Genomic DNA, 61,603 nt, shown 5'->3' on the forward strand with positions numbered 1-61,603 from the left:
GGTCTCCTGTGGGTTGGGCAGCAGCAGTTTCTAAGCTTGCAATAGTTGCATGCACTCTAGAGATAGCATTAGGGCATCAGTCCCACATCCCACGCTAGGACTATATTGAAGAGAGTGGGCTTCATCCAGTGAGACAGCTCAGTACCTGTTTTATATCTCTTCAACTCATTCTACCTGAGGTATAATAGAAACAGCGATGGAAAAGAACAGGGATGGGAGACCATAGCAACCAGGTGGGTGTTGTTACAGTAATTGACTGTGCAGGATTTCCCATACCATCCTCTTCCTGAAAGTGGGAATGTGTTGCTGAGAAAAGGTCACAGGCTGGTCCCTAGCAATGTAATCTGCATATTTACAGGTAAACATTCCACAGTCACTCCCATTCAGTTGCAGAGGAATCTCCTCTAATGTCATACTGTACGGCTTCCACTCCAAAGGGTACAACAGTTCAATGTTCCTGCGTGTCTTGCTTTCCTTTTGTAAATATTGGAAGATGGTCTCACAGATAGACTTCCCTATCTGTCCCATAGAATCGAGGTATACAATACTTCGTTTTCTTAAATCGATTACCACCAAGCTCCAATGTACCTTCTGGTGAATAGGCACCAAGATGAGTTCTTTTTCAAAGAGATTGATGCCTCGAGTCCATCTTTTCAAGGAACTGTAACCACTATGTTTTAGCTTGGGGTAAAAGAAAGTGCTACCGGGGTAGCTAGAACGCAGGGTCGGCTGATACCCGCCAGCTACCCACGACACACGCCACAGGATTTTGAGACTTCTGGTGAGTGGAACACAGCTTCTGCTCCAGTCCAATCACGCGGGACCTGAGACTGCTTTGGTTGGGGAGGCAGAAATCCGGCCTGAGTAGGGCCACAAGCCTCTTCCGGCCTGACCAGCACCGGGGTAGCTAGAGCTCTGGGTTGGCTGACACCCGCCAGCTACCCACGACACCCGCCACAGGATCTTGAGACTTCTGGTGAGTGGAACACAGAGTCTGCTCCAATCTTTAAACAGTGACAACGATAACAACTAACCGCAGAGATTACCAGATGGAGAAAGGTAAATGTAATAATCTTACTAACAGAAACCAAGACCACTCACCATCATCAGAACCCAGAACTCCCACTTCACCCAGTCCAGGGTACCCCAACACACCGGAAAAGCTAGACCCGGATCTAAAAGCATATCTCATGATGGTGGTAGAGGACATCAAGAAGGACTTTAATAACTCACTTAAAGAATTACAGGAGAACATGGCTAAAGAGTTACAAGTTCTTAAAGAAAAACAGAATAACACAATCAAACAGGTAGAAATCCTTAAAGAAAAACAGGAAAACACATCCAAACAGATGATGGAAATGAACAAAACCATACTAGACCTAAAAAGGGAAGTAGACACAATAAAGAAAACCCAAAATGAGGCAACACTGGAGATAGAAACCCTAGGAAAGAAATCTGGAACCATAGATACGAGCATCAGCAACAGAAAACAAGAGATGGAAGAGAGAATCTCAGGTGCAGAAGATTCCATAGAGAACATCGGCACAACAATCAAGGAAAATGTAAAACGCAAAAAGATCCTAACTCAAAACATCCAAGAAATACAGGACACAATGAGAAGACCAAACCTAAGGATAATAGGAGTGGATGAGAATGAAGATTTTCAACTCAAAGGACCAGCAAACATCTTCAACAAAATTATAGAAGAAAACTTCCCAAATCTAAAGAAAGAGATGCCCATGAACATACAAGAAGCCTACAGAACTCCAAATAGACTGGACCAGAAAAGAAATACCTCCCGACACATAATAAATAGAACAACAAATGCTCTAAATAAAGACAGAATACTAAAAGCAGTAAGAGAAAAAGGCCAAGTAACATATAAAGGCAAGCCTATGAGAATTACACCAGATTTTTCACCAGAGACTATGAAAGCCAGAAGATCCTGGACAGATGTTATACAGACACTAAAAGAACACAAATTCCAGCCCAGGCTACTATACCCAGCCAAACTCTCAATTAACATAGATGGAGAAACCAAAGTATTCCACTACAAAACCAAATTCACATATTATCTCTCCACCAATCGAGCCCTTCAAAAGAAAATAACAGAAAAAAAACAATACAAGGACAGGAACCACGCCCTAGAAAAAACAAGAAGGTAATCCCTCAACAAACCTAAAAGAAGACAGCCACAAGAACAGAATGCCAACTTTAACAACAAAAATAACAGGAAACAACAATTACTTTTCCTTAATATCTCTTAATATCAATGGACTCAACTCCCCGATAAAAAGACATAGACTAACAAACTGGCTACACAAACAAGACCCAACATTTTGCTGCTTACAGGAAACTCATCTCAGAGAAAAAGATAGACACTACCTCAGAATGAAAGGCTGGAAAACAACTTTCCAAGCAAACGGTATGAAGAAACAAGCTGGAGTAGCCATTCTAATATCTGATAAGATTGACTTCCAACCCAAAGTCATCAAAAAAGACAGGGAGGGGCACTTCATACTCATCAAAGGTAAAATCCTCCAAGAGGAATTATCAATCCTGAATATCTATGCTCCAAATACAAAGGCAGCCACATTCATTAAAGAAACTTTAGTAAATCTCAAAGCACACATTGCACCTCATACATTAATAGTGGGAGACTTCAACACACCACTTTCACCAATGGACAGATCATGGAAACAGAAACTAAACAGGGACACAGTGAAACTAACAGAAGTTATGAATCAAATGGATCTGGCAGATATCTACAGAACATTCTATCCTAGAACAAAAGGATATACCTTCTTCTCAGCACCTCATGGTACCTTCTCCAAAATTGACCACATAATTGGTCACAAAACAGGCCTCAACAGATACAAAAATATTGAAATTGTCCCATGCATCCTATAAGATCACCATGGACTAAGGCTGATTTTCAATAACAAAATAAATAATAGAAAGCAAACATTCACATAGAAACTGAACAACACTCTTTTCAATGATACCTTGGTCAAGGAAGGAATAAAGAAAGAAATTAAGGACTTTTTAGAGTTCAATGAAAATGAAGCCAAAACATACCCAAACATATGGGACGCAATGAAAGCATTTCTAAGAGGAAAACTCATAGCTCTGAGTGCCTCCAAAAAGAAACTAGAGAGAGCACACATTAGCAGCTTGACAACACACCTAAAAGCACTAGAACAAAAGAAAGCAAATTCACGCAAGAGGAGTAGACGGCAGGAAATAATCAAACTCAGGGGCAAAATCAACCAAGTGGAAACAAGAAGAACTATTCAAAGAATCAACCAATCAAGGAGCTGGTTCTTTCAGAAAATCAAAAAGATAGATAAACCCTTAGCCAGACTCACTAGAGGGCAAAGGGAAAGCATTCTAATTAACAAAATCAGAAATGAAAAAGGAGACATAACAACAGATCCTGAAGACATCCAAAACACCATCAGATCCTTCTACCAAAGGCTATACTCAACAAAACTGGAGAACCTGGATGAAATGGAGAAGTTCCTAGACAGATACCAGGTACCAAAGTTGAATCAAGATCAGGTTAATGATCTAAACAGCCCTCTATCCCCCAAAGAAATAGAAGCAGTCATTAATAGTTTCCCAACCAAAAAAAGCCCAGGACCAGATGGGTTTAGTGCAGAGTTCTATCAGACCTTCAAAGAAGATCTAATCCCAGTTCTTCACAAACTATTCCACAAAATAGAAACAGAAGGTACTCTACACAACTCATTCTATGAAGCCACAATTACTCTGATACCTAAACCACAAAAAGACCCAACAAAGATAGAAAACTTCAGACCAATATCCCTTATGAATATTGATGCAAAAATCCTCAATAAAGTTCTTGCTAACCGAATCCAAGAACACATCAAAACAATCATCCATCCTGACTAAGTAGGTTTCATCCCAGGGATGCAGGGATGGTTCAATATACGGAAATCCATCAACATAATCCAGTATATAAACAAACTCAAAGACAAAAACCACATGGTCATCTCCTTAGATGCGGAAAAAGCATTTGACAAGATCCAACACCCATTCATGATAAAAGTCTTGGAAAGATCAGGAATTTAAGGCCCATACCTAAACATGATAAAAAGCAATCTACAGCAAACCAGTAGCCAACATCAAAGTAAATGGTGAGAAGCTTGAAGCAATCCCTCTAAAATCAGGGACTAGATAATGCTGTCCACTTTCTCCATACCTATTCAACATTGTACTTGAAGTCCTAGCCAGAGCAATTCGACAACAAAAGGAGATCAAAGGGATACAAATTGGAAAAGATGAAGTCAAAATATCACTTTTTGCAGATGATATGATAGTATATATAAGTGACCCTAAAAATTCTACCAGAGAACTCCTAAACCTGATAAAGAGCTTCGGTGAAGTAGCTGGATATAAAATTAACTCAAACAAATCAATGGCCTTTCTCTACACAAAGAATAAACAGGCTGAGAAAGAAATTAGGGAAACAACACCCTTCTCAATAGTCACAAATAATATAAAATATCTTGGCATGACTCTAACTAAGGAAGTGAAAGATCTGTATAATAAAAACTTCAAGTCTCTGAAGAAAGAAATTATAGAAGATCTCAGAAGATGGAAAGATCTCCCATGCTCATGGATTGGCAGGATCAACATTGTAAAAATGGCTATCTTGCCAAAAGCAATCTACAGATTCAATGCAATCCCCATCAAAATTCCAACTCAATTCTTCAACGAATTAGAAAGTGCAATCTGCAAATTCATCTGGAATAACAAAAAACCTAGGATAGCAAAAACTCTTCTCAAGGATAAAAGAACCTCTGGTGGAATCACCAAGCCGGACCTAAAGCTTTACTACAGAGCAATTGTGATAAAAACTGCGTGGTACTGGTATAGTGACAGACAAATAGACCAATGGAATAGAATTGAAGACCCAGAAATGAACCCACACACCTACAGTCACTTGATCTTTGACAAGGGAGCTAAAAACATCCAGTGGAAAAAAGACAGCATTTTCAAGAAATGGTGCTGGCACAACTGGTTGTTAACATGTAGAAGAATGCGAATCGATCCATTCCTATCTCCTTGTACTAACGTCAAGTCTAAGTGGATCAAGGAACTTCACATAAAACCAGAGACACTGAAACTTATAGAGGAGAAAGTGGGGAAAAGCCTTTAAGATATGGGCACAGGGGAAAAATTCTTGAATAGAACAGCAATGGCTTGTGCTGTAAGATCGAGAATTGACAAGTGGGACCTCATGAAACTGCAAAGCTTCTGCAAGGCAAAAGACACCATCAATAAGACAAAAAAAACCACCAACAGATTGGGAAAGGATCTTTACCTATCCTAAATCAGATAAGGGACTAATATCCAATATATATAAAGAACTCAAGAAGGTGGACTCCAGAAAGTCAAATAACCCCATTAAAAAATGGGGCTCAGAACTGAACAAAGAATTCTCACCTGAGGAATACCGAATGGCAGAGAAGCACCTGAAAAAATGTTCAACATCCTTAATCATCAGGGAAATGCAAATCAAAACAACCCTGAGATTCCACCTCACACCAGTCAGAATGGCTAAGATCAAAAATTCAGGTGACAGCAGATGCTGGCGAGGATGTGGAGAAAGAGGAACACTCCTCCATTGTTGGTGGGTTTGCAAGCTTGTACAACCACTCTGGAAATCAGTCTGGCGGTTCCTCAGATAATTGGACATAGTACTACCGGAGGATCCAGTAATACCTCTCCTGGGCATATATCCAGAAGATGTCCCAACCGGTAAGAAGGACACATGTTCCACTATGTTCATAGCAGCCCTATTTATAATAGCCAGAAGCTGGAAAGAACCCAGATGTCCCTCAACAGAGCAATAGATACAGAAATTATGGTACATTTACACAATGGAGTACTACTCAGCTATTAAAAAGAATGAATTTATGAAATTCCTAGCCAAATGGATGGACCTGGAGGGCATCATCTTGAGTGAGGTAACACAATCACAAAGGAACTCACACAATATGTATTCACTGATAAGTGGATATTAGCCCAAAACTTAGGATACCCAAGATATAAGATACAATTTGCTAAACGCATGAAACTCAAGAAGAATGAAGACCAAAATGTGGACAATATGCCCCTTCTTAGAATTGGGAACAAAACACCCATGGAAGGAGTTACAGAGACAAAGTTTGGAGCTGTGATGAAAGGATGGACCATCTAGAGACTGCCATATCCAGGGATCCATCCCATAAGCAGCTTCTAAACGCTGACACCATTGCATACACTAGCAAGATTTTGCTGAAAGGACCCAAATATAGCTGTCTCTTGTGAGACTATGCCGGGGCCTAGCAAACACAGGAGTGGATGTTCACAGTCAGCTATTGGATGTATCACAGGGCTCCTAATGGAGAAGCTAGAGAAAGTACCCAAGGAGCTAAAGGGATCTGCAACCCTATTGTTGGAACAACATGATGTACTAACCAGAACCCCGGAGCTCTTGTCTCTAGCTGCATATGTATCGAAAGATGGCCTAGTTGGCCATCACTGGAAAGAGAGGCCCATTGGACTTGCAAACTTTATATGCCCCAATATAGGGGAATGCCAGGGCCAAAAGAATGGGAATGGGTGGGTAGGGAAGTGTGGGGAGGTATGGGGGACTTTTGGGATAGCATTGGAAATGTAATTGAGGAAAATATGTAATAAAAAATATTAAAAATTAAAAAAAAGAAAGTGCTAAAGACATGAAGAGCAGGGAGCCTTGGTTTTCATTTCTCTCAACCAGAAGGTTCATGTAGAAATTGATGACCTCATCATTGAGCCACTGACCATTCTTCAGGGTCTGGATATCTCCTCTGGTGATTTGCTACTTGAATCTGGAACTTAGGATTTCCTCTTGGGGTCCTGGACCCAGTGCATTCTCAATTTCTTTCTCTATTTCCTCTGTAATATCAAGGATTTATTCCATTTCTCTGCACTTTTCTTGTTCTGTGAGAGGCTTTTTCTCTGCTGCAAGTACTGCCATCTTGTTGGGGAGTGTACTGGCTATTTTTGTGTCAACTTGACACATCTGGAGTTATCACAGAGAAAGGAGCTTCAGTTGAGGAAATGCCTCCATGAGATCTAACTGTAAGGCATTTTCTCAATTAGTGATCAAGGGGGAAAGGCCCTTGTGGGTGAGACCATCTCTGGGCTGGTAGTCTTGGTTCTCATAAGAGAGCAGGCTGAGCAAGCCAGGGGAGGCAAGCAAGTAAAGAACATCCCTCCATGGCCTCTGTATCAGCTCCTGCTCCCTGACCTGTCTGAGTTCCAGTCCTGACTTCCTTTGGTGAGGAACAGCAGCATGGAAGTGTAAGCCGAATAAACCCTTTCCTCCCCAACTTGCTTCTTGGTCATGATGTTTGTGCAAGAATAGAAACCCTGACTAAGACAGGGAGTAAGCTATTGCCTCTGCCACTATCCAGGATGATCTGAGCCCATGTTCCCAGCTCCAAGCTATTCCCCCTTTTTCCTTCACCCTTTACACAAGCTTTCTTCTCTGTAACAGATTTCTCCTCAGAACACCACTTCTCTCTCTCCTCTGGTGAAAGACATTCTTTTAGAGCAACAACAGTAGATGGTTCTCGATCTCTCTTTGAGTTGTTTATGATCCATGATTGTCTCCTGACTTGCCCCCTTTGATCTTCCAGGTGTTTGTAAGGATTGGGTGAGGCCTGTGTAGGTCCTACCTCACATCTTGGTCTCACTGAAGGTGTTGAAGCAAACTTCTGTATTTTTCCTTTGGGGGGCTTTGTTCGTTTTCCTCCCTTGCCACCATCAGCAGGCTTCTTCCCAGTTACAGCCTGCTCTGGAGGACCTTCAGTCAACTCTAGGGGTTTTAGTTGTTTGGAGACTCTCGCTGGGGTTTCTATACCTGACCCAGCTAGGCTGTTCTCTTGGAAGCTCTAGGTCCTGAGGCTCCTGAGGGGACTTCTTCTGAGCCTTTCCAGGCTCTTTAAATACCATCCCTCTCCCATCCTGGCATTCCCTTTTTGGACCTTGTCCCAAAGTTTCAGACTCTATCTCTGTCCCACTTTCATCCTGGTATTTCCTTTTTCGCCCATTTCCTGAAGCTTCGGGCTTCATCTCCAACCCATGCTGTTTAGGTTGCCACGTGGACAACTGCTTGGACTGCTTTTTCGAGGGCCGGTATAGTACTGCTTTTTTAATTTCCAAGGGAAAGCAACCTTATGCCAGGTGGGTACTCTTGGGTCATTCACTCTGATGTCCGAAGAATCACTTCTTTCAGTAGATGGTTGGTCCAAGGTTGCAAACCTTTTGAGGCTCCTTTATAAACAGTTGACTATACAGGTCAGGGTCAGTCAAAGAATGAAGATAATTAAGCTGTCAATATCAGAGACCGATTGGTGAATAGTCAGAGGTTGGCAGTTCACCAGGGGTCCACTCTGAAAAAGTTGGAGGATTTCTAAAATACTTTCTCAGAAGTATCCTTCTTGGGTGCTGTAACCAGCTAAATAGCCAAAACGTCGAAATCTGACTAATCGTCCTAGTTAATCACTAGTAAGACACCAGGCCTAAAACTAGCAGCTACCACATCAGAGGCAACCTCACAAATGATGTTTAACACAGACGGTTGCCCCTAGATACAGCCTTCAAGGTTCCATTGCTGGGTGTGTTGTCACCTGAAAGAACACTAAGCAAAGTTTTTGGAGGGTGGAAGCCCTCCCCAACCCCAACTTGGTCCAGGGTTTCAAAGCACTCCCTTCCCCAGTGGGCAGTTTGAATGTATTGATACATATCTCAGTTCTTCGGCAGAGCACAGGGTTATCTAATTCCTCTCAGCATAGTTCAGCTGGTCCTGACTAGTACGTTTGTCTTTTAGGAAACTGTCTCATCATGGTCAATTTTAGAAATTTAAATGCCCTTCTAAATATCTTCTCACACACAATATGCTTGCTAATTACAAAGAATAAATAGAATTTTACAGTCATAAAACCTAGTAGGTAGTGTTGTGTGACAAAACTAGTTTCTCCTCTGCATAAGGAACCCAGGACAGACCAAAGTGCCCATACAACCAAAGTCCTACTTGGTGAACTGATACGTTTTATTGGGGTTACATATAGGAATATGGGTGAAGGGTTACTTACAGGAGCAGAAATGGCTAAAAAACAGCTGCATCATCAAAGCCTACCCAGCATGGGTGACAGCTCACAAAACCTGGGAACTTGGAGAAACTGCACAGCTGTGGATGGCTCAAAGGGCTGGAGAATGTCTTTTCCAGGTACCTCAGTTGGTCTAAACTTCTGCCAGACAGCTGGTATGAGGGTGGCTCTTTTGAGAGTCTTCTTTGAAGCTCAGCTTCCTTTCATATGAGAGGGACTCTCAGCCTTTATTGCTCTCTGGTAGCGAAAGAACCTACTGAATTTGATCAGTTTCAGGGACCATTTTGAGGTCTTTTGAGTTGCTGTCCTGCCTCATGAACTTCTTTTCATAGCGAATGGAGTGTGGAATGGTTCAGTGTTTCAATATTGGAGGAAACTTGTGAAACTGGAACCATGTCACAAAGGATCAATCCCAAAGAGAATAAATAAAATATCACCATTGTCAATAGGATCCATTGAGAAAGATACACCACTGCTTTGGTTACAATCCTAGCAGTAACACAAACCCTGAACTCCTCCTTAGAAAACAGTAGGCAGAATTCAATTGTAGCTGTAGTTACAGAGGTGGGTATTTTCTGTGGGTCCTGGAATCTGAACTCCAGCCACCATGATTAAACAGCAAGCACTCGACCCTCTGGTCCATTTCACACACACACACACACACACACACACACACACCACCACCACCACCACCACCACACACAATGAGCATCTCTTTGATCTACTCTCAAAGTTATGGAGATATTTTTATAAAAATGTGAAAAAAGAGTTGAGACACAAATCCTTTCCTTTTTTGCACTGAAAATATTAACAAAATGTGCACATTTATCTATACCAATGTTTTACTGAAAGGAAAAAAAATGTACTTTTTTTCTGTAAAAGGTTTGAATTTCTTGTGATTGCTATTTTCCCAGATATCATTTTCTTTGTACCAGGCCTCTTTCTCTTCTTTCTAATTACACCATGGAGGGGTTTGTTCCTATACCAAGAAAAAAAACCTTGAAACTACCACATTAGTCTTACACCTCTGACTAAGCTAGCAGGGCTGCCTTTGTGATGGTGAACATTGTGTTTAGAGGATACATTTATTGTGCTAGGCTTGTAAAAACAAAATTGTTTTTAGGTTGCATAAGCCCTCAAGTAATTACTCTATCTTGAATGTACCCTATCAGGTAGCCTGAGATAGACCACCTCCTGGTACCAGTTGAGCTACTCTTAAATAATTGCTGAAAGTAGCAAAATATTTCAGTGCCTCAGCTATTCCTATTAAGTGATGATGGGTCACAAGATGATACAGGCTAATGGTTAAGTTCTGCTTTCTACAAACTGCCTGCTTGCTTGCATGACTGAGGCATCTGCTGGACATGTCACTAAATCAAGCCTTGTCTTCTCTGGGAGAAGTTATGAGTTGCTTTGGCTGCCCAAAATTGTTACTTTTTAGGTTTTGCCATATAATCCTTTAGCTTGAAAGGGTTGGGTCCTTATCTATAGAATTCTCTCTTTGCTGGTTCTGGTCAGTCTTCTTTTAATAAAAATGCCTCTTATTAACTGAAAAGAAAAGAAGAGAGAAGGAAAGAAAAGAAAAGAAAAGAAAAGAAGAGAAGAGAAGAGAAGAGAAGAGAAGAGAAGAGAAGAGAAAAGAAAAGAAAAGAAAAGAAAAGAAAAGAAAAGAAAAGAAAAGAAAAGAAAAGAAAAGAAAAGAAAAGAAAAGAAAAGAAAAATCAATGGCACACGTCTTTAGTCCCAACTGAGGAGGCAGGGGTAGGCAGATTTCTAAATTTTAGGAAAGCCTAGTCTATACAGTGAGATCCAGGACAGCCAGGACTACAAATTAAAGAAATGGGGTAAAATCAAAGTACAAATAAATAAAAAATACTAAAATTTGGTTAATACCACTTATGGTAGTACAGGACTCATTGTAGATAACTTGAAATCTGATTGTAACTTTGATCTTGTTTGAAAATAAAAGATTTGATTTCAATATGAAGGAATTTAAACAAAATTATATATATATATGTGTGTGTATACATATATATATATATGTATACACACATATATATATACATACTCAAGGTGAAGTCGGTACCACTGACAATGTAGCACTGTCTCAAAAAGAAAAAGAGGGGGGAAATTAAGTTACTAAATGCTATTTTATATTAAAAGAAAAATAAAATACACCTTCTTCAGCTGTCCATTTCTAAACATCTTCTTTTTTTAATTTTTGAAAAATGACCTCATTACAGAAACCAGGCTGAGCCTCACTCACAGCTCCTGCGGCCTGAGCCAGCCAGATGCTAGGATTCTATGTCCTTGGGGAACTGTGGCTTTTCTTTCTTTCTCTTTTTTAAAAGATTTGTTTATTTAATGTATATATGGGTACACTGTCATTGTCATTAGACACACCAGAAGAGGGCATTAGATCCTTTTACAGATGGTTGTGAGCCACCATGTGGTTGCTGGGAATTGAGCTCATAACCTGTGGAAGAACAGCCAGTGCTATTAAACTGTGAGCCATCTCTCCAGCCTCTGTTTAGCTTTTCTTATTCCATATTTGTAAGATAAAATGTTGAGGACAGACCTTTCTGAATGAAGAGAAGGCATTTGCTTTTACTTTAGTAAGCATAATGACTGCTTTTACAGAGTGAGCTCTACACAAAAGCACCCTGAGTGTTCCTACAATTTCTGATAAAGAATAAAATAGGTTAACTGATCACTCTGAAAATTTAATTATTTCATGTCGGGGAAAATCTCACCCACAGGGCAGACACCTGTCCCTGAGTGAATCTCCTGAAATAGTATACCAAAGGCCAAATATGAGCCATCCACAATCCAAGTCTACACTTAGAAAATGAGACCAATGCTACACTAACGTTTACAATCAAGTCATTGATCCAACCACACAGTTGTTTATAACTGCTGGTACTCATAAAGAACAAAGTCATAAGGGTCAGTGTTCAAATTCTACATGGTGCTCAACAAATGTTGGTTGAAACAATGAAAACTAACTGATCAATGAATTCATGTTCTTCATCACCCTCCTTGCCCCAGGTGAGAAGTGAGAAGTGCCAGAGGAAGAATCCACCCATTTTCCAGGACATTCCTGACTTCCTCTCAGCCACTAGAACATTTGACCAGAAGGAATAGGGGAAAGGAAGAAGGACTCTTGGAGAGTAGAAGGAGAAGACAAATACCTCACATGTTTTGACAAGTATGCAGAGTGTGCTTTTACAAAACAAATTAAAATAATACATTGTCTGACAGTCTCATCCTGCCAACTAGACACGGAGATCATGGTCAACCAGAGCTCCCCTGTGGTCTTCTTCCTGCTGGGCTTCTCTGAACACCCACAACTGGAAAAGGTTCTCTTCTTCGTTGTCTTGTGCTCCTACCTCCTCACTCTCCTAGGAAACACACTCATCCTCCTGCTGTCCACCCTGGATCCCAGGCTCCACTCTCCAATGTACTTCCTCTCTAACCGCTCCTTCTTGGACCTTTGCTTCACCACAACCTGTGTTCCCCAGATGCTGTTCAACCTCTGGGGCCCTGAAAAGGCCATCAGCTTCCTGGGATGCTTTGTCCAGCTCTTCATCTTCATGTCCCTGGGTACAACAGAGTGCATCCTCCTGACTGTAATGGCCTTTGACCGCTATGTGGCTGTGTGCCAGCCCCTGCACTATGCCACAGTCATCAACCCCTGCCTATGTCAGCAGTTGGCAGGTATAGCTTGGGCTATAGGTTTGGTCCAATCCATAGTTCAGACACCTCCCACCCTCAAACTGCCCTTTTGTTCCCACAGGCAGGTAGACAACTTTGTGTGTGAAGTCCCATCTCTAATTCAACTCTCTTGTGGAGACATCACATATAATGAGATCCAGATGGCTGTTGCTAGTATCTTCATTGTAGTTGTGCCTCTGAGCCTCATCCTTGTCTCTTATGGTGCCATTGCCAGGGCAGTGCTGAAGATAAGCTCTGCAAAGGGGCGCAGGAAAGCTTTTGGGACCTGCTCATCCCACCTCATTGTGGTCACTCTCTTCTACAGCTCAGTCATTGCTGTTTATCTGCAGCCCAAAAATCCTTATGCCCGAGAGAGGTGCAAATACAGAAGTGGATGCTCACAACCATCCATTGGACGGATCACAAGGTCCCCATGAAGGAGCTAGAGAAAGTACTCATGGAGCTGAAGAGGTCTGAAGCCCCATAGGAGAAACAACAATATGAACTAACCAGTACCCCCAGAGCTCCTTGGAACTTTACCACCAATCAAAGAAAACACATGGTGGAACTTGTAGCTCTAGCTATATATGTAGCAGAGGATGGCCTAGTCTGTCTTCAATGGGAGGAGAGGCCTTGGTCCTGTGAAGGCTCTATGCCCCAGTATAGTGGAATGCCAGGACCAGGAATGGGAGTGGGTGGGTTGGGGAGTAGGGGGAGGGGGAAGGGGGTAGGGGATTTTTGTAGGGGAAATTAGGAAAGGGGATAACATTTGAGAGGAGAGGGAGAGGAGAGGGGGAGGAGAGGGAGAGGAGAGGGGGAGGAGAAGAGGAGAAGAAGAGAAGAGAAGAGGAGAGGAGAGGAGAGGAGAGGAGAGGAGAGGAGAGGAGAGGAGAGGAGAGGAGAGGAGAGGAGAGGAGAGGAGAGGAGAGGAGAGGAGAGGAGAGGAGAGGAGAGGAGAGGAGAGGAGAGGAGAGGAGAGGAGAGGAGAGGAGAGGAGAGGAGAGGAGAGGAGAGGAGAGGAGAGGAGAGGAGAGGAGAGGAGAGGAGAAGAGAAGAAAGAGGAGCTTGTTCGCCAAGTTGATGCTGTGTGTTCTGGCAAGGTCCCAAGTCCTGAGAAAATTAAATTCGTCTACCTGAAAGCCAGGATAGCATACCTTCCCAGCCTGCTCTTCGGTCCCCTGCAGGGACCCGAAGAACCGGTCAGAGCGCCTGAGTCCTGGTATGAAAACCCTGCGTGCACTGTGGCTGCTGCTGCTGAGTCCTATGGTGGGGGGGGGGGGGGAGGGGAACCCGGGCAGAGGAATTCTAGACCTGACCTCATCTTGGGGTTGAACCCGGAAGACTACCGGGGACCTATGGCTGGAGGGCGGCCACCACCCTCACTGAGCTCAGAGACCGTACACCTGCAATACCTGTCCTGCATGGTGGTCTGGAACCGCAGTCCGCGCTTGGTGCAGCCCCTGTGGCTCGATTTTCAAGGTGAACCACAGCCCTTCCAGATGCTGCTGCCGGGCACCAGCCTCCACATCAACAGCTACCAAGGTCATCCGTGGCTCTTCATGGATGCAAGGACGAACAACAGACTCCTGGTTAACCGAACTGAGTTATTTGTGCCATCTCTTAACGTTGATGAGCAGCCTGCTCTGGCCAACATCATGCTGCCAGTATATATGCTGAAAGAGCAGTGCCTTCAGGTTGTGAGAATCCTGGTCAGCCCCGAGAACTACAGGAGACTGGATACTGTCTGGTCACTCTATGAAGATTTGGAAGACTATCCCAACGTGAAGACCTGTAATCTAGTAATCAGTGATTACTAGAAAAGGCGTTCAAAGAAAATCATTGAAGAACTTGTGATGGTATTGATGAGTCTTGATCTAGATATGGAACTGGTCACTTATCCTTTAAAAATACTATTTCATCCTTGTAATTAAAAGGAAAGCTAACTGGAGACTGGAGGGTAGCTCAGTGGTAGAGCATTTGCTAGCCAATGCAAAGCCTTGTGCTCAATAATTTTAAAAATAATGGTATCACAAAATGCCACTTAATATATGTACTTTCTAGAAGCACCAGGAGAAATGTTGTGTTTTTTCCTCCTAGTAACTCAGAAAAATTTGAGTGTAGGATATTTGTATAGATGAATATGAAATTTAGTGTATTCAGTAGAAAGTAGTCACATCTCAATACATGCATTGTGGTAGCAACCTACCCTTCTCCCCTTCTTTGGAAAGACCGACACCCTGGATGTAGAAATGAGAATTTATATCTGAGACCCAAGCCCCTATTATGTCAAAAATCTTCAGTTAGTGGTTTTAGTGAACAAGCAGTGAATGCTTTAATAGACAGACTCAGGACGGTGAGCATCTTTGGTTGGGAAGGGAAAGCTAATGTAAAATGCACTAAGCAAACATCATAAATGAAGCTCTTTTTATGGAAAATGTTTTTGTTCATTGTTCAAGGCTTGATTTTCTTAGTCCATTCAGTTTGCAATAGTTTTTTAGTTTTTGTTTGTAAACCAAGTTTGCCTTTCCACAGTTACTGAGGTAACAGTAACTTATCTACACAGAGAGCAGCTATGCTCCTGTATAATTGTAGTCTCATGGACTATAAATAAATTGTTGCCAAGTCTGAGTCTCCTTTTCCTTTCTCTCTTTCTTCCTTTCTTCCTTCCTTTCTTTCTTTCTTTCTTTCTTTCTTTCTTTCTTTCTTTCTTTCTTTCTTTCTTTCTTTCTATGAATCCATGGAATTCCACATGGTTCAGTACTTTTATCAGCAGGATTTGTGTATACTTTTCTTCTAGCTAGAAAGAGATCAAAGCTAGAAAGGGCATCTTCAGCGCAGTTGCCCTTAATGGTGGGTTTGTAGGGTATTCTGGAATGTTTTACAGTTAAATAAATATTCATTCCTGCTACATCCACTCCAGTAGTGACAAGCATGACAGGCCCTGAAAACCTGAGCGCTGTCCCGAGGCGAACAGTTCATGGAAACTTAGTCTCCTGGAACGGTGGCATCCTGTATAAAGAATGCTCCAATGTCCTTGCTTTAGTTGGTAAACGGATCTGTGTGCTTTCCCTTAATATTGCTTTATTACAAGTGCTCCTATGGATTGATATTTTGACATATAGCTAATTTAGATTCTAGGCAGTCTTTGATCCAATCTTGGGCATGGATAGCTAAGTCACTGCCCTACACAGAAATTTATCATTATCTAGGAAGAAGGAAGTTTGTGACATAAAAAGGAACCAGAGTAGATACATAGAACTATAGATAGTTGAGTTATACCCATACACAAGTATTTAAAATGGCCTAGGGGGAAGGTGGTCTACACAATAGACTAGAGTAGGAACTATGGCAAGGGCAGGAAGCCCTTGCCCCTGGCTTCTAGGATTAAGTGGACCTTAGGTGGAGCTGTTTTTTTTTTTTTATCCCAGTTGTTAACGTTGAGTTTTACCCCAGTTGGTTCCTGCCAGTCCTTCCCTGTTTGCATTCCTCTGTTTTGTGTAAGTATCCAGTAACCTCTTTGTACCTTGCCGGTGTGTCACCCAACTTCCCTATTTTCTTCTGTATAAAAAATTTGATGCTCGATTTGACAAATTACATTCAGATCCACACTCTCTTGTGTCGAGTCTGTCTGTCAATTCCCACTGACTCCTTGTCCACCTGCAACCAGAGACCAGTTCCATGCAGACTAGGACCAAAGAGGGTCTGCAGCACATTCCCAGGCTGGTGAGATGGCTCAGTGGTTAAGAGCACCGACTGCTCTTTCAAAGGTCCTGAGTTCAAATCCCAGCAGCAACATGGTGGCTCACAACCATCCATAACAAAAATCTGATGCCCTCTTCTGGAGTGTCTGAAGACAGCTACAGTGTACACACATTAAATAAATAAATAAATAAATAAATAAATAAATCTTTTAAAAAATGTTCATAACCTTCCTTATAGTCTGGACTTCATATGTTTATTCATTAACTTCATATTTTTATTAAATTTGCATTTTATTTGTGTGACCCTTTCTACTTTCTAGCATTATAACAATCTTTTTCACATTGTCCTTAGCTTTTCATAAACATCGGTGTTATAGTCCCACTTGAAATTAATGGGATTTCACCACATTTCCTGGCAGCTGCTACAACTGTTCCTTAAGACACCAAAGAAACAGTGAAGAGATTCTACAATTTAAGAAAATATGAACATCCAGTTATACACTCATACTATTAAAGTAGGACTATTAAAATGATTTTATAGTTAAAAATAGTTAAAATGACTATCCAGTATGACTGTGGATCATACCTGAAACATCCACTATGATCTGGACCTCATATCCTAAAACTGATGGCTGACAGGCAGAATAAGTGCCTGTATCAAATGAGGGTTAGACAGATGTCTACATATACACAAGTGTATACACACACACACACACACACACACACACGAGCAATGTGGACATTTGTAGAAATCAGAGAACTGTAACAATGCCTAGATGCTGGGTAGAGGGAAACAATGTGACTCTGGTTATCCCTGGTAACAAAAGGTGTGGGTGACTTTCTGACTTTTTCTAGTAATTCTATTGCTGGCACACTTTCTCCAGAGAGTCTCCTGCCCCTTCTATCATAATTACTAGCTAATTATCTGTGGGCTGTGGAATCCCTGAGTCTCAGCTGAATTAATGAGATGTTTCTCTCCATAGGATAGGAGTCCTGGGATCTGGGATCCCTCTCTCTACCACATACCTAATGTCAGGCTTTCCATCAGCAGGACCACTGAAGCAGACTGCCAAAACCTTGCTAATTAAGAGATGCCTCTTCCCCACTTGGCCTCATTTTACTTCTTAGAAAAGGCAGCAGACTGTGGTTGGTGAAGTGGTCAGTTCATCTGTGTTTACACATGAACTCTGGCACTTACCACTATATTGCAGAAACCTAGCAGATTAAACTTCCTTTGTTAACTTGTCATATCAAAAGGAAGATACTCATATGATGTAGGGTTGTAAGGGACAATGCTAACAGCTTGGCTGGAGGGATTTAGAGTCCTCATTTAGTTTTTGCTCTGTTTATTAGTACAAATACTCCTGGCAAGGAAGATTCTAGGTAATCATGATTGAAAAGCTCATAAAAACCTGATAATTTAAGAATCAAGTAAGGTACCTCTAACAAAAACACAGGGTGTGTTCTTTAAAAAGAGTCTGGCTGCAAAGCTGAATGATCCTTTTTTCAATCAGAGATCTAGCTGTCCCTTCAGAGACCATCCTTCTTTCTTAGTTTGAGTTTTCTTCTTGATGTCCGTGCAGAAAGGAGGCACCCATTAAAAATTTTATCATGGATAATTGCTGGCAACCAAAATCCTCCTCCAGTTGAAGGTAAGTAGAGTGTTAGCCTTTCTCTCACATTATATCAGTTTTCATGTGTCCTAAACAATAGACCCACAGATAGGGAATTAAAGGGGGTAAGGGATTTTTATCTGCTTGCTTTGGGGGTTGTTTTTGATTGGTTTTGCTTTTGAAGAAAATGTACGCCAGGCTGGTCCCAAACACAAATACCACATGCTGCTGCCTCTTGAGCACCAAGATTCCAGGTACTAGGCACTAATACAAAACAGAGTAACTTGCCAGTTGCTGATCTGATGGCCTCACTCGCTTGTATTTTGGACAGGAAAATGCCACAGTCTGTCATAGCTCCTTCTGTACTCCCCCATGTGTGGAGAATTTTTTCTACCACTAACTTGGTTCCCAACATTTGTCCTGTGGGCAACCTTAGAAACTTTACTTGCCCTGAGACTGTTCACTGTAAAGATTCACGGTAAAATTGATAAGATCTTTGCAGGGCTGATATGGAAACTAGGTGTTCGGGGAGCTGTTTGCCGTACAAGGCACATGTGAAGCACTCCATAATTGGAAAGTGCTAAAAGCAAAAGCAAGGAATGATTACCAGACCTTCAGCAAGCACTTCAGGTGACCAGTCCCATCTTGTAGTACCGGAAGCAGAAAATTTCACAGACAAATAAATGCATGATTTAGAATGATGCAAAGTAGGAAAAACAATGGTAAGCATAATTCATCAAAAGACAGAAAAAGGTGACCCCACTGAAGAAGATAAACTCTAAAGAGATCCAGAAATAAGATAGAAAAAAGAAGAGCCATGGGAAGAGCCAAGTTAGAGACAGGGTCAGTAAGGTCAATAATCAAATGGAGATGGGTGTCACTAAGGACACATACTAAAATTTGTATATAAGGAAAGCAAATGAGGATTAGCTGCTGTCACAGGATTTATTTGGGATAATGAGGTAGTTGGTTCTGGTCTGGTCATTTGACTAGTAAGGGCACTTTTAAAACAATGAATTCATATGAGAGACAGCTCAGTTGGTAATGTGCTGTGTGGGCTGCATGCTCATGAAAACCAGACCTGAGAGCCCAACACGCATTTAAAGAGCCAAGAGCAATGTTCATATGTATTAAGCCAGCATGAGAAGGCAGAAACAGAAGGAACCTTTGTGCTTAATGGCAAGCAAGTCTAGCCAAATTACTGAGCTCACAAAAACACAAGATAGAAAAACACTGAACATCAACCTCTGGCCTCCCACAGGGTTACACATACATGTGTGCATGAGAACACACACAGAGAGAGACACACACACAAATTACATACTTCCAAAGAATAACTTTTACATTCTATGAAAAAGAAAACAGTTGGGTGTGCTGTAATTCCCACATTTCTACAGTAGAGACTGGAGAGCCAGGAGATTAAAGCCACTCTTTTCTACATAGTGGGTTTGAGAACAATTTGGGCTACATGAAACCCTGACCTCAAAGGGAAAGAAAATGAGGCCAGCCAGATGAAGCAGTTAAAAGTGTGTCTATCAATCCCGATGACATGCATTCAATTCCTTGGACCATCTTGATAGATTTAAAGCAATTCCCATAGTTGTCCTCTGACCTCAACACATATACTGTCACATACACACACAAACACACACACACACACACAAATAAATGCAGTGTATATTAATGAGGTTTATTTATTTTATATCATGTATATTAGTATTTTATCTGCATGTGTGTATGTAACTACATGGCTTGGTATAAGCCACCACATGGATACTGGGAACTGGCCTAGGGTCCTCTGCAAGAAAAGCACATGCCCTTAACAATGGGGCCATCACTCCAGCCCCCATATTTCCCCCAAATATGCCCTTCATCTTATGAATTCTTTACTTTCATTCACCTCACACAACCCACATGGCTGACATTTATATCTGTGTCTTTTAATAATGCAACTGTGAGCCACAGTGATTTTAACAAGCCACTCTAACCTCCTGCCTGTTAACTTCTCATGAGGACTGAGTAATTGAACCAATGCTACTTCCTAACCAGGGCAGCTGTTTAGTTAGATGATTAAAGAAGCCAACACAAGAGAAATAGTCTGTTATGTATGCATGGAGTCACATAAAGTGAAGAAAAATCTTTCAAATTCTTTCTTTTTTTTTGGGGGGGGGGGTTCGAGACAGGGTTTCTCTGTATAGCCCTGGCTGTCCTGGAACTCACTTTGTAGACCAGGCTGGCCTCGAACTCAGAAATCCGCCTGCCTCTGCCTCCCGCCCGGCTTGTATAATACATTCTAAGCCAAGTTTGGTAGCTCACAATTACAACTCCAGCATTCCAGAAGCTGATGCAGGAAGATCGCCCAGACTCAATGCTGAGCCTGTACACCAAAACAAAATGCTATTTCAATTTTTTCCTTTTTTATTAGATATTTTCTTTATTTACATTTCAAATATTATCCCCTTTCCTAGTTTTGCCTCTGAAAATCACCTATTGCCTCCCCCCACTGCCTGCTCCCCAACCCACCCACTCCCATTCCTGGTCCTGGCATCCCCCTATACTGAGGCATAGAGACTTCACAGGACCAAGGGCCTCTCCTCCCACTGATGACTGACTAGGCCATCCTCTGCTACATATGTAGCTAGAGCCACAAGTTCCAAAATTTGTTTTCTTTAATTGGTGGTATAGTTCCAAGGAGCTCTGGCGGGGGGGGGGGGTACTGATTAGTTCATATTGTTGTTCCACCTATAGGGTTGCAGACCCCTTGAGCTCCTTGGGTACTTTCTCTAGCTACTCCATTAGGGGCCCTGTGTTCCACCCAATAGATGTCTGTGGGCATCCACTTCTGTATTTGACAGGCATTAGAATACTTTTAACTTGCATTTCCCTGATGATTAAGGAGATTGAACATTTTTCCCAGTGCTTCTAAGCCATTCGGTATTCCTCAGTAGACAATTCTTTATTTAGCTCTGTAACACATTTTCTAATGTGGTTATTTGATTTTTCTGGAATCCAGCTTCTTGAGTTCTTTGTATATATTGGATATTATCTGATTTAGGATTGGTAAAGATCCTTTCCCAATCTGTTGGTGACCTTTTTGTCTTATTGACATTGTCTTTTGCCTTACAGAAGCTTTGCCTTTTATGAGGTCCCATTTGTCAATTCTCAATCTTACAGCACAAGCCATTGCTGTTCTGTTCAAGAGTTTTTCCCCTATGCCCATATCTTTGAGGCTTTTCCCCACTTTCTCCTTTATAAGTTTCAGTGTCTCTGGTTTTATGTGGAGTTCCTTGATTCACTTAGACTTGACCTTAGTACGAGGAGTTAAGAATGGATCAATTCCTATTCTACATGATAACCGACAGGTGTGCCAGCACCATTTGTTGAAAATGCTGTCTTTTTTCCACTGGATAGTTTTAACTCCCTTGTCAAAGATCAAGTGATCTTATGTGTGTGGTTTCCTTTCTGAGTCTTAAATTCTATTCCATTTATCTACCTGTCTGTTGCTGTACCAGTACCTTAGGCATGGTGATTCCACCAGAGGTTCTATTATCCTTGAGGAGAGTTTTTGCTATCCTTGGTTTTTTGTCATTCCAGATGAATTTGCAAATTGCCCTTTCTAATTCGTTGACTAATTGAGTTGGAATTTTGATGGGGATTGCATTGAATCTGTAGATTGCTTTCGGCAAGATAGCCATTTTTACTACGTTGATCCTGCCAATCCATGAGCATGGGAGATCTTTCCATGTTCTAAGATCTTCTTTGGTTTCTTTTTTCAGAGACTTGAAGTTCTTATCATACAGATCTTTCACTTCCTTAGTTAGAGTCACTCCAAGGTATTTTATATTATTTGTGACTATTGTGAAGGGTGTTATTTCCTTAATTTGTTTCTCAGCCTGTTAATCTTTGGTGTAGAGATAGGCCACTGATTTGTTTGAGTTAATTTTATATCCATCTACTTTAGTGAAGTTATATCTGGTTTAGGAGTTCTCTGGTGAAATTTTTAGAGTCACTTATATATGCTATTATATCATCTGCAAATAGTGATACTTTGAACTCTTCCTTTTCAATTTGTATCCTCTTGATCTCCTTTTGTTGTCTAATTGCTCTGACTAGGACTTCAAGTACTATATTGAATAGCTAGGGAGAAAGTGGGAAGCCTTGTCTAGTCCCTGATTTTAGTGGAATTGCTTCCAGCTTCTCTCCATTTGCTTTGATGCTGGCTACTGGTTTGCTATAGATTGCTTTTATTATGTTTAGGTATGGGGTTTGAATTCCTGATCTTTCCGTGACTTTTATCATGAATGGGTGTTTGATTATTTCAAATGCTTTCTCAGCATCTAACGAGATGATCATGTGGTTTTTGTCTTTGAGTTTGTTTATATAGTGGATTATGTTGATGGACTTACATATATTAAACCATTCCTGCATCCCTGGAATGAATCCTACTTGATCATGATGGATGATCATTCTGATGTGTTCTTGGATTCAGTTAGTGAGAATTTTATTGAGTATTTTTGCATGGATATTCATGATGGAAATTGGTCTGAAGTTCTCTTTCTTTGTTGGCTCTTTGTTTGGTTTGGGTATCAGAGTAATTGTGGCTTCATAGAATGAATTGTATAGAGTACCTACTGATTCTAATTTGTGAAATAGTTTGAGGAGAATTGGAATTCGGTCTTCTTTGAAGGTCTGATAAAACTCTGCACTAAACTCCTCTGGTCCTGGGCTTTTTTTTTTTTTTTTTTTTTTTTTTTTTTTTTTTTTTGATTGGGAAACTATTGATGACTGCCTTCTATTACTTTAGGGGATATGGGGCTATTTAGATTGTTAAATCATCCAGGTTTTCCAGTTTTGTTGAGTATAGCCTTTTGTAGTAGGATCTGATGATGTTTTGGATTCGCTCAGGTTCTGTTCTTATGTCTCCCTTTTCATTTCTGATTATGATAATTAGGATGCTGTCCGTGTGCCCTCTAGTTAGTGTGGCTAAGGGTTTATCTATCGTGTTGATTTTCTTAAAAAAAAAAAAAAAAACCTTCTGGTTTGGTTGATTCTTTGTATGTTTCTTTTTGTTTCTATTTGGTTGATTACAGCCCTAAGTTTGATTATTTCCTGCAGTCTACTCCTCTTGGGTGAATTTGCTTCCTTTTGTTCTAGAGTTTTTAGGTGTGCTGGAAAGCTGCTAGTGTGTTCTCTCTCTAGTTTCTTTTTGGTGACACTCAGAGCTATGAGTTTTCCTCTTAGGACTGCTTTCACTGTGTCCCATAAGTTTGGGTATGTTGTGGCTTCATTTTCATTAAACTCTAAAAAGTCTTTAATTTCTTTATTTCTTCCTTGACCAAGTTATCATTGAGTAGAGTGTTTTTCAGCTTCCACGTCAATGTTGGCTTTCTATTATTTCTGTTGTTATTGAAGATCAGCTTTAATCCATGGTGATCTGATAGGATGCATGAGATAATTTCATTATTTTTGTATCTCTTGAGGCCTGTTTTGTGACCAGTTATATGGTCAATTTTGGAGAAGGTACTATGCGGTGCTGAGAAGAAGGTACAAGTTTTTTGTCTTAAGATAAAATGTTCTGTAGATATCTGTTAAATCCATTTGTTTCATAACTTCTGTTAGTTTCATTGTATCTCTGTTTAGATTCTGATTCCATGATTTGTCCACTGATGAGAGTGGGGTGTTAAAGTCTCTCACTATTATTATGTGTGGTGTAATGTATCCTTTGAGCTTTACTAAAGTTTCTTTAGTGAATGTGGATGCCCTTGCATTTGGAGCTTAGATATTTAGAATTGAGAGTTCATCTTGTAAAAGTTTACCTTTGAGGAATATGAAGTGCCCCTCCTTGTCTTTTTAAAAAAAACTTTGGGTAGGAAGTCGATTTTATTTGATATTAGAATGGTTACTTCAGCTTGTTTCTTCAGAGCATGTGTTTGGAAATTTGAATTCCAGCCTTTTACTCTGAGATAGTGTCTGTCTTTGTCCTTAAGGTGGGTTTTCTGTAAGCACAAAATGTTGGATCCTCTTTATGTAGCCAGTCTGTTAGTCTATGTCTTTTTATTGGGGAATTGAGTCTATTGATATTAAGAGATATTAAGGAAAAGTAATTGTTACTTTCTGTTATTTTTGTTGTTACAGTTGGGATTCTGTTCTTGCTGCTCTTCTCTTTTAGGTTTGTTGAAGGATTATGTCTTAGTCAGGGTTTCTATTCCTGTACAAACATCATGACCAAGAAGCAAGTTGGGGAGGAAAGGGTTTATTCGGCTTACAGTTCCATACTGCTGTTCATCACCAAAGGAAGTCAGGACTGGAACTCAAGCAGGTCAGAAAGCAGGAGCTGATGCAGAGGCCATGGAGGGGTGTTCTTTACTGGCTTGCCTCCCCTGGCTTGCTCAACCTGCTCTCTTATAGAACCCAAGACTACCAGCCCAGGGATGGTCCCACCCACAAGGGGCCTTTCCCCCTTGATCACTAATTGAGAAAATGCCTTACAGTTGGATCTCATGGAGGCATTTCCTCAACTGAAGCTCCTTTCTCTGTGATAACTCCAGCTGTGTCAAGTTGACACAAAAATAGCCAGTACAGATTACTTTCTTGCTTTTCCTAGGACATACTTTTCCTTCTTGCATTGGTGTTTTCCCGTTATTATCCTTTGAAGGGCTGGATTCGTGGAAAGATATTGTGTGAATTTGTTTTTGTCATGGAATACTTGGTTTCTCCATCTATGGTAATTGAGAGTTTTGCTGGGTATAGTAGCCTGGGCTGGCATTTGTTATTTTCTGTTATTATCCTTTGAAGGGCTGGATTCATAGAAAGAAAATGTGTGAATTTGGTTTTGTCATGGAATACTTTGGTTTCTCCATCTATGGTAATTGAGAGTTTGACTGGGTATAGTAGCCTGGGCTGGCATTTGTGTTCTCTTAGGGTCTGTATAACATCTTTCCAGGATCTTCTGGCTTTCATAGTCTCTGGTGAGAAGTCTGGTGTAATTCTGATAGGCCTGCCTTCATATGTTACTTGACCTTTTTCCCTTACTGCTTTTAATATTCTATCCTTATTTAGTGCATTTGATGTTCTGAATATGATGTGTCAGGAGGAATTTTTTTTTCTGGTCCAGTCTATTTAGAGTTCTGTAGGCTTCTTGTATGTTCATGTGCATCTCTCTCTTTAGGTTAGGGAAGTATTCTTCTATAATTTTGTTGAAGATATTTACTGGCCCTTTAAGTTGAAAGTCTTCATTCTCATATATACCTATTATCCTTAGGTTTGGTCTTCTCATTGTGTCCTGGATTTCCTGGATGTTTTCAGTTAAGACCTTTCTGCATTTTGCATTTTCTTTGATTGTTGTGTCCATGTTTTCTTTTCTGTTTCTTTTTCTTTTTTTGTTTTTTTTCTTCCTTCCTTTCTTTCTTTCTTTTCTTTCTTTTTTCTTTTTTTTTCTTTTTTTTTTTTTTTTTCTGAGAGAGGGTTTCTCTGTGTATCCCAGGCTGGTCTCGAAATCAGAAATCTGCCTGCCTCTCCCTCCCAGGTGCTGTAAGGGCATATGCCTCCACCACCCAGCCTGTATCCATGTTGTCTATGGAATCTTCTGCACCTAAGATTCTCTCTTTCATCTCTTGTATTCTGTTGCTGATGCTCACATCTATGGTTCCTGATTTCTTTCCTAGGATTTCTATCACCAGAGTTGTCTCCCTTTGTGATTTCTTTATTGTTTCTACTTCCATTTTTACATCTTGGATGGTTTTGTTCAATTCTTTCACCTGATTTGATGTGTTCTCCTGTATTTCTTTAAGGGAGTTATTTATTTCCTTCTTAAAGTCTTCCATTATCATCAAGAGAAGTGACTTTGATCCATATCTTGCTTTTCTGGTGTGATGATGTATCCAGGACTTGCTATGGTGGCAGAGTTTGGTTCTCATGATGCCAAATAACCTTGGTTTCTGTTGTTCTTATGTTTGTCTCCTGTCATCTGGTTATCTCAACTCCTTGCTGCACTCGATTTATCTGATTGGAGCCTGTCCTTCCTATAATCCAGTTGATTCAGGACTCCAGAGTCCAGCTTTCTCTGTGATTCTGTGATTCCAGGATCCTGTCAACCTGAGATTCTGGGTGTGTCAGAATTCTTGGCAGTCAAGCTTCCTCTGAGACCCTAAGATCCTGGTGTAACCAAGCTCCTGGTATCCTGGTATCCTGGAATCCTAAGATCTTGGGCATGTTATAGTGCCTGGAAGAGGTGTCTCCTTTAGGGACCGTGGGGCTGTCTGCTGTATTTGAAACCAAGGTATACCAGCACCGATCAGAAGGAACCAGAGCTGCTTGTCAAGCAATGCTGTATCCTTGCTCCTGCTGTCACAGGCCTGTCACAATTGGTTTGGAACAGATGTTGTGTTCCACTCACTAGTGAACCTATTATCCTGGGTATGCTATGGCTCCTGCAGCCTGGAGAGTCCTCTAGGGACCGTGGGACTTTCCGCCGAGTTGGCACCCAAGGTGGCCCCGAGCTAGCTTCAAATTAACAAAAACAAAAAGACTATTCTGTCTCTGATGAGTTGCCTTACAAAATACAAGGTATAAAATAAAATACTTCTAGTCATGCCAAACAGTATCCACCACGTCAACACAAAAATAATAAGACTTCAAAACTAACAGATATACAATCTGAAAATTCATTCAAACTAATTGGTTTTAATTTCTATTATTAATTTTTAATTATGTAGCTGTGTTTATTTTGGTAAACTACACACACACACACACACACACACACACACACACACACACATATATATATACTACAGTTCATGCTTGACAGATTTCTTCCTCAAAGATATATCCTCAGACCTAAAACACAGAATTTAGCTACTTCCTCCAAGAGATAATAGGCAATGAGATTGCACTGAGGAAAACCAGAAAAACACTGAGAACATAAGGCTCTCAACACATTTCTACTGAAACAGTGAAGGAGTTGATTCACCCATCTGAAATCCACACTCCCCATCATTAACCAGAAAATCAGAGGCACTAGTAAGAGGATCTACCCAACCTCCACCACATTCTTCATTTCTTTGTGGCCACTAAACAGGTAAAAGACAGGTGAAACAGGTAAAGGCAAGGACCTACTTGATGATGGGTGTGGAAGTAAACCTTGTGAGAGCAGAGGAAGAAGAAAAATGTCCACCTGGCATGTCATGACAATGTCCTGAGAAGCACAAAAAGAGCAGGGCATTGTCACCAGGTCCTTTGTACCACACTAAGCTGACAGTCTCATTCCTCCAACTAGATACAGAAACTATGGTCAACCAGAGCACCCCCGTGGGCTTCCTCCTGCTGGGCTTCTCTGAACACCCACAACTGGAAAAGGTTCTCTTCTTCGTTGTCTTGTGCTCCTACCTCCTCACTCTCCTAGGAAACACACTCATCCTCCTGCTGTCCACCCTGGATCCCAGGCTCCACTCTCCAATGTACTTCTTCCTCTCTAACCTCTCCTTCTTGGACCTCTGCTTCACCACAACCTGTGTTCCCCAGATGCTGTTCAACCTCTGGGGCCCTGAAAAGACCATCAGCTTCCTGGGATGCTCTGTCCAGCTCTTCATCTTCATGCTCCTGGGGACAACAGAGTGCATCCTGTTGACAGTAATGGCCTTTGACCGATATGTGGCTGTCTGTCAGCCCCTACACTATGCCACCATAATCCACCCCCGCCTATGTCACCAGTTGGCAGGTGTGGCCTGGGCTATAGGTTTGGTCCAATCCATAGTTCAAATACCACCCACCCTCACACTGCCCTTCTGTTCCCATAGGCAGATAGATGACTTTTTGTGTGAAGTCCCATCTCTAATTCGACTCTCTTGTGGGGACACCACTTTTAATGAGATTCAGTTGTCAGTTGCAGGTGTCATCTTCCTGCTTGTACCTCTGAGCCTCATCGTTGTCTCTTATGGTGTCATTGCCAGGGCTGTACTAAAAACTAACTCTTCAAAAGGGCGCAGGAAAGCTTTTGGGACCTGTTCATCCCACCTCATTGTGGTTACCCTCTTTTACAGCTCAGTCATTGCTGTCTATCTGCAGCCCAAAAATCCCTATGCCCAAGAGAGAAGCAAGTTCTTTGGTCTCTTTTATGCAGTGGGCACCCCCACACTCAACCCTCTTGTATATACCCTGAGGAACAAGGAGGTAAAGAGGGCATTCTGGAGGCTGCTGGGGAAAGATGCGACCTCTGGAGGAAACTAAGGGCAAAATACTTGTGTGATTTCTGAATTACAAAGTTTCTTCATGATATGTATATTGTATTTATATATTTGTGCATATATGTGTAACAATAAAGAAGGAGGAGGAGGAGGAGAAGAGGAGGAGGAGGAGGAGGAGGAGGAGGAGGAGAGGCTATAGACTTGAGAGGAAGTCATGTGAGGACGTGTGCGGGAATTACCCGGAAGGGGCTGGAGGGAGAAAAGAAAGGTAGAGGGAAAATGATACAATTCTATTTTAATTAAAAATTATTTTTGGAAAAAATTAAATCTTGAATTGCCAAGGCCACATACCTAAGTGACACTTCAGTGTGACTATGAAGCCAAAGAGAGGGAGAGAGAAATATTAATTTCCTTTATAGACTTTAAGTTCAAACATTATCTACTCTTGATATTTTCTGTTTTCCGTTGTATTTTCACTGTCTTTGTATCTATACATTCTCAAAGCCTTCATGGTGTTTTCTGGATATATCTTCTCTCTCCAGTTGTTATATCTGTGTAGTGAAGTCACATATTTGCATGTGCCATGCAAGCAAAGGCTTAGGTTACAGCAAATATGATAGTTGGAGGATGCCCTTTGATCCTCTTACAATGTGAGAGAAAATGATAATCTAGTGACTTCTTAAGTCTTGGTTTGTCATCTATCTATCTATCTATCCATCCATCTGCCATCTACCTATCTATAGCTATCATATATCTATCTATCTACTGATCTATCTATCTACTGATCTATCTACTGATATATCCATCTATAATCTATCTATCTATCACCCACCCATCAATCTACCTATCTCTGAGTAGAAAGGAAGGGAATTAATTTGTAAGGAAGGAGGGATAGGAAGAGAACAGTGAGTGGGGATGTGATTGTGATATATGGTGAATTAAAATATATTGTGAAAAGAAAAAAGGAAGCTATTAAAATGCTATGGTCAAGCTCCTCTGATGATATCCAGGTCAGATGACCTCTAATAATGGCAGAACACTCAGTTTATATGTTTACAAAGGGGCTGGTTCCCACATGGTTGCCATCTAGGTGTCTTTACATAACTCCATCCTGGGCCAGTGTAGCATAAATGTTTGAGGGTTTTTTTAAAACCATTTTGTCATTTAGTGCTTTTAAAATAAAATACCTATTTTGTAGTATGCCTTATATGTGTACTATAAATTTACTATAAATAAACTATAGTTTATTACCAAAACTAATTAAACTGATTTTAGAAAATGTGTTGTTATATCTGGTCTCATGTGATGGCATTAGATGGGATTGGGTGTTTTTGTAAGCATGAGAGCTACAAATTGTTTTATTATTCGTTTTATTCACTTACATTTCAAACTATATCTCCCTTCCTGGTTTCCCCTCCACAACCATCCCCCCATCCCATCTTCTCTTTTTCCCCTCCATTTTGGCTTTATAAGGGTGTTCCTCTAACCACTCATCCATTCCCACCTCATTGCTCTAGCCCTTAAGCTGGGGCATCAAGCCTCCACAGGACCAACCCACCCCCACTTGATATCAGATAAGACCATCCTCTGATACATGTGTATCTGGAGCCATGGCTCCCTCCATGTATACTTTTTGGTTGGTGATTTAGTCCCTGAGAGCTCTAGGTGGTCCAGTTAGTTGATATTGTTCTTCCCTGGTTGCAATCCCCTTCAGCTCCTTCAGTCCCTCCCCTAGCTCTTCCATTGGGGTCCCTATGCTCACTCTGATGTTTGTCTGTGAGTATCTGAATCTGTATTGGTAAGGTGCTGGTAGAACCTCTCAGGGAACAGCCATGACAGGTACCTGATGACAAGTGCTTCTTGGCATCAGCCATAGTGTGGGGATTTGGTGTCTGCAGATGGGATGGATCCCTAGGTGGGATGGCCTTTCCTTCAGTCTCTGTTCTTTTTTTTTTTTTTTTTTTTTTTTTGTCTTTCCATTAGACAGGAGATTTCTGGGTTAAAAATTTGAGAGATGTGTGAGTGGCCCCATCGCTCAACTGGGGGCCATGCCTATCTATTGGAGGTGGTCTCTACAGATTGTATCTCCCCTTTATTGGGTATTTTGGCTAAAGTCATTACCATTGGATCTTGGGAGCCTCTCATTTCCCTGAAGTCCAGGAATTTCTAATGACTACCCACAGTTCTGCATTCCCCATTGTTACATGATTCCATTCAATTTCCTGACCCTCTGTACTTCTCTCCTGTACCTTCCAATACCTGATCCTGCCCTCCCTTTTTGTTCCTCCCCATCTCTCTCCCTCCCATGCCCCTCCCTACCTCTACTTCCTGTGATTATTTTGTTCCCCATTCTATGTAGTATTGAGGCAACTACACCTTGGTCCTTATGTTTAGAGAGTTGTATTGTGGGTATTCTGAGCTTTTGGGCTAAAATCCACTTATCAGTGAGTACATACCATGTGTTCTTTTGTGTCTGGGTTATCTCACTCAAGATGATATTTTCTAGTTCCATTCATTTGCCTGCAAATTTCATGAAGTCATTGGTTTTAATAGCTGACTAGTACTCCATTGTGTAAATGTACCACATTTTCTGTATCCATTAATCTGTTGAGTGAAGTCGGGGTTCTTTCCAGTGCTTGGCTCCTATAAATAAGGCTGCTATACTCAGTGGAGCATATGTCCCTACTATAAGTTAGAGCATCTTTTGTGTATATGCCCAGTAGTGACTTAGCTGGGTATTCTGGTAGAGTTATTTCCAATTTTCTGAGGAATGGTCAGATAGATTTCCAAAGTGCTTTTACCAGTTTGCAGTCGTACCAGCAATGAAGGAGTGTTCTTCTTTCTCCACATCCTCACCATCATGTGCTGTCACCTGTGTTTTTTATCTTAGCCATTCTGATTGACATGATGTGGAATCTCAAGGTCGTTTTGATTTGCATTTCCCTGATGACTAAGGAAGTTGACCATTTCTTTAGGTGCTTCTCAGCCATTCAGTATTCCTCAGTTGAGAATTCTTTGTTTAGCTCTGTACCCCATTTTTAATAGGGTTATTTGGTTCTCTAGAGTCTAACTTCTTCAGTTTTTTGTATATTTGGGATAGTAATCCTCTATCGAACATAGGGTTGGTAAAGATCTTTTCCCAATCTGTGGGTTGCCATTTTGTCCTCTTGACAGTCCTTTGTCTTTTGTCTTACAGAAGCTTTACAATTTTATGAGGTCCCATTTGTCAATTCTTGATCTCAGGGCATGAGCCATTGGTGTTCTGTTCATGAAATTTTCCCCTGTGCTAATGTGTGTCAAGGTCTTGCCCACTTTCTCTTCTATTAGATTCTGTGTATCTGGTTTTATGCGGAGGTCCTTGATCCACTTGGACTTGAGTTTTCTACAAGAAGGTAAAAATGGATCAATTTCATTCTTCTACATGTGGACTGCCAGTTGAACCAGCACCATTTGTTGAAAATACTGTCCACTACATGGTTTTAGCTTCTTTGTCAAAGATCAAGTGACCACAAGTGTGTGGATTTATTTCTGGGTCTTCAATTCTATTCCACTGATCAATCTGTCGGTCTCTGTACCAATACCATGTGCTTTTAATCACTATTGCTCTGTAGTACAGCTTTCGGTCAGGAATGGGTGATTCCCCCAGAAGTTCATTTATTGTTCAGAATGGTTTTCACTGTCCTGGATTTGTTGTTATGCCAGATGAATTTGAGAATTGCTCTTTCTATTTCTGCAAAGAATTGAGTTTGAATTTTGATGGGGATTGCATTGAATCTGTAGATTACTTTTGGTGAGATGGCCATTTTTACTATGTTAATCCTGCCAATCCATGAGTATAAGAAATCGTCCCATCTTCTGAGATCTTCTTCTAATTTTTTTAAGAGACTTGAAATTCCTGTCATACAGATCTTTAACTTGCTTGGTTAGTGTCACACAAAGATATTTTATATTATTTGTGACTATTGTGAAGGGTGTTGTTTCCCTATTTTCTTTCTCAACCCATTTATCCTTTGAGTAGAGGAAGGCTGCTGATTTGAGTTAAATTTATATCCAGCCATTTTGCTGAAGTGGTTTATCAGGTGTAGTTCTCTGGTGGAATTTTTGGTGTCGCTTATACAAACTATCATATCATCTGGAACTAGTGATATCTTTACTTTTTCTTTTCCAATTTGTGGATACAAATCCACAAATCTCCTTTTGATCTCCTTTTGTTACCTAATTGCTTTGGCTGGAACTTCATGTACTATCTCGAATAGATAGGGGGAGAGTGGGCAGCCTTGTCTAGTTCCTGATTTTAGTGGGATTGCTTCAAGTTTCTCTCTATTAAGTTTGATGTTGGCTAATTGGTTTGCTGTAGATTGTTTTGTTTTATGCTTATGTATGGACCTTAAATTCCTGATCTTGCCGGGCGTGGTGGCGCACGCCTTTAATCCCAGCACTCGGGAGGCAGAGGCAGGCGGATTTCTGAGTTCGAGGCCAGCCTGGTCTACAAAGTGAGTGCCAGGACAGCCAGGGCTACACAGAGAAACCCTGTCTCGAAAAACCAAAAAAAAAAAAAAAAAATTCCTGATCTTTCCAATACTTTTAACATAAAGTGGTGTTGTGCTTTCTCAAAGGCTTTTTCAGCATCTAATGAGATGATTGTATTTTTTTCCTTTGAGTTTGTTTATATAATGGATTACACTGATGGATTTCCATATATTGAACTATCCCTGCATCCCTGGGATGAACCCTACTTGATCGTGGTGAGTGATCATTTTGATGTGTTCTTGGATTCAGTTTGCAAGAATTTTATTGAGTATTTTTGCATCAATTTTCATAAGGGAAAGTGGTCTGAAATTCTCTTTCTTTGTTGGATCTTTGTGTGTAACTGTGGCTTCATAGAACAAATTGGGTAGTATTCCTGTGTTCCTTCTATTTCTATTTTGTGAAATAGCTTGAGAAGTATTGGTATTAGGTCTTCTTTGAAGATGTGATAGAATTTTGCACTGAAACCATCTGACCCTAGGCTTTTGTTGTTGTTGTTCTTGTTGTTGTGTAGATGATTTATCTGATGCTGGTTTAACTTTGTTATCTGGTATCTTTCTAGAAAATCCTCCATTTCATCGAGATTTTCAAGATTTGTTGAGTATAGGCTTTTGTAGTTGAATCTGATGATTTTTTGAATTTCCTTCATTTCTGTTGTTATATCTCCCTTTTCATTTCCAATTTGGTTAATTTGGATAATGCCCCTGTGCCCTCTAATTAGTTTGGCTAACAGTATCTTGTTGATTTTCACAAAGAACCAACTCCTAGTTTTGTTGATTCTTTGTATAGTTCTCTTTGTTTTTATTTGGTTGATTTCAGACCTGAGTTTGATTATTTCATATGCTGTTTACTCCTCTTGGGTGTATTTGCTTCTTTTTGTTCTAGGGCTTTCAGATGTACTGTTAAGCTGCTAGTGTATGCTCTCTCCAATTTCTTTATGGAGGCAATCAGAGCTGAGTTTTCCTCTTAGCACTACCTTCATTGTATCCCATAAGTCTCAGTGTGTTGTGCCTTAATTTTCATTAAATCCTAAAAACCTTTAATTTGATTTCTTTCCTGGCTAAGATCTTGCTGGGTAGAGAGAGTTGTTCAGCTTCCATGAGTATGTGGGCTTTCTGTGTTTTTGTTGTTATTGAAGGCCAGTCTTAATTCATGGTGGCCTGATAGAATACATGTGATTAATCCAATGTTCTTGTATTTGTTGAGGCTTGTTTTGCATCTGATTATTTGGTCAGTTTTGGAGAAAGTACCATGAGCTGCTGATAAGAAGGTATACACTTTTGTTTTAGGGTGAAATATTCTGTACAAATCTGTTAAATCCATTTGGTTCATAACCAAATGTTAGTTTCACTGTGTCTCTTTTTAATTTCTATTTCTATGATCTTTCCATTGTTGGGAGAGGGGTATTGAAGTCTCTATTATTGTGTGAGGTTCAATCTTTCCTTTGAGCTTTAGTGCATTTTGTTTACAAATGTGGGTACCCTTGCATTTGGGGCATAGATGTTCAGAATTGAGAGTTCATCTTGGGGGATTTTTCCTTTGAGTATGTAGTGTCCTTCCCCACCTTTTAAAATAACTTTTGGTTGAAAGTCTATTTTATTGCATATTAGAATTGCTATGCCAGCTTGTTTCTTGGAATCATTTGCTTGGAAATGTTTTTTCCAGCATTTTACTTTGAGGTAGTGTTTGTCTCTGTTGCTGGGATGGGTTTCCTGTATGCAGCAAAATGCTGGGTCCTATTTATGTGCACAGTCTCTTAGCCTATCTCTTATTAGGGAATTGAGTACATTGATATTGAGAGATAGTAAGGACAAATGATTGTTGTTTCCTCTTATTTTTGTTGTTGGAGGTGGAATTATATTTATGTGATTCTCTTCTTTTGAGTTTGTTATGAGAAGATTAATTTCTTGCTTTTTCTTGGGTGTAGCTTCCCTCCTTGGAGTTTCCCTTCATTATCTTCTGTATAGTGCTGAATTAGCGGAAAGATGTTGTTTATATTTGGTTTTGTCATAGAATATCTTGGTTTCTCTATCTATGGTAATTAAGATTTTTGGTTGGCTGGCATTTTTGTTCTCTTAGGGTCTGTATGATATTTGTTAAAGACCTTCTGGCCTTTAGAGTCTCTGATGAGAAGTCCAGTGTAACTCTGATAGGTCTTTCTTCATATGTTACTTGACCTTTTGCCCTTACTGCTTTTAATGCTGTTTCTTTGTTCTGTGCATTTAGTGTTTTAATTATTATGTTATGGGAGAAATTTCTTTTCTGGTCCAATCTGTTTTGTGTTCATGTATGTTAATGGGCAGCTCTTTCTTTAGGTCAGGGAAGTTTTCTTCTATAATTTCATTGGCGATATCTACTGGCCCTTTGGGCTAGAAATCTTTCCTCTCTTCTATACCTATTATTCTTAGGTTTGCTCTTTTCATTGTGTCCTGGATTTCCTGGATGTTTTGAGCTAGGAGCTTTTTGCATTTTGCATTTTCTTTGACAATTGTGTCAATGTAACTTCTATGCCTGAGATTCTCTCTTCTATCACTTGTGTTCTGTTGGTGATGCTTGAATCTGTAACTCCTGCTCTCTTTCCTATGGTTTCCATCTCCAAGTTTGTCTCCCTTTCTGTTTTCTTTAATATCTCTTTTTCCATTTTTAGATCCTGGATGGTTTTGTTCGATTCCTTCACCTGCTAGATTGGATTTTCCTGTATTTCATTAAGACACTTATGTGTTTCTTTTTTAAGGGCTTCTACTTGTTTACCTGTGTTCTCCTGTATTTCTTTAAGAGAGTTATTTGTGTTTTTCTTAAAGTCCTCTATCATCTTCATGAAATGGGATTTTAGATCTGAATCTTGGTTTTCAGGTGCATTGGGGGTGTCCAGGGTTTGCTGTGATGGGAGAACTGAGTTCTGATGTTGTTAAGTAGCATTGGTTTCTGTTGCTGATGCTCTTGCACTTGCCTCTAGCCACCTGGTTATCTTTGGTGTTAACTGACCTTGCTGTCTCTCTAACTGGAGCCTGCCCCTCCTGGAGCCTGTGAACCTGCGATCCTGGATGTGTCAGACCTCATGAAGGTCAAACTGCCTATTGGATTGGGCTGAGTGGATGGGGATCCAGAGCATAGGCTCCACTCCTGGGCACAGGCGCAAACTGGAAGGCCCCTATTTATTATTATTATTATTATTATTATTATTATTATTATTTTCCTGTATTTCTTCAGGGGATTTAATAATTTCCTCTTTAAAGGCCTGTATCATCTTTATAACATTGATTTAAGATAATTTTCTTGTATCTCAGTTGTGTTAGGATATCCAGTGTTTGTGTAGCTGTTGTGGGAAATATTAAAAAATGAGACCAGCAGGATTCCTGCACAACTGCAGGCAACCAGGGACTATATGGCTCCAGCAGGGCAATCTCGCTACCACACAACAACTGCCCCCACCCCACATTCAGCCATCACACACCCAATTACCTGATAGAATCAAACTCTTAAAGCTTATAATTACGGTAAACCAATCTGATTTATGTATCAAAAAATCACAATTTACAAGATGCCAATACAATAATTTCAGAGCCAATTGATAATGGTAAAATTATTCTAACCTTATGATATCATAACTACCTGGGGCTGGTTCAAGCCACACGCTGGTTCACATCTGCCTCCATTCTCCTTCTCCCCCTCTCCACACTCTCCAAATCTGCAACTCTTACCTATGCCTCCCTTTCCCTGTCCAATCACAGGCCTCCTGCTGCCTTAATGTAATTGGACAGGGAAAATCCTGCAACATGTAGCTATGCACTGAAGGTGTTATGTTGCTTGGTTTTTGTTTATTGTGCTCCTTCCAGGGCCTATAACCATCTGGATGGCTTTGTCCCTGGATATTCTTCTTGTAGTAGGAACTGGGAGGATGTCTAAACTCTATTCTTGTATGAAAAACCTCTGGTGGATATCTTTGGGCTATATTGATCTGGATCAGCAGGTCTGATTAAGGTAGGCTGAGAGGTGGTAGGAGAATAGGAGTCCAATGTGAGTAGCAGCAAGCTAGGGTGTCCCAGAAGACTCAGTGAACAGGGAAGATGAATGCTGGAAGGGGATATAACCTAGAGCCTAATACTTCTATATCAGGAGGCCTAATGAAGGTAGGAAGAGAAGTGACAGGATAATAGAAGTTCACTGGGTGGTAGGTGGCTCAAGGCATATGGGGATGCACCCAAGTAAGGAAGTTAATTAGTATAATATCAACTAAGAAAAGTACTTAGGGAAGTAAACTCAGACAGAAGGTGAAGTGTGGAGTGTTCTTGGTGCTGCCTCAAGAAAGTTGGCATGGGGAGTTGACATTGGTTGTGTCAGAAGAGTAGAGTTGCCCCCCCCAAAAAAAATACAGCTGAAGGTATGTGCATTTTGAATCTTGATCATCATGATAAGTTCCCAGAAACAGTGACCATAAGAATTGTTAATGTACAACAGTGCCTTGAACATGCATTGATCCTGTCCTTAGCATGTACGTGGTACAGTATAAAAGCAGCTTGGAGAAAGATAAACTTGCTTCAGTGCTTGCTGAAGTCATGCGACAGTGTTGTGTGATTGTCTTGCTCTTTCATACTCAGCCCTTCCTCTAAACTGACTCAGCTTGTTCACTGGCTTAGTCAATGAACTGCATTGTTTTCAATACACAGAGTTTGAATATTACTCTTATGAAAATGCCTAAACCCAACAAAATCTGAAACCAGAACAAATCACACCACAGAGGGAGGGTGATTACAAAACCACCATAGCCATGGAGTAGCAGCTGGGAAACAGGGAGATAATTTTGTATGTGTGAAGGAAGACACAAGCCAATCAACTACTTTGCAACGAAAAGCTACATTTTTAATAATACTTTGGTAGCATGAATTGGTTTTCCAGAAGTAAAAGGGCATTGTGCCCCTTTTTTGAGTGAAAAAAGGAGAGGAAGATGGATCAAGTAAAATTTGGGATAGGAATAAATATGACTTTAAAAGTGCATGAAACTCTCAAAGAATTAATATAAAGTGGATTAAATATAACCTGCATGACAATCTTATCTTTAGGCAGTACTTCTACTAAGAGATCGGGGACTTTGTAGACTCTATCCTAGCTAAATGAATTTATATATGCAGTTGTCCTCCTTTATCCAGAAGTTAGGATTTTACTCAGACCTTCCTTGTAGCATTTTAAATATAAACTGTGCTCATGAAGAATGAAGGTCAACTTCTTAGCTGTAAATCAAATTTACAAAACAAGAGTTTTGCAATTTTACAATATCTCAAAGAGGTCTAACAAAATTGCGACTAGTATTTAGTTCTGCTCAGTATAAAAAGGTGTCATCCATCCCTTAACTTTTCCTCAGTCCTCAGCATAAAATATTACTTTGGAGAAAATATTTTAACTTATTATTTTCCACCTGTGGTAAATGGCCACATTTTCCTCTCTTGGAATCTAAGTGCAAAGAACAGATGTGACTGCATCCATACTGTTTATCATTGTTCTGGAAATCTACTTCTTATCAGAGTATGAGCTGTCAGCCTCTGCTTTTTTAGTCTTCAGAAACAACATTGTTTGCATGTGCCATTGAAATGGTTCTGGGAAGTCATTCTGAGGTACACAGAGCGTTCAAACTTCTGCATTGCTGCTCAGTCTCTGGATACTGTCTCATGGAGCCCCCAGGGAATTTCAAGATTAGACATCACACTGTACACCACCCTGAATCAACAAAAGTACTTCTCCCTGCACATGGTAATTTCTAGTGAAATCTGTGTTCAGGGTCTTGTATCATTGAGTGCTACAACCATAAGAACCTGTCTTACAGTTCTCACTGACTTGAAACAAGGTTTGTTCTGTAGCTGGGAATCTTTCACACCTGCTTGCTCTGCTCACCCTCAATAATTATCTGCTATAGGTATATAGCATATTGCTTAATATTTTGGCTATTTTCTTCTGTTGATTACATTGAGGTTCCTTCTAATTTGCCATTTTACTCCTAACCTATACATCAATTTTATTTATCACCTCCCTCACTGTTCTTCTCTCTCTTCCTGTGGCTGGTTCCCTTCTTTCTCCCACACAGTACCCATTTCTCTCCTCTTCATGCCCCACACATTCCATCACACTCTTTTATGCTCCATCTTTTTCCAACTTTATTTTTATCCCTCTCCTCTCCTAATGCCTTTGCTGATTTCATGTCCTACATATATATCACATGGGAAAGTTTTTTCTCAATTATACCATATTGCTCTTTTTCCATTCTTACTTCATTCTTTATTTTTCCATGTAAGGCTTGGTGTATTTGTGGACCTTGTTTTCTACAATATGTCTTTAATTATTTTTATTTAGTGCACATGAGTGTTTTGTCTGAAAGTACCTTTGTGTACTACTTGTGTGCCTTGTACTCTTTAATGGAGGCCAGCTGGGGTTGTAAAATCTCCTGGAACTAGAGTTACAGACAGTTGTGAAATGACAAATGAGTTTTCTAGAATTGAAGACAGTACCCTGGAAAAGCACTCTGTGCTCTCACCATGGAATTCTGGTCCCTCTATATTCCTTGCACCTATTATTGTATCTGCTTTATAATTGCATTCTATCAGCATATATTAAAACTTCTGCTGCCTTCAAAGGGAGAAGAACATTGTGCTGAGCATTTCCAACTTTATAATCATGGCAGTGCTTTGTCTCAGACAAGAGAAAGCCAAAATTTTTATACAAAAATAGTTTGATCTGACAGCCTGGGCTGTTAGAATCAAGAATCTGTCAAAGGTTTGCATCCTTGGCCTTTCTAAATACCTTCTGGCTCTATAGATGGTTCTCTTTTGCTCTGCTTCTCAACTTTTCCTGTTGCTCACTTACCAGGTTGTGGCCGTTTCTGACTGGTGCACGCTACATATACTAAATATGTATGATATACATTGCAAGAGTCTTCCTAGTCCTAGTTGTGGAGCTTGATTATTTGGGCTTCCTGTGCTCTTCCACTCATCACCATGAAGCTCCTGGTATTCTCTGTATTTATTTATGTCACCGCTATCCTGATCTCTTGCTGTAAGTAATGATTCTTACTTGAATTTAAATTTTGTGGTACAATATAAACACCTTCTCCTATGGGTCATGAATTCAGGGATGCCTAAATACCTATACTTTCATTTCACTTATCAGTACCTGATTACATCTGCATGTTTACTTTAAATGATTTTCTTCATGTAATAATGATAACAACAACCACAATTTTTATAATGTTTACATGCATGAGAACTCATGAATGTCAATCATATGAGGATATTTGGGCTAACTTACAGGGCCTAAACCTGAGATACAATTGATTAATTCAAATAAGAACAGATGTTCAAGTTTTAATAGCACCATTATCATTGTAAAGAAGAGTTGATATTTTATCTGTGACTGTCCTTACTCGTTTCAGATGCCTACAAAGAGAGATCAGACGATGAAAGCACCAATCTGGTGAGGAACACACAGAGACTACTCAAGATATAGAATCTACTGAGCAACTCAAGGACTCTGAAGAAATCTGTGGGAGTTGTGAATATTGGAATAATGAAGAAATGTGAGGCTTCTATTGTGCTGCTTTGTTCTGCATGAAAGTGTAAAGCCTTGGCTAATGTTAGCTTTCAGAATATGTGTTATGAACAATCTTTTGTTTTCTGTTCCTTCCTGTATGTGCTTTGGCTTAGCATCTAGTTCAGTGATCTGGACTAGGTCAATTCTGTGTGAATTTGTGTTCATCATTTCCTTGCCAGAGAAGCTGGGCTACTTGAAAATATTAGAAGAAAAGTAATGCCCACTGTCTCATTCTGAAATATGTAAAATCCAGGCTAAATTGGTTCTGCTCCAGACTTCATGCTCAAGTATTTTGGGTGAAAGAGGAAGGCCTATCTATCTGCTTATCTGTCTGTCTGTCTATCTGTCTGTCTATCTATCTATCTATCTATCTATCTATCTACTTACCTACCTAGCTGCCTATCAATGTATTTATCTATCATCAGGCCATCTATGATCTATATTTCATCTATCTGTCTAAAATCCATCTATCTCTCTATCTCTATCTATCTATCTATCTGTCTACTACCATCTATTTATTATCTATTTTTGTGACAGAGTCTCAGAATTGAGCTCATATGGGCATTGAACTCTTCATTCTCCTGCTCCAGCCTCCTGAAAGTTGGAATGACAGGTCTCTACCTTAAGATTATAATGAGTTTTAAGATTGAGCAATGAAGGCCTATGTTTGTTTTACTTTTTCTGAGTTTATAAGATCTAGTTCTTTTTAAAATTAAAAAATGAGAAAGCATTATGGTTCAAAGGTTGTGGAACCTTCTTAATTTATTTTTTTCTTTTATAGGTTTACATGATATCTTTACAAAAGACATAGGCAATGGATCCTTTTATTGAGTCTTCAAGTATTTAGGAAAGTGGCTACTTTAATAAAAGGAAATGTTTCTGTATTTTCTAGTATTGAGACCAGATGAGATCATATGTAATTTTTATTTCCTCTAACGACTTATCCTGATGACTGTGTGTCATTTATCTATAACGTTTACTTTTGTACAGTAAATGATGTACAATAGCAAATCAAAAATACCCTGTGGTGGTTTGCATGTTTGGACTATGGAATGGCATTATTAGAAGGCCTTGTTGGAGGAAATATGTCACTGTGGAGATGGGCTTTGAGGTCCTCCTCCTAACCTCCTGAGAACCAGTCTTCTCATGTTTGCCTTTGGAACAAGATATAGAACCCTCAGCTCCTCCCATATCATTCCTGCCTGGACATGGCTAAGCTCCTGCAGTGATGATAATGGACTGAACCTCTGAACCTGTAAGCCAGCCCCAATTAAATGTTGTCCTTTATAAGAGTTGCCTTGGTCATGTTGTCTGTTCACAGTAGGAAAACCCTAAATAAGAAATACTCTTTTATCTATATGCATTGGTGGGGATTTTTTTTTCTTGTTTAAAAAATCTATTGGAAACCCCTAAACTTTCCATAGTACCTTCTTGTGTCCTTCTAATGATTCAATTTTCTATCTGCTTACCTGGAAGATCATTTTATTGTCTTAAAATTTATCATAGATAACAGGCATATTACTAAATGCTTTGGCTGTTTCAAAATGCATGAAACAATCACTACTATTTCATTGATTTAACTTATGAGTTCCATTCATCTAAATTCATCTATTAAGTGACTAGGAATTAGTCAATTAGTCTTACCTGTAGTGAGTTAGATGCTACAGGGATGAAATAAGCCTCTGAATCTGGCTACTGTTCCCACACAGTAGGGCAGTCTTTGGTGGTCTAAGAGACAATCTTATAATCAAGATATCCAGTGAGTTCTGAGTTTTTACCAAACTATTAAAACCCTGGCTTGAGAAAGGTTCCCTCAGTGACTGTCCTAAATGAGACAAATAAGATCCCTCTTCACTGCTGTTTGGAGTACTGGTATGAATGTTCAGTGCAGTAAAAGCTAAAATATGGTCCTGCAGGCTGATTTGCACAGATTCTGAGTTCTTTTGATGGAATGAAAGAAATATTATTTTTAAATTGTGGTACATTTAGAGAGAACAGAGAGTTTACTGAGAATATCACGCTTTATCTGGAAGTTTAGAGGTCACAAGAATTCTGCTATTTGTAAAGATACTTCCATAAACAGTATTTCCAAAAGCATTTTCCATCTGAATACTAGATTACTCTGTAGTCTTCCATAAAAAGATGTGAATGACTAGGAAAGGATTACAGAATCACAGGTTGCCCTTGAATTTACATTTGCCATTGATATAATGTATCAGGCCATACATAGCAACCTCTCTCCAGTTCTGTTTATGTACCAACATGGTAAAATAGACATGTTTCTCTGGATTTAAGTACCTTGGATGTAGATGCAGCCTAAACTTGAAGCAAAAGAACCATAACATCAGTTAGAATAATAATAAGTGTTATGACATTTATAGTTTGACCATGATGGAGATTAACTCTTCATTTTTTTCAAAACATGTTAATGAATTTTTGTTATAATCATTATAAAGCTAGCATCAAAATCTCTTGATGAAATTTATTTACTTTAAAGTAGTATCCTTTGATGACTATACAGCTTCCAGATAATTTTTAACTTGCTTCAAGGAATAAACATTTGTGTTATATTTCAGTGCTGAAATATATATATATGTGTGTATATATATATATGTATATATATATATATAAAACTAATGGTACGGCAATAATGAAATGCCTAAACTTATTGACCAATTAACACTGTTTTGAGGTTCATCCAAGTCCTATGAAATCAGAGTCTCTGCTAAAACTATTTGTAGTTCAGAAACGTTTTTGACTAATTTGTTTTTAAAGTGATCTCCTTGAACATTTTGTTTTAATACTAATGCTCCAGTTGTTTAAGTTGAATTGATTCAACTTAATACAACTAGCCCAGTGAAGCGTTTAGAATATTTTTTTTCTAAAACTGGTAGTTATTTTCCAAATACTGCATTGATATTCTTGGATGACCATTCTTCTTTTGATTTTACTGGAAACCAAGAAAAAACAGTTTGTTGGAGTATGAATTTAGTGTTATTAATTTGCTAGTTACATATTTACTTAACTAGTGGTAACTGTACATCATATGAAATAAGAAGTCAATATATTAATTACTGAGTCTCTTATGAAAACACATAAGCTTGTGCAATATCCATTGTTCATCAAAAGTAAAATAGGTAGTGTTTTAGAAATATTGAGTTTAAAAAGGGCAATGACTCTTGTACTATAACAGCGTCAGGAAAGTATAATATGTTCTGTATTGTAAGATAGGTAAGAAAACACTGGATCACCATTAAAAAAGGCTAAAATTATAAGGTTAATTTCCACATCATAATTTATTAGACCATGTCATTTTTGGTGTGGCCCAAATAAGTACTCACACATGGAAAAATAATAGATTCCCTGTTTTTAATATTTTACTTTACACCACAGAATAAACTCATTTCAAACAACTGTTGCACTGTTTTTCCACGATGACATGACACAAAGCCATGATACCGCGTGAGAACTAGTTTGAGAGTTCTATGGGCAAGAACAATGATTTTGGGGAGGAGGTGGGGCAACAGGAAGTAAAAAGAACTGCTATTTTCATGCTGTCTCCTCACAGCAAAAGAACACTGACTAAGAGAGAAGTTCCTATGAGGATTGGGGGACTTCAGTGACAGGCCCAACCATGTTTATTGTTGGTGAATTGAGCAATTGGAGTTTGGATTAGGAAAGCAGTTGAACGTTTTAATTGGGGTTTAATGGGTCACACTACTTCGATCAGGGAAGATAGTGGTGCTGAGAGGAATGTACATTGTGAGCCATATCCTGGCTCAAGAGGTTTCAGAGGAGAGGTATATAAATAAGTGGCCGACAGTGCATTCTCTAGATACTTTGTAAAAGAGTTTGGCTATTTTTTGTTCTTGTCTGAAAAATCTTCCTAAGACTAAATTGAAGACTTTTGGATGAATGACTTTGGAAGAGAAGTGTTCAGAGCAGCAAAGTATTGATTCTTTCATGCAGGTTATTGGTGTGACTCTTACACAGACCTATAATGAAACAGAGCAAGCTGAAAAAAAATACAAAATGTACAGTTTGAGGGAAAAGGGAGCAATAGGAAATATAATAAAGCTAACTCTAGTTCCTTTTTTTAAGATTTATTTATCTATTTTATGTATATGATTACACGGTAGCTGTCTTCAGACACACCTGAAGAGGGCATCAGGTCCCATTACAGATGGTTGTGAGCCACCATGTGGTTGCTGGGAATTGAACTCAGGACCTCTGGATGAGCAGTCGGTGCTCTTAACCTCTGAGTCATCCAGGCCCCTAAGTCTAGTTCTTAATGAGATAGAAGACTTTGTTGTTGTTGTTTTGGTTTGTTTTTGTTTGTTTTGGTTTTTGTCTAATGATAAGCAGAAAAAAACAATTCTAACACAATTTCTAGTAAAGCCAAACTTAAACTGTGAAGGAAACTTTTAAAAACAGAAAGTTGGTAAAAATGTATTTGAAGGCTGGGGCCACATTCTATCATCAACAACTAGAAGAACTTGCCATCTTTTACCATTTAGTTTTGGCTTTATATTCAAAGATACAAAAAAAGATTTGTAGAATCTCTCCTCTACTGCTAAGTAAAAGTGTTTGATGCCAAGCACCTGTAAGGGTTATTCTTAATGTTTGGAAATGAATGTTTGGAACGTGAATCAAACTTCACAGGAGGAAAGTCTGTGGTCTAGAACACATGAGAGAGGTTGAAGGAAGACTTGGGGAATGTGATATGACCTTTAAAAATACACCTCCATAAAATACTTCCTTAAACTATATTCCCCACTATGAATTAAACAGTAAGTTTTTTAGTTAACTTACCACACACATGATCCAAACTCTTGTCAACAGGGGCAACAAATAGAGAAGATGTATTCAGTATACCAATATTTTCAGAGTACACAAAGATAAATAATTCTTCTGTGACAGGTGATAATGGCCCACAGTTTTATTCCCAATACTTAGAAAGCTAAGGCAGGTTGGTATTTGAGCCAGCCTGCTCTACAAAGTGAATTCCAGGACAGCCAGAGATGTCCCCAGGTTCAATTGGGACACAAAATGCAAATTGATGTTCTTCCTCTTAGCTCATCTGACCTTTCATGACTCTGATAGACATGTACCACCCAAATTAATTATGCCCTTCCTGAGTGAGTCCTTGGGGAAATGCTGAGTACAAACCCAGAAATTCCATAAAATACTTAAAGTTGAAACTTCTTCTTTTTCAACTCCCTTGACTGTTTGCTTTCCATATCAGTGATTTCCTCATGACACTGGCTGACAATTACATCAACACTATGAAAGATTTTCTAGGAGATCTGCTCCAGAATCAAGGACATTCTTGCAGTGTAAGATTAGTTTTGATGTTCAGGGCTTGATTCAAAGACAGAAGTAAGGCTCTTTCTAAAAACAATAGGTCTTACAGTCAAAGGAATTTTTACTAAATCTCGAGAACAGTTTTTTCAACAACAACAACAAAAAAGCCTTGAAAAATATAGTTTGTAAATATGATTAAACTAAATGTAGTAAGAGAATGCAATTGTCTTTCTTTTATATTTGTTCTATGGAAGGAAACATCTCACTTTTAGCAAGTGAAAGACAGACGTAGTTTATTACTTGAATCAGGCATCAAAAAATAGTATGTATCTAATGCTCAAAGGGCCAGATTTATGTGTAGCATGGCATTTACCCATAAAGTACATGTGTCGGGCTGTGATAGGCAGCCTATTTTGGCTGAATGAAGCTTGCTCCAGCAACCTAGTAGAAAACTCCAATGGACAGAAAAGCTAGCCATGTTCCCAGAGTCAGCTGCCTGACACCACAGAGCCCCCAACTCCATAATTCTGTGACTATCAGTTCGGCAGACAATGTCCTAAGCTCCTGGCATTCTGGCTAGTCTCCATCCCCACAGTTACCTGACTAGAGCCAGGTATACTCCTCCCCACGGTTACCTGATAGCCCAGACCACTAAAAAAGGAGGTGTTTGGCCCCTCCTCACTCTCTCTCGAAGCTCTCACTTTTCTTACTCTCATCTCTAGCCCTCCTTCTCTCTCTCCCTTTCCCCCCTCTCTCCACGTGGCCATGGCCGGTCTCTCTCTCTTTCTACCTTCTCTCTTTCTCTCTGCCTTTCTACAATAAAGGAGGCTACTGGATGTAAGCTGTGCAGACCTGCTTCCCTCAGCATTAAATGTCTTCTCTTGGGAAAAAAAAAAAAAAAAAAAAACAATAAAGCTCTAAAACCATAGACTTTCTCTGCTCATCAAGGCCTGCCATGCTTGAACAATGGGATAGGCTTTTCCTTAACGAGCCACGTCTAACCTCCCACCAGAAGGTCTTCCTGTGTTCAAGCCACAGACAGGACCAAGAACTCTCGCCTATGTGAGAACCATCCAGTCACCCCCTCTCCCCCTGCCCTTTCCTCCCTTTGGCCCCAGGGCTGACGGAGCCACCCCTGGGGCCCCCATTTGTTCTCAGCTCCTCTATGGTATCCATCATGGGATGCTGGAGATTGAGAACCTGTTATCTAGGACTGCCCCTTGTCCAGCCCCCGAAGGCTGGGTTTGTAGCTTCCCACAGCCAGACACCCACCCAGGACCGCATGGAAAGTGTGTGGCAGCCCTTCCAAGTCTGCCCGACCAGAGCACAGGAACTCTGGTGGGAGGCGGTTTTCTCCTTCTCCCTCTTTCCCCCATGCTCCCTGCCCCGCATACATGCACATTGAAAATCTTAAAAATCAACTAGACTTATTTGAGACTTGCAAAGAATGAAAAACATTCACCTTTATTTAGTATTTTTATCAAATGATATCATGTTCCTAAAATTTTAATAAGATAGTATGTTTATAGGCTGGTGAGATGGGCCAGCAGGTACAGGTGATTGCTGAAGAGAATAGTAACCTTAATTTAATTTTCAGGACACACATGGTAGAAGAAAAGAGCTGACTCCTAGAAATTTTCCTATGAATTCTACATGTGAGTCATTATAGAATCATGCATCCCACAAAAGAGTGAGTAAAATGTCATTGATATCATTAAGATGGCTATTTAGTTTAGGATGGAAATTTTGAGGGATTAGAATTCCCACTCCTAGGTGGATTTCTGAGTTTGAGGCCAGCCTGGTCTACAAAGTGAGTTCCAGGACAGCCAGGGCTATACAGAGAAACCCTGTCTTGAAAAATAAAAAAAAAAAAAAAAACAAAAAAACAAAAAAAAAATTTAAAGCAGGCAACAACTGACCACACCCAAAGAGGCTGTTGGCTCCTCTTTGGAAATAATAGTGTGTAAAAATTCCTTAATAAACCAAAACCAAAGTCAAATCCAAACTACAAGTAGGGGGATATTGTAACAAATTCTTCTATATATGGAAATTTTCTTTTCTTTTCTTTTCTCTTCTTTTCTTTTCCTTTCCTTTCTTCTCTTCTCTTCTCTATTCTTTTTCTTTTTCCTTTTTTCTTTTCCCTTTTTTTTTAATTTTTGAGAAATTCAGCTGCTGTCCTGATAGTACATATACCCTATTATCCCAGCACTACTCATTCAACAGATTTTTTTCCTCTCACAAACCAGCTCTAATTGAATATTACAATTAAGAGTTCTTTCTTGGGTGGGGCTGCAGAGATGGCTCAGTGATTGATCAAGAGCATTGACTGTTCTTTCAGAGGTCCTGAGTTCAATTCCCAGCAACCACATTGTGGCTAACAACCATCTGTAATGGGATCTGATGCTTTCTTCTGGTGTCTCTGAAGACAGTTACAGTGTCCTCATCATATATGTATATATATATATGTAATAAAATAAAAGAATTTTCACTCCCCCAAATCCATCAAACTCACCATGTTTACAGGTTTTGAAATTGCTCCAGTGTTAGGGACTTCTCCTCAACATCTAAGCTCAAAACAATTTTTATATAAGCAGCACCAGCTGTGAGAAGCAAATATTTCTTCAGCCATACTACTAACTTTAACTGAAAATCTTAACCATCTTTCAGACATGTCTGTAAGCCCATATAAAACACAACCACCAACTATGGCCCACTACTCAGTTAAAACTGTACACTGGGATCAGTCACATCCATAGAGTCAGGATCACCAGAAATGGCCATAGATAATACATCTGAGTATGATCAAACATGCTAGCATAATGAGTTGTCACAGTATATCTTTTCTTTTAATTAACCAAAAGGAATTTATTTACAAAATGCCTTACTTCAACAACAGTTACAGCCAAGAAACAGGGTATCAAGCAATAATGAACTAAGAGACTCCACTAATGGTGTTTAAGCTATTATGGCCAGAGTAGCTTCTCTTGCTAGCTAGAAAGATGTCTGTTTGAGTCCTCCACTTGCACAATGGCATCATTGAACCAAAGGGGGATCTATGTACAGCAGACACGTGTGAGTTCAGCTGAGTCATGGGTTTCTTGGCTTCCTTTTTCTCCTCCCTCGTTAGTTCCCTACTTTTCTCCTTCTCTGTTGGCTCCTTCCTCTTTTTCTCCTCCACAACCAGCTCCTTTCTCAGCTTCCTCTTCTTTATTGCCAGCTCCTTCCTCTCCTTCTTTGTCCTGAATACTAACGGAAACTGCTTTGTTATTGCCTTCCGGTTCCGAACAATTTCAATGGCAAAAAAAAATTGAATCCTGGGTGCAAAAATGGTGTTCTCTTCAGTGTATGTAGCCCTGGAAACAATCCAGTCGCAGTAAAGTCCCGTAGTTATAATCTTCTACGATCCGTTCAAATTTTAAGCAGAATGGTCTCCACTTTTCTTTACCTGATTCTGATCTGAGTTCTTCTGGGTCCAATACATCTACCCTTAGTGTCTCAAAAATCTCACGGAACTCAGACTTTGGTGAGTTTCAGAAACTGTGGGTCAACTGATGAAATCAGTTTATATTAGACTTCAGCATGCTGCATTGCTCCAATGGCCCAAGCCATTTCAATAACAGGGTCGTTGCCATATGACTCCGGAGAGTGAGAGAGAGCATGGGCTATGGACAACACTTCCCCAGAGACCAGCTCTTCACTTTCGCAGGCAGCATCCATGTTGCCTCTAGGCAAGTGCAGCTTTCCCATCCTGGAAGTTGTCACAGTATATCTTAAAGCTGAAAGGATGAAAAGAAATTTCTCCACTCTGGTGTTGGCTAAAACATCATTGGGCACTGTGATTTTTAAAGACCCATATTCTAATAAACATGGCATTAGTGGTTTTAGAGCATTAAAGTTTCTTTATTTGGGCTTCAAGAGTAAATACCTATGGGCTCCAACAACTCCAACAAAAATGACAGGAGCTTGCATACAACTGTTTTTCTAACTTAATAACATCCAATCAACAGTTTCAGCAGCCATCCATAGTGTGCAAAATGTGTGCCTTAGTTAGGGTTTTACTGCTGTGAACAGACACCATGATCAAGGCAACTCTTATACAGGACATGATTTAATTGGGGCTGGCTTACAGGTTCAGAGGTTCAGTCCAGTGTCATCAAGATGGTAGCATGGCAGCATCCAGGCAGGCATGGTACTGGAGGAGCTGAGAGTTCTACATCTTCATCTGAAGGCTGTAGGTGAAAGACTGACTTCTAGGCAGCTAGGATGAGGGTCTTAAGCCCACGCCTACAATGACACACCTACTCCAACAAAGCCACACTTCCAAATAGTGCCACTCCCTGGGCCAAGCATATACAAACCATCACAATATACAAATTTCACTCGGGTGTAAAAGCCAAGAACGTGACATCTGTAAGCAATGAAATGAAAGTAAACTAATATTTTTAAAATAATCAACTATTTCCTTAGTCCTTGGACCCATGGGAGCAGAACATGCTTTCAAAATCAAGCCCATGGAAAATGCACTCCTTACGATGAGACTGGATACTTCTCCAAAAGTTGCAGAATACTTATTCATACTGTGAACTCTTGAGATTGTGTTTTTTACAAGAATAAGCTCTTTCTAGATATGGTGTGGCTCAGCCCTAGCACACATACATCATTAATCCAAAAGATTTCTGCTTATTATAAGCAAAATTATAAAGTCAACCATGTGTCAAGAGGCAGAGTAAACAACAAATTGAGAGCAAACACTGGGGGGAAAACAGAGTAAGAAGACAACAGGAAAATGAATAGAGATAGAAAAAGAAAATGTAAGTGAGAGCTATTCAGTTTGAAGGGTTTTTTTTTAATATGGTGTGAAAGAGGAGATGGTTTTTCTTTTGATACTTCAGCTGAGGAAGAAGGTTGGCTGGATGCTTTCTCTGCCTCTCTGATCTAGCAGCCTTTCACCCCATTATCTGACTCCCAGATCTTCATTGGTAAAACTGAATGAGATTTTGCTTTTTAAAAAAATGAATATTAACTAGTAGTTAATTAGTGTACCAATTTAGTGGGTCCAGTTGGCATAAATTGATGGACCACTGTTTCATATAATATAGAATGATGGATATCTGAAAGGTATTATTGTACAAAACACAAAAATTTCAAGAGATAATGCTTTAAACAGCATAGTGCCTTGAAAAGCATGAATAAAGGAGATAGAGGAAGCTAAAACCCAGGATGTACATATGTATAGCTGAAGATACTAGCAAAAAAAATAATTTAAGAAAGATGAAAGAACTGTGTGAAGCCATAATTTAAGAAAAATAGTCAGGAAACAAATATATTTTTAAAAATGCCATTTATAGAAACTGAATATTTTTCTACATGGCATTTTAGTACAATGATTTTCAATAAAGGAACCTGTGAGTCCTGAAGTCAGTTCAGTGTCACTGCTGTTATTTGGAATGCCTAAGGACTGAGTATCATATGTTTACCTACTTGATACGTTTTTAAAAGAACCAAAGCGCTGGGCGTGGTGGCGCACGCCTTTAATCCCAGCACTCAGGAGGCAGGCGGATTTCTGAGTTCGAGGCCAGCCTGGTCTACAAAGTGAGTTCCAGGACAGTCAGGGCTATACAGAGAAACCCTGTCTCAAAAAAACCAAAAAAAAAACCAAAAAAAAAAAAAAAAAAAAAAAGAACCAAAGCACCAAGGAAATCATAAGGGGAAATGACATGCACATATCATATCCTACTTTAAAATCTTCCAAAACACCAAGGAGTAGTGCTAAACAACTACAATTACCACAGATGAAGTAGAATCCTTCATCCCAAAGACTTCTCTTCAGTTATGGAGTGCCAAATGCTTGAAAGTCAGTCTTGCTCAGTCTTTCCCTTTCCCTTACCATTTTGGAAACATCTCAAGATTTGGAGAAGCACTAAACACTGTTCTTAAATTCACAAGGGAAACATGATAAATACCTGTTTTATTCCAAATAAGCAATGTGTCAATGGGTCTGAATGGGGGATATTGTGGATAATATGGCCACTGTGGCTTTATGGAATAAATGTGGTTACAAAGGTTGCATTAAGAATAATGAATGGCTGCCGGGTGGTGGTGGCACATGCCTTTAATCCCAGCACTTGGGAGGCAGAGGCAGGCAGATTTCTGAATTCAAGGTCAGCCTGGTCTACAGAGTGAGTTCCAGGACAGCCAGGGCTACACAGAGAAACTCTGTCTCAAAACACACACACACACACACACATACATACATACACACACACACACACACACACACACACACACAGAATAATGAATGACTAACACACTTGCACATACACCAAAAAAAGTCTCCCAGTCTCTGTCCATCAAGGTCTTATTAGTTGCAGTGCATAAGCAATAAATGTAAGCAAATCTAATTTCAGAGTACCAGCTAGTTTTGAGATAGAACTTGATTACAGACTAAAACATAAGCCACATGAAAATCCAGACTGAGAAACTATGTTGTTTGTGTGTAATCTACCCTTGATCTTTCTGGAGAATTCATTAAACTTATAGAAAAATCTCCAAGCATGAATATAGAGCCTGATTTTCTATAGTGTGGAATGTAGAAAAGCTAAAATTTATCTTGCTGCAAGATGGAGTTACTATAGAAAGGATTCAGTGAACTAGCATCACTACGTACAACACTCCTCTTGACTTTGGTTCTTATAGTTTTGCCACCAACTATTTGTTATTCCCTTTGGGTGTTGAAGGATGGGGGCGGTGTTTCTCTCTGAAGACAGAGAGCATAACAGTGAGACTTCATTTCATACAATATAGTGATCATGGACACAATTGTTAATCCTTAGATTGTCACAAAAGATAGTCAAGAGTATATGACCACAGTAAACTCATAGGAAGCCCACTATGCCTAGGTGTCATAACTGACATGGTGACCTTTGCCATGAGTGTCTTTATCTCATTAAAAGCACATGTAATGTTAGGGTTTTTTCTTGGACTAAAGCACAGCACATGGAACCATAGGATTGGGATAAACATGTCCTAAGCCATTTTTCTGTGCAATCCTCTTTTCATGAATGCTTTTTCTCCTGATATACCTGCTTATGACATGCCTAACAAATGAGCTTATTGTATTCCTTGTAGCCACAGCTAAACAGTGCATTAAAATAGTCCATTTAGGTGTATCCAAGAGCAAATGTAATCAATGTACAAACACGGGTATTTGTCTGGCAGTTGTGAAACTGGAATATGGTACCTATAGCCTTTCACTTTCAAAAGGCATATTAGAAACAAAATTTGAATCTTCCAATTATGTTTTATTCACAGACTTCAAAACTTGAAGAGGCAGAAGAGTAACATTCTAGCCAGCTGTTTTACAAATATTTTTTAGCTAACAAAATAGAGAATTAGAAACAAAGGATCACACACACACTCACATGCACATACACACATGCACACACCCATGCATACACATATACAATACATAGACAAACACATATAACATTCACATAGAAATTATCTGGAAAAGAAGCTCAAGGTTATGCTGTTATTTTGAGAGTTTGGATAGCTAAATCTCTCACTGAGTTAGCTGCCAAAGAATTAATTTACATTTATAAAAGCATTTTCCTACTAAATCATATCATGGAATAAAGGAAAATTTGGTATAATATGAAATAACTTTTGAAATGTTTACTGTTGTTATCAAGGCAATCTACATCCCCTTATTTCTTTCCAAGGGCAGTGGTTGAATCATTAATCTGCTTCAGCAACAATGCCTGAAAATATTCAATCACTAATGTTGTAGGTGCCAATGACACTGCACAGTGAGGGGTCAGAAACCCTTAACGTTTTCCTATAACTCCTAGATTTTGAAGGATGTGATGTCAGGGCAGCAAGCAGAGGAAAACTCCACAAAGTATGAACAACACAGGACATATAGTCCTCATGGTTCTGTCTTTTTAAGTCACACCCATCATTATAGTGGTAACCAGTGGGCTGATTTCTATGAGTTATAAAGCTGTTTTGCTCTTTCTCTCTCATAGCTTCCAACAATCCTATAGTTTCTCAGCCCATAAGGTTACATATTTCAGCTTGTCTTCTGTAACAGATATGTGAGCAAGGCAAGGGCAAGCAGGTAAAAAACAATAACTTTCTTCTTATGTGTCCTTGGCATGAGAACAATAAAACAAATCCAAGCCAGTCACAGACAATATTTGCCCAGATCTATAAAGAAATCTCTCAGCTAAAAACCTCTACTGTCAATGCCAAGAAGAAAACCAACCATCATTCTGAGGCTAATATGGTTATGGTATTCCACATACAAAACAAAAAACGTGCTTCCACATCAACCCAGCCTATCATATGTCCCCATGCGTTCATTCCACAGCAATTTATTGTCCATGCTGGTGGACAATTGCTGTCTTTTCTACACACAGGCCATGTATTCTGACCTTTATCTTGTGAAAACTTTCTGTGAACTTACATATAATACTCCAACTATAGTATCAGGACTCCTGATCTTGAGCCTATCACATAAAAACAATATCTACACCCTAAAGTCCCTCTAAGTCCATGTCACCTGCTTAAATTTCTTCTATAAATACATAACAAATAAAATCAAATTGAATTCAAACTTAATTTTACAAAAAGAAATGTAGATTTAGTGGTTTTGAAAAATATCTCCATATAGCCCAAAATATCCACATGAACAGGGCTGCTAGGAGGCTGGTAATGGAATATGGTTATAGCACTAGAGGGTCCTCAGGTTCAGTAGCATCAGAAATGACAAAAGGAGCAGTTGCTGCCATAGTCCTTGAAAAATAAGACAGAAGTTCTTCAGCAACATCTTGACAAGATATTGAATGAGAACACTATTGTGCACATTCACAATTGGAAAGCTTTAGTCCTCACCCAAAAGACTGAGGGAAACACAGGCATATGTAAGAGAAAACCATTGGAATTCTAACAAGTGGTCTCTTTTGCTTCCCTGAAATACGTATGTAATTGCCTTCTCAAACATCACTTACTGATGGTAATAATGTGCTTGTGTGCAATGTTTATAATAGACAAAAGAATGAGCTTTTTAGGAATATTAATAGAGTCTACTCTACCTACAATGATCTGTAAAATGTGACATCATAATAGCTCAGTAAAAGAGTTTGTTCCATAAGCCATATGGCATGAGCTCAATTGCATAGATGAAGAAAACAGACTCTTATAAGCTGTCACAGATGTCCTTGTGTGTTGGCATGAATTGACTCTGAAATGTATACCACAATCAAAATAATTGTCATTATACACAGATAATGATTTAAATTAAGAATAGAGATGCATAGAGATGCAGACTCCAGCACCGGGGTGCCTTGCCCACGGAGGCTCCAGACACCCACAAGGACCCACACAGAATCCCCCACGGGATCCTAAGACCTCTGGTGAGTGGAACACAACTTCTGCAGGAGGCAGGTTGGAACACCAGATATCTGGGCACCTTCCATGCAAGAGGAGAGCTTGACGGCAGAGAATACTCTGACCACTGAAACTAAGGAGAGAATTAGTCTCCCAGGTCTGCTGATAGAGGCTAACAGAGTCACCTGAGGAACAAGCTCTAACGAGAGACAACTATAACAACTAGCTTCAGAGATTACCAGATGGCGAAAAGCAAACCTAAGAATCCTACTAACAGAAATCAAGACCACTCACCATCATCAGAACGCAGCACTCCCACCCCACCTAGTCCTGGGCAACCTAACACACCCGAAAAGCTAGACCCAGATTTAAGAGCATATCTCATGATGATGGTAGAGGACATCAAGAAGGACTTTAATAACTCACTTAAAGAAATATAGGAGAACACAGCTAAACAGGTAGAAGACCTTAAAGAGGAAACATAAAAACTCCTTAAAGAATTGCAGGAAAACACGACCAAACAGGTGATGGAATTGAATAAAACCATCCAAGACATAAAAAGGGAAGTAGACACAATAAAGAAAACCCAAAGTGAAGCAACGCTGGAGATAGAAACCCTAGGAAAGAAATCTGGAACCATAGATTCGAGCATCAGCAACAAAATACAAGAGATGGAAGAGAGAATCTCAGGTGCAGAAGATTCCATAGAGAACATTGGCACAACAATCATAGAAAATACAAAACGCAAAAAGATCCTAACTCAAAACATCCAGGAAAACCAGGAAACAATGAGAAGACCAAACCTACGGATAATAGGAGTGGATGAGAATGAAGATTTTCAACTCAAAGGGCCAGCATATATCTTCAACAAAATTATAGAAGAAAACTTCCCAAACCTAAAGAATGACATGCCCATGAACATATAAGAAGCCTACAGAACTCCAAATAGACTGGACCAGAAAAGAAATTCCTCCCGACACATAATAATCAGAACAACAAATGCACTAAATAAAGATAGAATATTAAAAGCAGTAAGGGAGAAAGGTCAAGTAACATATAAAGTCAGGCCTATCAGAATTACACCACACTTTTCACCAGAGACTATGAAAGCCAGAGGAGCCTGGACAGATGTTATAGGGACACTAAGAGAACACAAATGCCAACCCATGCTACTATACCCAGCCAAACTCTCAATTACCAAAGATGGAGAAACCAAAGTATTCCACAACAAAACCAAATTCACACATTATCTTTCCACGAATCCAGCACTTCAAAGGATAATAACAGAAAAAAAAAAAAAAAAACAATACAAGGACAGAAATCACACCCTAGAAAAAGCAAGAAAGTAATCCCTCAACAAACCAAAAGGAAGACAGCCACAAGAACAGAATGCCAACTCTAACAACAAAAATAAAAGGAAGCAACAATTACTTTTCATTAATATCTCTCAATATCAATGGACTCAATTCCCCAATAAAAAGACATAGACTAACAGACTGGCTACACAAACAGGACCCAACATTCTGCTGCTTACAGGAAACCCATCTCAGGGAAAAAAACAGATACTACCTCAGAGTGAAAGGCTGGAAAACAATTTTCCAAGCAAATGGTCTGAAGAAACAAACTGGAATAGTCATTCTAATATCAAATAAAATCGACTTCCAACCCAAAGTTATCAAAAAAAAAAAAAAAAAAAAAAAAGGAGAGACACTTCATACTCATCAAAGGAAAAATCCTCCAAGAGGAACTCTCAATTCTGAATATCTATGCTACAAATGTAAGGGCAGCCACATTCATTAAAGACACTTTAGTAAAGCTCAAAGCACACATTGCACCTCACACAATAATAGTGGGAGACTTCAACACACCACTTTCATCAATGGACAGATAATGGAAACAGAAACTAAACAGGGACACAGTGAAACTAACAGAAGTTATGAAACGAATGGACTTAACAGATATCTACAGAACATTTTATCCTAAAACAAAAGGATATACCTTCTTCTCAGCACCTCACTGGACCTTCTCCAAAATTGACCATATAATTAATTGGTCACAAAACAGGCCTCAACAGATACAAAAATATTGAAATTGTCCCATGCATCCTATCAGACCACCATGGACTAAGGCTGATCTTCAATAACAACATAAATAATGGAAAGCCAACATTCATGTGGAAACTGAACAACACTCTTCTCAATGATACCTTGGTCAATGAAGGAATAAAGAAAGAAATTAAAGACTTTTTAGAGTTTAATGAAAATGAAGCCACAACATACCCAAAACTATGGGACACAATGAAAGCATTTCTAAGAGGGAAACTCATAGCTCTGAGTGCCTCCAAAAAGAAACTAGAGAGAGCACACTCTAGCAGCTTGACAACACATCTAAATGCTCTAGAAAAAAAGGAAGAAAATTCACCCAAGAGGAGTAGACGGCAGGAAATAATCAAACTCAGGGGCGAAATCAACCAAGTGGGAACAAGAAGAACTATTCAGGGCTGGTGAGATGGCTCAGTGGGTAAGAGCACCCGACTGCTCTTCCGAAGGTCCAGAGTTCAAATCCCAGCAACCACATGGTGGCTCACAACCATCCGTAACGAGATCTGGCGCCCTCTTCTGGAGTGTCTGAAGACAGCTACAGTGTACTTACATATAATAAATAAATCCCAGCACTCGGGAGGCAGAGGCAGGTGGATTTCTGAGTTCGAGGCCAGCCTGGTCTACAAAGTGAGTTCCAGGACAGCCAGGGCTATACAGAGAAACCCTGTCTCGAAAAACCAAAAAATAAATAAATAAATAAATCTTTAAAAAAAAAAAAAAGAAGAAGAAGAACTATTCAAAGAATTAACCAAACGAGGAGTTGAGGAGTTGGTTCTTTGAGAAAATCAACAAGATAGATAAACCCTTACCTAGACTCACTAGAGGGCACAGGGATAGCATCCTAATTAACAAAATCAGAAATGAAAAGGGAGACATAACAACAGATCCTGAAGAAATCCAAAACACCATCAGATCCTTCTACAAAAGGCTATACTCAACAAAACTGGAAAACCTGGACAAAATGGATAAATTTCTAGACAGATACCAGGTACCAAAGTTAAATCAGGATCAAGTTAATGATCTAAACAGTCCCATATCCCCTAAAGAAATAGAAGCAGTCATTAATAGTCTCCCAGCCAAAAAAAGCCCAGGACCAGATGGATTTAGTGCAGAGTTCTATCAGACCTTCAAAGAAGATCTAATTCCAGTTCTGCACAAACTATTCCACAAAATAGAAACAGAAGGTACTCTACCCAACTCATTCTATGAAGCCACAATTACTCTGATACCTAAACCACAGAAAGATCCAACAAAGATAGAGAACTTCAGACCAATTTCCCTTATGAATATCAATGCAAAAATACTCAATAAAATTCTCGCTAACCGAGTCCAAGAACACATTAAAGCAATCATCCATCCTGACCAAGTAGGTTTTATTCCAGGGATGCAGGGATGGTTTAATATAAGGAAATCCATCAAGGTAATCCATTATATAAACAAACTCAAAGACAAAAACCACATGATGATCTCGTTATATGCAGAGAAAGCATTTGAAAAGATCCAACACCCATTCATGATAAAAGTCTTGGAAAGATCAGGAATTCAAGGCCCATACCTAAACATGATAAAAGCAATCTACAGCAAACCAGTAGCCAACATCAAAGTAAGTGGTGAGAAGCTTGAAGCAATCCCTCTAAAATCAGGGACTAGACAAGGCTGCCCACTTTCTCCCTACTTCTTCAACATAGTACTTAAAGTCCTAGCCAGGGCAATTCGACAACAAAAGGAGATCAAGGGGATACAAATTGGAAAAGATGAAGTCAAAATATCACTTTTTGCAGATGATATGATAGTATATATAAATGACCCTAAAAATTCCACCAGAGAACTCCTAAACCTGATAAACAGCTTCAGTGAAGTAGTTGGATATAAAATTAACTCAAACAAGTCAATGGCCTTTCTCTACACAAAGAATAAACAGGCTGAGAAAGAAATTAGGGAAACAACACACTTCTCAATAGTCACAAATAATATAAAATATCTTGGCATGACTCTAACTAAGGAAGTGAAAGATCTGTATGACAAGAACTTCAAGTCTCTGAAGAAAGAAATTAAAGAAAATCTCAGAAGATGGAAAGATCTCCCATGCTCATGGATTGGCAGGATCAACATTGTAAAAATGGCTATCTTGCCAAAAGCAATCTACAGATTCAATGCAATCCCCATCAAAATTCCAACTCAATTCTTCAACGAATTATAAAAAGCAATCTGCAAATTCACCTGAAATAACAAAAAAACCTAGGATAGCAAAAACTCTTCTCAAGGATAAAAAAACCTCTGGTGGAATCACCATGCCTGACCTAAAGCTGTACTACAGAGCAATTGTGATAAAAACTGCATGGTACTGGTATAGTGACAGACAAATAGACCAATGGAATAGAGTTGAAGACCCAGAAATGAACCCACACACCCATGGTCACTTGATGTTTGACAAGGGAGCTAAAACCATCCAGTGGAAGAAAGACAGCATTTTCAACAAATGGTGCTGGCACAACTGGTGGTTATCATTTAGAAGAATGCAAATTGATCCATTCCTATCTCCTTGTATTGAGGTCAAATCTAAGTGGATCAAGGACTCCACATAAAACCAGAGACACTGAAACTTATAGAGGAGAAAGTGGGGAAAAGCATCGAAAATATGGGCACAGGGGAAAAATTCCTGAGTAGAACAGCAATGGTTTGTGCTGTAAGATCGAGAATTGACAAATGGAAAGAGAGGCCCATTGGACACGCAAACTTTATATGCCCCAATACAGGGAAATGCCAGGGCCAAAAAGTGGGAATGGGTGGGTAGGGGAGTCGGGGGGAGGGTATGGGGGACTTTTGGGATAGCATTGGAAATGTAATTGAGGAAAATACGTAATAAAAAAAAAGAATAGAGATGCAGTCAGGCATAATCAAGAGAACAGGAAGTTTAACCTGTACAGATCTAAAATGTGTGTCTCACAGAGTAGATATCTATTTGCATTCTACAACAAATTTTAAATACAAAAATTTTTACTTACACCAAGAAAGAAGGAACGTAGAGATGCTAACCAAAGTAGGAGTGCCGGGAGTTCACAAGGACAAGTGGATAAACAGGAAGCACACAGGATTCAACCCCAATACTAGGACAAGAAAGACTTCAGTATTTCATGTTATAACACAGTATGTATAGAGTACACCAACCAGAAGGTGCCATGAACTGGTAAGTGAATAACAAGACAGGTTGAGAAGCTGAGCAAATGAGAATCAGCTGCATGGTCAGATGACATTTAGAATGATCATGATTTCAAACATTTGACAGATTCCCCATTCTGATGACACTGGTACCAATCAAGCCATTCTCTAATGAATATATTCTGCCTTTCTATAGTTTGAGATGTAGGAATGTTGTGCTTATAAATTATTTTACATGTTGGAGAAGTCCACACAGTACTTCTGATATCTGTACTGTTCCCTTCAAGACTTAAGAAATTAGAAACTTAGAGAATTGTAGGTTATAGTTCAATTTCTTTGGTAACTGTGTGGTTGCCTGCCATGTTGGCAACCATACCACATGTAACCTTGAGTAAGATAAAGCATAATGGCAGCAACCGTATAACACCTGTGTCTTAGTCAGGGTTTCTATTCCTGCACAAAACATCATGACCAAGAAGCAAGTTGTGGAGAAAAGGGTTTATTCAGCTTACATTTCCACATTGCTGCTCATCACCAAAGGAAGTCAGGACTGGGACTCAAGCCGGTTAGGGAACAGGAGCTAATACAGAGGCCATGGAGGGATGTTACTTACTGGCTTGCTTCCCCTGGCTTCCTCAGCTTGTTCTCTTATAGAACCCAAGACTACCTGCCCCAGGGATGGCACCACCCACAAGGGGCCCTCCCACCCTTTATTGCTAATTGAGAAAATGCTTTGCAGCTGGATCTCATGGAGGCATTTCCTCGAGGGAGGCTCCTTTCTCTAGAATAACTCCGGCTGTGTCAAGTTGACACACAAATCCAGCCAATACAACCCGCTTACTTCCACTGAGCCCTCTGATTATCATCACATCTCTGTCTTTTAAAAATTAGACTCAAGAACAACACCAGGCCTCCAAGGTGGTTCATTTGCTTCATTTTCTTCTTCTTAATGTTCTCTTTTGTTTGGATTCTGAGTCATGGCCACACAGGAGAGAAGTGACCAAAAGTGATCAGTCCATCAGTGATGAGTCCTCTGAGTTCTTTTCCTTGTCTTTTGTTGCTGCTGCTGTCACGGTTCTATGTTCATTATCTTCTAAATGACAAGAATGTAAATCAAATTGCCATGTAGAGAATTGTAAGGAGGTTCTTCTGATCTAAAGACTACCCTTG

The 61,603-nt window shown here is 39.6% G+C and overlaps 2 protein-coding genes and 3 pseudogenes across 2 annotated transcripts; 3 read left to right on the forward strand and 2 right to left on the reverse strand.

Moving 5' to 3' along the window:
- Window positions 1-243: 243 nt before the first annotated feature.
- LOC110294843 (sentrin-specific protease 2-like) lies at window positions 244-12,459 on the reverse strand (annotated as a pseudogene).
- Window positions 12,458-13,318, forward strand: LOC110283880 (olfactory receptor 2H2-like). The gene has a single exon (XM_021149432.1). The coding sequence runs from the start codon at window positions 12,458-12,460 to the stop codon at window positions 13,316-13,318; it is 861 nt and encodes a 286-aa protein (XP_021005091.1).
- A 918-nt stretch (window positions 13,319-14,236) lies between these two features.
- LOC147000416 (von Hippel-Lindau disease tumor suppressor pseudogene) lies at window positions 14,237-14,698 on the forward strand (annotated as a pseudogene).
- Window positions 14,699-27,480: 12,782 nt separating this feature from the next.
- LOC110312687 (olfactory receptor 2H2-like) lies at window positions 27,481-28,419 on the forward strand. Its single transcript, XM_021186512.2, has one exon. The coding sequence runs from the start codon at window positions 27,481-27,483 to the stop codon at window positions 28,417-28,419; it is 939 nt and encodes a 312-aa protein (XP_021042171.1).
- A 20,494-nt stretch (window positions 28,420-48,913) lies between these two features.
- LOC110312688 (protein PBDC1 pseudogene) lies at window positions 48,914-49,499 on the reverse strand (annotated as a pseudogene).
- Between the last annotated feature and the right edge of the window lie 12,104 nt (window positions 49,500-61,603).

Source organism: Mus caroli, unplaced genomic scaffold, assembly GCF_978045245.1.
Source record: "Mus caroli unplaced genomic scaffold, Mus_caroli_1 scaffold_18, whole genome shotgun sequence".
Taxonomy (NCBI): domain Eukaryota; kingdom Metazoa; phylum Chordata; class Mammalia; order Rodentia; family Muridae; genus Mus; species Mus caroli.

What these genes read in the sequence shown, in the direction of transcription:
- LOC110283880 (XM_021149432.1), top strand. Translation starts at nt 12,458, where the DNA reads ATGGTCAACCAGAGCTCCCCTGTGGTCTTCTTCCTGCTGGGCTTCTCT.
- LOC110312687 (XM_021186512.2), top strand. Translation starts at nt 27,481, where the DNA reads ATGGTCAACCAGAGCACCCCCGTGGGCTTCCTCCTGCTGGGCTTCTCT.